General features: G+C 39.8%; 2 protein-coding genes across 8 annotated transcripts; both read left to right on the top strand.

The window, feature by feature from the left end:
• The first annotated feature begins 9,657 nt into the window (after nucleotides 1-9,657).
• On the top strand, nucleotides 9,658-40,702 carry LOC114471128 (high-affinity choline transporter 1-like). Its single transcript, XM_028459727.1, has 8 exons — nucleotides 9,658-9,951; nucleotides 25,614-25,727; nucleotides 26,502-26,657; nucleotides 28,613-28,761; nucleotides 32,915-33,058; nucleotides 38,224-38,377; nucleotides 38,456-38,673; nucleotides 39,478-40,702. The coding sequence occupies exons 1-8, from the start codon at nucleotides 9,768-9,770 to the stop codon at nucleotides 40,045-40,047; spliced, it is 1,689 nt and encodes a 562-aa protein (XP_028315528.1). The 5' UTR covers nucleotides 9,658-9,767; the 3' UTR covers nucleotides 40,048-40,702.
• A 2,332-nt stretch (nucleotides 40,703-43,034) lies between these two features.
• Nucleotides 43,035-56,672, top strand: ttc9c (tetratricopeptide repeat domain 9C). Of its 7 annotated transcripts, none has more exons than XM_028460310.1 (6): nucleotides 43,035-43,200; nucleotides 43,303-43,542; nucleotides 51,248-51,387; nucleotides 52,795-53,132; nucleotides 53,947-54,129; nucleotides 55,208-56,260. In XM_028460310.1, exons 4-6 carry the CDS (start codon nucleotides 52,814-52,816, stop codon nucleotides 55,261-55,263), a joined length of 558 nt encoding a protein of 185 aa, XP_028316111.1. In that variant the 5' UTR covers nucleotides 43,035-43,200; nucleotides 43,303-43,542; nucleotides 51,248-51,387; nucleotides 52,795-52,813; the 3' UTR covers nucleotides 55,264-56,260. The 7 variants fall into 7 exon arrangements, 3 of the variants coding, with proteins under 3 accessions (XP_028316111.1, XP_028316109.1, XP_028316110.1); XM_028460308.1 differs by lacking the exon at nucleotides 55,208-56,260 and adding an exon at nucleotides 56,273-56,672 and having other exon boundaries at nucleotides 43,038-43,200; XM_028460309.1 differs by lacking the exons at nucleotides 43,035-43,200; nucleotides 43,303-43,542; nucleotides 55,208-56,260 and adding an exon at nucleotides 56,273-56,672 and having other exon boundaries at nucleotides 51,245-51,387.
• Nucleotides 56,673-59,540: the final 2,868 nt, after the last annotated feature.

Raw genomic sequence — 59,540 nt, 5'->3', positions numbered from 1 at the left:
ACTTGTTGGGATACTATAAACCACTCCTTTATGGATATTTCCAGCCCACATTTTAGCTTCTACTGACTTTCCTCCTATCTTTTCCACTTTTCTTGCTCTGACAAACTGATTCGCTCTTTACACGCAACTAGCAACGAGCAATTGTGCACTATTTTAGCTGTTTTTACTTCTCCTATTAATTTATTTATAAAAGATTTTGTCGACAAAATCGGGTTACAGTCTGTGAAACCACCCTCGTGTATCAGCTTGAAAAATGATTTAAAGAGTAACTAAACCCCTGCTTTCTCCTGACCTGCCACTAGGAGAGAAATTCTAGAAATGCCTTGATTATGGGCGTTACTACTATAGCAGTAAGACACGCCCACTCTGTCAGCTCAGCGTTGTGTGCAAAGACAGTAATATACACAATGAGGTGTCTGTACACACACACATAGTGAGTTCATAAGCTGACATTTGTCACGACAACCACAAGAACCCATAAGTGAAGCTCACACACAGCCTTACAGACACCACTCAGGGGCTTCACGCACACAGCAATAAGACGTACACACACGTCCGCGCACACGCAGAGACAGAGGGGAATACACACATAGCATAAATGTGTCTGTAAATACACATAGCTTGATGAACCCTCTGATTCTCTTTATAGATGCTCAGAGTAAAAAATATCACCGCTACAGCACCTGTTTCACACAGAACACAGTGGAATTCCACAGTTAGGCTGTCAATCAATGCTCACTGAGGGCTGTGATTGGAGGGAACCATCCTCCCTCCTCTCAGCTTTTATATGAGGGGCGGGGCTAGCAGTGAAAGTTGATGAAACAAGGGAATCTAAAGAATAATTTTCAGCAAATGGCAAATTTCCATTGTAATAGCCGCCTTTCAACCCTTAGAGGCCAGTATATCTGACATTTTACAACTAAATACGTAAAATTAACTCATTCACTGCCATTGAAGTGAATATACATAATTTCAAATTCAAACACTCGCTGCCATTGACGCATTTATACGTCAAATACATTTTTTCACGGGGGTTGCTAGGAGACAGTGTGACAAAGCTTTTCTATGAATATCAGCCTTGTGATATAGTGACCAACTGGTGCCATGTTGGTGGCAGCAGTGTACCTTTGGATGAGAGATTAGCCACAAAGGGCAGAGGTGAGAGGGAGAGGAAAAGAGTTGACGAGGGAGAAAATCGCACTACGACAGAAGATGATGAAGATCACAGCAGCTTACACAAAGCATGTGTGGACCTAAGTGGACTATTGAGAGTGTCGCGATCGTGAAAGAAAACAATCAACAACTCGGCATGTCGGGGAGCAGGAGGAAGTTGGGTATGTGAGACTGAGGGTGGGAGACTTGGAGGAAGGCCAAAACACGGTAAGAAAACATACAACTCTGACCCAGATAGCAAATAATAATAATTTTGCCATCAAAATCCCGGTCTCAGTGTTGTTTTTGTTGTTTTATAGAAGGAGACCAATGTTGAAGTGTCACTAAAGCAAAAAATAAAACAAATTATATATATATATATATATATATATATATATGTATTATTTTTTTTCAAAGTCACTGAGGTTTTTTCAGAAAAAGCTTTTTTCTCAGCTTTTTTTCAGAAACTGGCATTTTGTATGAAACCTATATTCAACTGCTGATTACGAAACAAGCTAGAAACTCAATTATTTTTGCTGATGAAAGTAGAGAGTTTATTCTTCCATACACAGAGTTTACTAGGGCAGGGGGAGCATTGACCCCCCCCCTCCGTGGTCAAAAGTTTGACCACATTCATTCAAAAAAACATAATTCTTAATATAATGTACATAATATACAATTTTTTTTGCTTTTGACAGGCACGGTGCCAGGATTTTTTCTCTACCGATGCTAAGGGGGTGCGGGATTTATATGTGTGGGTGCTGAGAATTTTTTTTTCTTCGATACTATTACTTTTATAAGGAGGTTCTTATTTTTTTCTTCACTAAAGAAGCTATGCAACACAGCATAGTTGATATAAATGTTGTTTTAACTGAATTTGGTCAAAGTTGGCTGCATTTATTAAAGGGTGATCTGGGGTGCTCTGGGGGGCTCGGCCGTTGGCCTGGGGGCCGATGGGGTGACTTGCTGCGTTCCCCTTGGTGCCCCATGCGGTTGGGGATGTGGCCGTCATACTTGGGCAGGCTGCTCCCGGTGCTGCTTCTGTTCCGGTTCCTCCTGGGGTTCGATCCCTGCTGGCTCTGGGTCCACCTGCGGGGGCTCGCTGACTGCCTGTTTGACGCGGCTCTGGTGTATGTGGGGGCGGTGGCTGCCTCTCGACTTGGGATCTTGGGGGCGTCTGGGGGGCTGCACGGTCGTGGGCAGGTGGCCTGGGGCTCCTTGGCCCCCACTTTTTCTGCTGGCCTGGATGGTTTTTGGGCCCGGGGTGGCACCTGGGTTCGCAGGTGGGATAAACTCGTACTGGGCTTAACCTCAAACACGTTGATCCCAAATACCAGTTTTAGGTAAAACCACTCACTCCTTCCCTCTGTTCACGGCCACCACCTCTATACTTAAGCTCCACACTGGCCACCAGACTGGCTTAATGGGTTTCACAACGCAATAAGCACAATATGCACCACTATAACATCACATCTCACTCTCACTATAAAGCAGTTAACTCTTCCCCAGCCTTTCCATTTCCTACCCTGACTCCCTCTTCCCGTATAATAGAATTAACTTAACCGCTAGCGCGGACGTTGGCTCGTTCGTAAATGGTCGCATTTACAGTCCTTGGAGTCACTGTTAGATTTCATATAAACGGGAAGAGATTCAAATTCTGATAACTGGTTATGATTTACAGTCTGTACAAACAGGACTGAATCATAACATAACCTATCCACTAGAGCGGACATGGGCTTGTCTGTGAACGGTCACTGTTAGTTTACCAATAAATGGGAAGAGATTTGTCACCTTTACAATAAGTGTTGACTAGGCCACTGGGAGTAAGGCCCAAGGCCGGCTAACTTGATAATACGTATCCTGTTTTTCTGCAGCCAGTGCCTTTTCCGTGCTGTTCTCTCTCTTCTTTGTTTCAGGTGTCGTGAAGCTGATGATGGCATTTCCTGATCTGTGGTTCACGGCTCAACTAGTCTGAGACACTCTGATGTTCTATCTCTTGATCCTGTTGTGTTAGTCCTTCTGTTCACTAACCCAACCAGTCGAGGCAGATGGCTGCCACCTCTGTTCTAACGGAGATTTCTTCCTGTTAAAAGAGAGTTGTTTCTTTCCACTGTCACTAAATGCTTGTTCATGTGGATCTTGTTGGGTTTTTTCTTTCTTATCAAGAATTTTATATTTTGATAAGCGCATTGAGATGACTTTGTTGTAAATTGTGCAATACAAATAAAGTTGAATTGAATTGAATTGGTGTGACACTGACCCTAGCGGTCAATGTAAGGTAGTGCAGCAGAAAGAACGAAGGCAGGAAGCGATTTTATCATAAATTTACAAGATTAAACAACGCGTTAACAAATTTTTGTAGTCGATATAATCAATTATGTCGACTAATCATTGCAGCCTTGGATTCAACCATCATGGCTGAGATGACCTTTAACATGTAACATCCCAAGAGAAAATTAGAGTAGTCAGGCATTCCTCCAATAACTGGTCCAGGGGGTGACTTAGAATGTCTGGGCAAGTTTGAAGCAAACATTGCATATAAACACAAACCATACGTATTCCCAGTGTATGTGATCCGCAGCAGAACAACTAACAACTAACCAGGCCGTGAGGCAGCTTGTGAAATATGACTAGTGAAACAAATTGAAGACGTCCACAATGGATTTGGAGAGCATGGCACTCAAGACAGACCCTGTAAAAATCAGACTAAATGATGGTGCTGTGCTTTATCCAGTGCACACAGCACGCAGAGTCCCACTGCCTCTTATGAAAAAGGTGAGGTGGAATTGCTGCGCATGGAAAAGAATGAAATTGTGGAAAAAGTGATAGAGCCCACTGACTGGTGTGCACCCATTGTGCCCATTCCTGGAAAAAATGGCAAAGTGCACAAATGTGTGGATCTGAAAAAGTTAAATGAGGCTGTAAAGGGATATATATATATATATATATATATATATATATATATATATATATATATATATATATATATATATGTGTGTGTGTGTGTGTGTGTGTGTGTGTGTGTGTGTGTTATTTCAACAGAAGAATAAATCTCTGCAAAACTGAATGGCTCCACCATGCTTACATCACCGAAAGCAGAAAATTAACAACTTTTATAACACCTTTTAGAAGATATGCCTTCAATCATCTTCCATTCTGCATCAGCAGTGCTCCAGAAATCATTCAGCACAAAATGGCTGAAACTGTGGAGGGCCTCGAAGGAGTTTCTGTCTACATGGATGAAATCCTCTGCTATAGGGAAACCACAGTGCAACATGATTAGTGCCTGAGCAGGGTCTCGGAGAGGATAGAGTCAGCAGGTCTAAAGCTGAACAAAGAAAAGTGCATTTTCAGACAAAACCAGCTTCACTTCTTGGGACAAGAGATTGACAAAACTTTCTAATTTATTTTATTTTTGATCACTCTGTAGAGTGTATAAATAAAGGTGTATTTATATAATAAACATTTTATATAAGTGCATGTATTTTTACATTAGTAATTCCTGTTGTGCATAATTTTACATTATTGTTGGTAATAAATGAATTTAAGCGATTGTTTTGCATGATGTGCGAGCACCAAAGTCAATCAGAGTCCTTGTTGTCAATGACGTCAGGCCGTCGACGTGGAAACCGGTCTTTTCACCCATTTCAGCATAGAGGAGAAAATCATTGTGGCGTGTGACCACCCGGGGCTTTATAACACGGCCAGTTTGGTCATCCGCAGGTACCGCTGGAAGCGATCATCATCCGCCGCAGCTCCTGAAGCAAAAACTCAACGAGTTGGATACATTGTTGTTTAACCTGGTGAATCCAGGAACGCCTGCGTCAAGTGTTTTGAATATTGTCTGTTGCACTTTTTGATCATGTAAAGCACATTGAGTTGCCTTACGTATAAAATGCATTATACAATAAATTTGCCTTGTCTTGACAACCTGTGAGAACTGGTCACAAAAACATAAATATAAGGCATATTATTTCATTTTGTCCTTCTTTTAAACATTAAATATACATTAGATATACAAATTAAAGACAAATTAATGAATACAACAAAACAAAAGTACACAAACCTCATGAGCTCACATCCATGAGGGGCTAAAATGTCTTCTGTAGCTTTAGTTTACCACCTTCTTTCTTCTTATTACTTGTCTCTTCATTTTCATCTGATATTTTCTTACAGAGTATTCAGCCTAGTGAACGTGCTTCTCTAACATTACTGCCACTATTAAATAATAACCACTAGATGGCATGAAAGTCAAAAGAAAGGACAGTAACTGAATAGGACATAAGATTGGCTGTAACAATTATACTTCCTGCTGTTATCATGCACTAAGTATTGTGGCTTCTTTTATAAAAAGCAGGAGTTACCCAAACCTGTACAATGATGAAAAGCAAGTCCTTTTTCTGTATGTTTGAAATATCATATGCTGAACAAAGAAACCTCACAATTCTAAGAGAAGAAAAGGAATTATTGTTTAATCATGTTAAGTTAATTCGGTATAAGCATCACATAAAATGTGGTGACATCTTACCCTTAAAGGTACAGTCTGCAACTCTTATAAAAGGGACTTTTTGTCATATTTGCTAAAGCTGTCACTATGTAAGGACAGCTTTACATCAAACTAGTAATTTGTGTTAAAAAAAAAAAAACAGGCTCATTGAGTCCCCCCTGCTGCTCCTGCAGCCTTTGGCAGATTGAGGTGTGTGCACATTGAGAGAGAGAAGCACTGCAGTAATATGCTGATATTTATTTTACTGTGATGTTTCTGTCGTACTAACGTTGGCTTGTTAGCTCCTCTGAGGAAGGGTCTTTGGAAAGTTTGGAGGCAGGGCAAGAGAGCAGTGGGGAGGGAGGATGAGAGAGGGTTCAGATGACTGGATTGAGGGTCTATACCAGACATGGGCTCAACTTTTTTTTTTAATGTGTCAACTGCATTAACAGTAAACAGTTAGTTTGGCAAGAACAGCTCACTGAACATAAACTACATTGTGGATAAGGAGCCACTTGCACATTACTCCAGTTTTAAAGTCTTTACACTGGCTCCCAGTCATCCTCAGGATAAGACTTTAAAGTTCTGCTGCTGGTGTATAAATCTGCGAATGGGTTTGGTCCCGAATACATCAGTGACATGTTAGTCAGGTATGAAACCAGCAGGTCTCTCAGATCCATGGACTCAGGTCAGATAGTGGAGCTCAGAGCTCACAGTAAACATGGTGATGCTGCGTTTCGTTGTTATGCTGCAAAAAAGTGGATCAAACTGCCAGCAGAGCTGAAGTCAGCTTCACATGTGAACATTTTTAAATCAAAGTTAAAGGCACTGTTTTTCTCTACTGCGTATGACTGAGGGAGATTTTTGGTCATGTTGTTGATGTAATGTGGTTGTTGCTGATTTTAATGTTCTTACTGGTTTTTAAGCTGTTGAATGTTTTCTGTTGCACTTTTTGATCACGCAAAGCATTTGTTGTCATTCAACATAAACAATTGGTTCTCCACGTTGCTTCTCCTCTACCATATCATCTCATCTTGAATGATTCCAGTTTATACTTTGGAGCCATCTTCTTGATGTACCCCTGGAATTTTTTTATTTATTTATTCAGTTTATTTCCGACATGGTTGCATTCACAGAAATTTTGTTATGCCTTTTTTTTTTTTTTTTTTTGTTTTGTACATGCCGAAAAAGGAGACGAGAGAAGCAGTTTGCTTATCCAAGTCCTGTCCCGTTTCGAACACAGAAAATTTACACAAAGCTTGTCTCTCTGGTCAAACAGTCTTAGGTTGTTCTGAACACAATTTCTGTGGGATCCCAGGGTGCTTATAGCTGTCTTGACATCTCCAGACGTCCGCTTTGAGTCTGCGTGCACCTTCATGAGTTGCTACTCGACGTCATTCTTCCTTTTAGTCACAGTCATTCACAGAGCCTCTGTGCAACACTCTGCTTAAAGCTGTGACAGAGATGTCATTGTTACTGAATCCATACACCATAACAATAAGTGGACATTGCAACTGTACAGAGGCAATTAAACTACCGCTTACAATATTTATACACCATGCAACCAAAAATTAGCATTGGGCTATTTGCTGACTCCCTCTCTGCTCTTTTTGGAGCAAAGCCCCAGGAGTTTGCTCTAAAACTCCTTGGGCAAACAATTCAAGTTTGCACAGCTTGAATTGTGCAAACTTCAGACAGACTCGTTTTTTAAGGAAGACACATGAATATAATTTTGGAAAGTTTTACTTGAATCATGCCTCCCACTCATTGTGGACCTTTCACTCTCTGTGAACAGCATGTTAGGAAGCATTTGCATCTGTGAGAAAAATGAAGCACATCTATCTATAAAAGCAATGAATCTCTGTCTGTCTGTGTGTCTGTGGCTAAAATATCTCTGGCGTTCAGGGACAGACAGCTCTTACTTGCTACATAGCTGCAGCTTGGTTAAAAGCTGTGCAACGTCGCATTTGTTTGAACTGCAATGCAACAGTTAATGAATAATTTCATAAAATTAGTGATTATGAGTCGGAAAAGTGTGTGCGCATTGCTGCAGAACCAGAGCAGCAGGTTCTCCTCCTTTCCACACACAAACACAGCCAGACTCTCTCCTTACCTCTTACCGCTTACCGCTTACCGCTTACCGCTTACCGCTCTCAACGCGTAAAAGTTGGAAGCCGTCCATTTCCACAACTGAGTCCGTTGTTAGCGCTGTGAGCCAGGAATCTGTAAACATCCCCATCGTTTCCTCCTCAGTTGACAAGCAATGTCAAGTCTTGCTGCATAGGCTGGTGTAGCATTAGCACGGAGTGCTAACAGCTGATGTGTGTAAACAATGGGTCCGTGGCTCCAAGCAGTGACTCCCAACACGATCGGCAGCAGAAAAAGTAGTGCAGTTTGGGCGTCCAGTAGTGCAGTCTGCATTTACATATTAAATAATAATAAATTAAATAAAGTATAATATATATTCTATATTAAACCACATTGTTTGTTAGATAATTGGAGAGGGAGGAGCTCACATTCTAGGAGGCATGTATTATGTCTGGGACGTCTGTCGTGACTTCCCCAAGTGATGATGTGGATGATGAAAAAAGGTGTAATGTAGAAAAAAGGTCATTGATGAAACTGGCTCGCATAATAATACAAAGTTTATTAAAACAAGCAGAATCAAAAACCAGGGCTGAGACAGAATCCCTGGGAGAACAAAGGAGGTCAAATCATGTTCTCAGGCCAAAAACAGGAGAAAGGCAGAATTCCTATGAGAGCACTGGTGGCCACATTGTACTCTGAAGAAATCCAGCTTGGTGATCACATATATAGGCTGACAAGAAATTTGAAACCAACAAGTGAAGTCTAAGGCTTTAGCCTTAGGATAAAGAAAGAAAGCCACAAATGAAGAACTCCCCTGTTTTTGATATACAGCTGTCAACGGAAGAGCCTGGGGAGGAGCAACTTTCAAGGTTCACAAGTCAATTTACATTCTAACAGCAGGGCTGGCTGAGTTTGATTATGAAAGCATGCGTCCAAACACCATGACAAAGCAATACTCACCTGCCATTGTGGGCAAAATCCAACTTGCCCATTTGGAGCTGACTTTGTTTTTACAAAATGTGGAATAACAAGAAAGGGAGGAAACAGAACTTTTTCAACTTTGTCCCTCTGAATGAGGCTCAAGGGATTTATATCACTGTAGCAAAACCATTATAAAGTGATTTTTCCATCATACCTCCCCTTTAATGCACTTAGGTTTTTTTTTTTTTTTTTTTCAACGCATGTTTTGTTTTATTTGAAGGTCTAATATAAATGAAAAACTTTGTTGTGCTTTTTTCAAAAAACAAAGGCTACTGGAATATTTTAAAAAATGTCATAATATTTAATAAACATTTACTTTCTTTAAAATATTATTGTATGTATACTGAGTATGTACACCTCTTTGTACATCCAAACTTCAAACACATACTCATTTGGCCATAACTGACAACTCTACTTAAACTCCCACTTAAATACATACTTCTGATGGGCACTGTTCGAGTTAAAATCAAAAAAGAAACAGTCTGATGAAACTGTTTCAGCTCATGCACATTGTATGTACAACTCTATTGTAAAGCAGCAAGAAAGACCACGTGTGATTATGTGTATACTGAAATACAGAAATGTACAGGTCCGTGGTTGAGAGTTGACAGTATAATCATTTTGTACAAAATATGTACTTTTTTTTTTTTTACTGGTCTTTAGTTAACTTGTGTTTGAGTTAAATATTTTATTTGAGGTGCGTTAAAACTGTTTAATTATAAAGAAAAGCTTCAATGCCATGCAATTTAAAAATGCATGCATTTTAACATGCTGCAATACTATTTATATATTTATATTTAACGTCTTGAAACTGTCTTGACTTGCTACAAACTTTTAAAATTGAACTTTGACTTGTTTTATTGCAACATAGAAATCATTAATACGTGTTTTAAATATATATTTTATAAAAGGAAATGGTCACGATGTGCTGAAGTGATTGGACATGGACAACCCTGTAGTACAAACCCCTATTATTGTGGCGGTGTGAAAACCGGTTGATCTGCTGTAACAGGCAGTGCTTCTGGTGCTTCCACTCATTTTATCATCAGTGATCGACACGATGAGTGTGAACGTCCCAGGGCTGGTGGTGATGATAGGCTTCTACCTGATGGTGCTGGGCATCGGTGTGTGGGCCTCCATGAAGTCCAAGCGGATGCAGAGGAACGGCCAGACCGACCAGACGGAGGTGATTCTGCTGGGGAACCGGAGGATCAGCCTGGTGGTGGGAGTCTTTACCATGACCGGTGAGCAACTGCAAACACTTGTTTATATATATGTGTGTCTGTTCTCAGAGAAACTACATCTGTTTAAAATGCACTTTGCACTTTTTAGATCAGTTGTTCTTAAATGGGGTACGAGAGAGAGAGAGAGAGAGAGAGAGAGAGAGAGAGAGAGAGAGAGAGAGAGAGAGAGAGAGAGAGAGAGAGAGAGAGCGAGAGAGACAGACAGAGAGAGAGAGAGAGAGATACAAGAGATAGAGAGATCCAGCTATATATATAGAGCGGAGATACGATAGAGAGAAGAGAGACAGAGAGAGAGAGAGAGAGATAGATACAGAGAGAGAGAGAGAGAGAGAGACAGAGAGAGAGATACAGAGAGAGAGAGAGCGAGAGAGACAGACAGAGAGAGAGAGAGAGAGAGAGAGAGAGAGAGAGAGAGAGAGAGAGAGAGACAGAGAGAGAGAGAGAGACAGAGAGAGAGAGAGAGAGAGAGAGCTTATTTTATTATTTTATTTTAATCTTGTTTTGCACAAATGTAACTATTTTAAAACATTTAATGTTTTGAAAATAAACCCTTTCCCCCATTATTCTGTTATTGTTTTACACAAGACAAATGTTTTTTATTTTTATTTTTAATATGTATTATTTTTGGATGTACATTGTTTTATATCACACTTGCTCTGGAAATGCAAACTTGTTTATGAAGCTGTTTTGAATTAAATTGAATTGAATTGAGAGGAAAGTTCACAACTAAAGTGTCAGTCTTGGTCCCACACTGAGTGTGAGACGACCAAAAAAAGATAAAAACTATAGAAATAAATCTTAAATTAGTGTTTTTCAGCCTTGGTTTTGTTTTTGTTTTTTAATTCAAATTAATACAACATGCAATCTTAAACAACTGTATTTATGTACTTTACCTTTGTAATCCATCATTATGCTCTATAGTTGTTTTTAAATAGTTTTCTAAGCAAAATGTTGCAGTCGGACAAAGGCTGGGGATGTGGTTGTCGTCCTTAGGGGTGCTGCTGCCGGTGTCTATTCCGGGTCATTCTGGCCTGGGGTCCGGTCCCTGCTGGCTCTGGGCCCATGGGCCCAATTTTTGTTGCCTTTCAAAATAAAAGTGATTGCACCAGAAATGATGTAAATTTTTTTTTACCTATGTGGATATAATTAATTTCTTAGGGATTTTTTGTATGTGTATATAGTTACTATAATTTATGTGACTGCAGACCTCCACGGAACTCGACTGAGACTTTCAAAGTAAAATTGAATGCAGGGACACTTCTAATGTGAATATACTTTATTTCCATCCTTCCATTCATTTTCAGACCCACTTGTTCCTGTTGTCAGGGTTGCGGGGTAGACTTTATTTCTTGAGGATTTGTTTCATGTGTATAATGATTTCTGTGTCTAACCGCGAAGTTCGGAAGCCTTTCAAAATAAAAGTGAGCGTACAAATAACACGACATGAACAGTTTTAAGGCCCCACAAATCTTGTAATAAAAACACCTGAAAACGACATGTTAAAAAAAAATGTTCAGACAGGCTTATGGATTATTATATATATGGCTTTTTTGTTTTTTTATGTACAGATGCCATTGTTTTTCACCTCATGCCATAAAACACTTTTGGACCTTTGTCTGTGAAATGCACTCTATAAATAAAGTTAATATGTGACAGTATATTGCTTCTACACTGTGACCGATTACTGTTCTTTTCTTTACCATATCATTGGATTCATTTTCATAATGATTGACTTTTTTGTATAGGCACACCTTGTGTGTGTTTGCAATTGTTTTACTTACACCTCTTCATACTTCTATGTATTAATTGCTTCTTATTGCTTGTACTAATTTCATACCTTATGTTGGCAGACCGCCTGTATTTGCCTCAGATTACTGAGTACCTAGTTACCAGATAGCCAATAACCTCTGTTACAAGAAAAAAGAACAAAAACTTTCAATAATGACTTTTTATTTTTCCACCACATTGCATTGGGTGTGATTTTCCATCAGCCATTCTGCTGCTCTTTTGGAGTCCTCATGTCTCAGCTCACTGTTTGTAATTTGAAGAACATTAAATTTCTTCTCACAAAAATTTGAGAACATGGAACTGGAGATCATGTCTACCTCTTCTTCAGTTGTCTCCGCCTCCAGCACAACGTAAAAAGCAGTTTTCTGCTGTTTGCACTCCTTGTCTTGTGTTTCCTAAACACATTTAATTTTAAATTAAATACAATCCAGGTCACAAAGTCAAATTCTCAAGTCATGTCCTGGGAGGGGGAGCTAAAAATTAAATTGGTATAGGATTTACAAGTACAAAAAAAGTGGCTTGTCAACATCTAAAAGTCAATCAAATCATAAAATCCAACCTTGCGAGTTCAAAATTTTCAATGAGCATGCCACCATCTTAGTATATTTAAAGGACATAATGCAATAGATCTGACTATTTATCTTTTTTTACCATGAGCATGAAGATGCCACAGTCATGCCCATAGATTTGTCTTTGAAATGACAGATAAACGGATTGTAAAACATAACCTTACCGTCTTCGCTTTGCTCTTGGCGGAGGAACTTATAGTAAATATCTACTTACATTTTTTAATAATTTAATTCGTGCATTTTAAAAGGATAACTCTGGTGGAGCGCAGTCCCGCGTGTTTTTAATGTCCTGCTCCAACATACTGGAATTCAATTATTCTGTAGACATGCAAAATCATTTCTGTGAGAAATGTATAGTATAGTAAATTTCTGTGAGAAATTATTTGCTCAAATCAGGCGTGCAGCCATCCAGCTGCGCCCATTCCAGCTACACCTGTCTTTACAAAAACACAGGCTTCCAGATTGACCGTTAAACATGTGTAGGATTAGTTGCTCTTAAAACGTTTAAGTACTCTACAATCAGATTGTCACAATGTCAATAAACCTTTTCATTGACTAGAATAAATGACCACTCAGAAGATAGTTATAAATGTGTTTATAATGTAGGCCTATTTAATTTCAATAACCCTTTGGAAGTTTCCTGGAAGAAAGGTGGTGAACAACCCTGAAACCTGAATGAATGAATAAATGAACCACAGACAAATTAACAAAAAAAGATATTTACTATACATTAATGATTTGGAAAAGTGGGAGAGATATATTTGAATTCATGTTTTGTAAAAATACATTTAAAGAGAAAAGTACATACATAATTAGATGCATATCTCTGGCCTTTATTAGTTGGAATATACACTTATCTTGGAGATTATGATAATGTAAAAAATATACCGAAGGACTGAATAGAAGTGTTCCTTTAAGCCCATGGGTTCTCAAATAGTTTTTGTTTTTTTTATTGATACAAACATAAATATGATAACTTCTACAATAGCATACAACGGCTGTATCGTGGGGTTATACATTATGCAGTTTAGGTCGCCAGTGGCAACATTAAACAGCAAACAGAAAAAAAATAAAAACAATGTGAGGGGCTAAGATCAAAAGGAAGAATAGTGTGTGCATGCATAGTCTTTTACATGACAGACATGTTGACATAACCAAGTAAGGACAAAAATAAAGACAAAATCAAAAAATGCAAACAGTCGTGGAAAACTGTACAGAGCAGAGATTTGTGCAGGTGAAAACCAAGTCAAGTTTCATCCTTATTTTATTTCCTCTTTACAGGCCACATACTGTTTTATTTCAAGAAAAATGCAAGACATTGAAAGTGTAACAGAATCAGAATTAACTTTTTTGGCCATGTAATGTATGTTATACACATGAGGAATTTGACTTGGTGAACTGTGCACTCTCTGACAATGTAAACATTAAATAATAATCAACTAGAAATATATAAACATAAATATAAACAGTAGTTAGACTAATATGTGCAAAACTAAATAAAATAATATAACAAGATAACATTAACAAGATAAGATAATAATAATAATAGCATAATGGTGCAGTAGTGCAGGTGAACATTTAAATTAAAAAAATATACGTTTATGTACATGAACATTCAAGTTTGTTCCAGGGTTGTTACATGTTTAGTTCCAGGGTTGTTACATTTTTTTTTTATTTTATTTTCTCTCTTGTCTGCACATGCTGTCAAAGGTCAACACTACAAGAAGTGCAATCATTATGAGTTACAGAAATGCATGTTTTGTTATTGCAATAAAATAAATTGATTTATTTTATTGCTTAATTGTGACCATCACCAGCCCTCCCTAAGGAAGGGTGAGAAATCTTTTATTAGAGGGAGGATATAAAAAGGGAGAGCAGTGTTACACCTAAGTGGAGAGGGAGGGGGAGGGGAAAAGGGAGCAGGGAGGAGAGACTCAAGGTAGGAAATAGAAAGGGTGGGGAGAATAGATGTAGTTGTAGAATATATTGTGCTTATTATGTTGTGTAATCAAGACAGTATAGTGACAAGTGTGAAACTTAGTTATAATGGTGGTGGCTGTGGACAGGGGGAATGAGTGAGTGGTAGTACCTAAAGCAGGTATTTGGGATTAATGTGTCTGAAGTTAAGCCCAGTATGAGTTTTATCCCACATCCCAAGGCGTGCCAGTGCATCGTATACCAGTATATGTGCAAAAAACTGCTACCGCAAACCCAGGAACTGCCCCGGGCCCGCAGATGCAGCCAGGCCAGCAGAAAGAGTGGGGGCCAGGGAGCCCCAGGCTACCCCCCCACGGCTGAGCAACCCCCCAGACGCCCCCAAGATCCCAGGCTGAGAGGCAGCCACCGCCCCCCACACACACATCCGAGGAAGCCCCAAGCAGCCGAGCACCCAGCGCATCCCACCACCGACCCCAACCCCCAACCCCAAAACCCCCTGCCAGCATCCCGCCCCACCCACCCACACCCAAGCACTCAACCCCCGAGGGGAGGGGCCAGAGAGCCCCACGCCCGAGACCCCAGCAGTGGAGCCAAGGCCCACGCCCCCGCAGACGGCCAGAGCCGCGCCGGACGGGCAGCCAGCGGGCACTCACCGGCGGGCCCAGAGCCAGCAGGGATCAGACCCCAGGCCAGAAGGACCCGGAACGGAAGCAGCTCCAAGAGCAGCGCCCCCAGGGACAGCGACCACGCCCATAGTCGCCGAGGGCACCAAGGGGATGCTGCAGGTTGCCCCGCCAACCCCCAGGCACACCGACCAGGCACCCCAGAGCGCACCAGATCACCTTTCCTTGATGCCGCCCGCGCGATGAGCCCTCCCCCAAGGGCGAGTCCCCGGGCCAAACCCCCGTGGGGCGCACCCCCCCACCCCAGCCCAGGAACAGGCCACAACCCAGCAAGACCGCACAGCCCCAGGCGGTGCAAGAACAGCAGCCCAGGCCCCGCACCCCACCGGACAGGGCAAGCCACGGGGCAATGCCCCCCCTGGCGCAAGAGCGACCGGCGGCCGCCACCGCGGGAGCGAGGCACCCCAACGACACACAACCGATGTGGAGCAGCAGTCCCCCGCCAAAGGCGCAGAACCCACCCACCTGCCAGCCCGCAGATAGCAGGAGGGATTAGTAGGGCAGCCAGAGGTGGGAGTGCCGCCCCCGTGTCACTACTTAGTAGCACAGGCGGCGGCCCTCTCCACCCTCAGCCCCACCATCCAGCCCCCCAAGGGTTGGGTATGTGAGTGTGGTGCAACAAGTGGGTGAGTTAAACCAGCTGGGAGTGAGTGATGTGAAGTGCCCATGTAGGAGGCCTGTCTGGTAGGAGCCCGGCCAATCCGCATGGTGGGCCACCGGAGAGGGTAGATGGCGCAGACAGGCACGTGACACTGCGGGCCCCAGGGATGCGCCAAGCAGCACAACCGGAGACCCCCCGCGGCACCCCTCCGAACCATGCCGGCCGTACGGAGCACGGCGGTGCAAGGCGGTGGCCAAGCAGGAGAGAGGCCAGCCCCCACACCAGGGCCAGCGCAGGCCCGCACGACATCACGACATAGCCCCGGCTCCCCCGACGAGAGAGGATGCCACCAACCACCCAGGCAGGGCCACCCCGCCAGCCACCAACCGACAGGCAGGCGAACCTATGCACCCCCAGCCAAGCACCGCAACCCCACACCAACGTCGCCAGCAGAGCACCCCCCTCCCACGGAGGCCACCCCCAATCACCCACGCGCCGACATGAGATACCCCCGACGCCAGCACAGCCCGGAGGACCGCGGGCCCCAGCCACCAGCCCCACCCCGCCCAAGGCGGCTCGGCACCCCACTGAACCGCGGCCAGTCCCCGGGCAGACGGCTGGGGGGCAAGCCCCGAGACGCCGAACCCAAAGACCTACCCAGACACGGCACCCACAGGGCCCGGCGCCCCCAGCCAGCAGACCAACCACTCCCGACGAGTTGTTACATGTTTAGTTCCAGGGTTGTTACATGTTTAGTTCTAGAGTTATTTCACAGAAACAGTTCTGACACTCTTTGACTGTTTAGCGTTGATCAGAGTGACAACCTGGGGGAAGAAACTGTTCTTATGGCGGGTTGTTTTGGCGTACAGTGATCTGTAGCGTCTGCCGGAGGGAAGGAATTTGAACAGATTGTGTGCAGGGTGTGAGGGGTCTGCAGTGATGTTACCTGCCCATTTCCTGACCCGGGACAGGTATAGGTCTTGGATGGGGGGCAGTTCGACACCGATGATCTTTTCTGCAGTCCTGATTATTCGCTGTAGTCTGTGTCTGTCTAGTTTAGTTACAGATCCAAACCAGACAGTGATGGAGGTGCACAGAACAGACTGAATGATGGAGGTGTAGAACATGATCAGCAGCTCCTGGAGCAGGTGGAACTTCCTCAGCTGACGCAGGAAGTACATCCTCTGCTGTGCCTTTTTTCTGATTGTGTCTATGTTTGAGGTCCACTTCAGGTCCTGTGAGATTGTGGATCCCAGGAACCTGAAAGAGTCCATGGTAGCCACTTTGCTGTTCAGAATGGTTAGGGGGAAAATGGGGCAGTATTTCCCCTTAAGTTCACTATTCATCTCCACAGTCTTGAGCGGGTTCAGCTCCAGATGGTTCTGACTGCACCAGAGATCCAGCTGTTCTGTTTTAGACTTAAGTTTTAGTGGTAATATTAACCTGCAGAAACCCTGCATTGGAGTACCAAATATTATACTGAGAGACAACCACCTCAGTTCTGCCATCTGAGCGCCCTCTGCTGGCAGCAGTGGTTATTGGTCAGGGCAAGGTGGAATGTGGGGCTCACAGCTTTCATTCACAGAAGCTTGAAACTAATACATAGTGTTTTCACTGCTTTTTTATGCTTACAGAAATTAATAGTGGCAAAATATTTTTCAAATTCCTTTTGAAATGCTACGAAGCTAGGTTTTGAGTTTGTGTATTTTTCCTTATGAATATGACATTTTGCCAAAAGTATGAGAAGGTTAATGATAAAGGGTTCCTTCTGAGATATGTTTTCAGCTTGAAAACCAAAGATGACATATTTATAATAAAGAGTGAAAAAAGGATTGACATGAGCCAAGATAAGATTGATAATATTTTTCCAGAGCAGTTTGATGGCAGAACAAGTGGTGTGTATGTCTTTTTTAAATTTCACTGAGAATTTTTTTTACAGGATAGAATCTGTGTAATATTTAACATGAGATTTCTTTCACTTTATTTGTAAGACAATATTTTTGTGTAAGGACCCATGTATAGCCCCATTGAATGTAGGGTACAACTTTAGCCCAGTGTGAAAATTGCAGCTGGAGAAGAAGATAAGTTTTCCTGACACACTGACACATGAGCTATGAAATCTGAACATTTACACAACATAGCTTAACTATAAAGAATTCCACTATCAATAAAAAGCGGACTAATATCTAAGATTCCATTTCTACACCAGTTCCATTTCTACACCAGAGTATATACAGTAGACTTGATTTTGAATACAATACAGTATATTGTTTATTCCAAGTATAACTTTTATGTGGAGAACAGTTATGTTTGAAAATCAGTGTCCAATTACAAAACATGAATATTAAGCCACCTAATTGAGAGAAAATAAAATGTGGAATGAAGTTCTAAATTGAAGAAGGATTCAAGAGGTGTTGCCTAATCCAGTTTAGTTTATAAGTACTATTGAGAGATGCAAAACCTATTAAACTCAGGCCTCCTTTGTCATATGGGTTTAAAACCACAGTTTTTCTTTCATAATGAGTTTTGTTTTTCCATAAAAAAAAAAGTCAATACTTGATATGCTTTCTTACAAACTGAAGGCTCCACATCAAGAACCTGAGCAGCGTAGGTCAGACGAGATAAACCTTTGGACAGCAGAACTCTGCCTGTAAGAGACAGGTTCCTCTGCAACCAGCGATTTAAGACAGTCTGGGTTTTTTGATCATTGGGTTGAAATGTTCAGTACTTCTTGTAAGCAAGTCTTTTATTATAGTAATGCCCAGATATGTCACCAAGGTTTTAACTGGAATGCCACATATCAAGGTTTCAGAACAGTCTTTAACAGGTAATAACACACATTTATTAACATTTACCGTCAGACCTGAGGCCTTTGAAAATATCTGAATCAGGTTGAGTGCAGCAGGGACCTGAGAGCCGTCTTTCAGAAACAGAACAGTGTCAACTGCCAGCTGACTAATTTTTGTTTCATTATTGGCAATAGAGAGATCTTTAAGAATACTGTTTTTGAGTTGTAGATTCAGAAATTGTACAGCTATGAGAAAAATATACGGGGACAGAAGGCACCCTTGGCAGACCATAGTTTTTGATTGCTGAGAACATAAATCTATGTTCAAGTAAATTAAAGGCTTTATAAAAATCCTCAAAGAGGATCAGACTCTTGTCCTGCACAAGCTCACTGTAGTCAAGTATATGGAGAATGAATCTGATGTTGTTAGAGATATGCCTATTACGCATAAACCGTGACTGGCATTCATCAATAATTGTTGGTAAGACTATTTTAATTCAAGAAGCAAATATTGCAGCAAACATTTTATAATCATTATAGAGTAATGAAATTGGATGCCAGTTGTACAGTAATAAAGGGTCTTTTTTAGGCTTTGGTGTTAAGGTCATTAGGCCCTGAGTCATTGTGGTAGGCAGTGATCCTCTTTCAACTGACTCTTCAAACACAACTGCCGAGAACAACCATGGAGGGGTGACAGTCAATGGAACAGTTGAAGAAAATTGTTTCTGATCTAACATCATGAACTAGGCAGTTCTCCATCATTCCATCATTTAAACGGACCATACTCTTGTCCTCCAACAGCTGCTCCAGCACATTCCCATTAAAGTTATTACTGGTTCCTCCCCACAATGTACTGTTTGCAGCAGCTTATCCAGGTCCAACCTTTTACAAGTATTGTAATAATTAATCACTACAATTAGAAGTGTGCCGATCCGATATTGATATCGGTCTGATATCAGCCAGAAAACGAATATTGGATTTTATCGGACTGTATCTAAAATCACCAAGAGGGTCCAGCTGCAGAACCTCCATGCCCAGATCCTCCACGCTCAGCTCCGGAAGTGACATCAGGAAATTTAGAAAAAAATACAAAATAAAACCGATAGCATAGCCATGTTGGCTAGGCATTTCCGGAAGGTTTATCTGTGTTTTAATACTTTTGTTAACCAAAGGTTTCTCTGCGTTTTAATACCTTTGTTAACCGGATACCTTAAAACAGGGATAAATGTAGGATAAATTCAATGTTTAAAGATTCACAGCATTGTGAATACATTAAAACTTTAAGTGCAACACATAAAGGTAAAATATTTCATTAAGTCCGTTTTATGATAACTGTGTCACAGTTAGGTATAGTATCTTTACATATATACTGTATATATGTGTGTTTTTTTGTGATTAAAGTAATTCTTACAGTTCAGAGCTAATTGTTTTATGAAACAATATCAAAACGTTCAAGACGTGGTTTTACATTAGACAATTTGTGTTAATGTTTTACGTATGTTATTTTTTTAAAAAGTTGCAATTTTAAGGTTTTACTAGGATGGTGTCTCATGCTCATAATTTATGCACATCTGCATTAACATTACACTAGAAATAATGAACCATATGCAGAATCACACAGCGTGTTAATCACTGTATATTGTCTTTAAGTAAAAGCAAAGCTTGTAGCACAGATCTAGTAAAAGTAGACCTCAAGGAATATAGTTATTGCTAAATATATCATAAATCTAATATTAACATCAGTAAAATATACAAAAATGTACATTTTGTTACAGTTGTGAATAGGCATACTGTTATTAACCTATTAAGTATACAATGCCAGATACAAAAACTAAAACAAACCACTAAAACTTAAGCACTAACAGTAAATGTTACAAAAACCATCCTACAATTTTGTTCCAAAGAAGTATCAAACCAGCTGTGTTTAAGTTATAAGCAAGTATTATGGATAATAATTTTCTAACTAAAGACACAAATAAATGGTTGACAAACAGCAATATTTAGTAATGTTAAAAAAAGTACAAATTAAGTTATGTAAGACCAACATAAAACAATATTAATCAAATACTATGGGCTGTAAACATGATGAAACTTAAGGAAGACATCTGTTTTGTGTCTATTTAATTTAATTTAACTTTATTCATAAAAAGCCAACTAAAAGAAAAAGTGACATCATAGTGCTCAAAACAAAAAATAAAATTAAGAAAAAACAACAATTCCACATAAACAAGCATCAGCTACAGTGGAGAAAAAACTCCCCTTAAGAATAGAAGCTTTTATTGTCATTGTACACATGTACAACATTAAGGTGATCTTCAAGAATGACATAAAACACACACTTAAATAAAATACTGGAAAAGGAAAGACGTATAAATATATAATACTAAAAAACTACTCAGCAAACTATATACATTACCATACACACAATATAAAAATATAAAGTGACCAGTTAGGAGATAAATAAATTTGATGAGGATTATTGCATATGTAGTTTGAGTCATGGGAGGAAAAAGATTACTTTTTGTTCAGGGTTCTCATGGCCCAGGGATACAAACTGTTTGCCATTCTGGAGGTGGAGCTTTAATTGATCTGTATCTCCTTCTGAGGGAAGCAGGGTGGGAGGGGTCAGAGAGGATGGGTCTGATGGTGGCCCAGGAGAGCTCCTCCTGGATGTGAACACCCAGGAACCTGAAGGATGATACTTTCTCCACCAGGTCACCATTGATGATGAGAGGAGCGTAGTCTACCAGGTTCCTCTTGAAGGTGATGGTGTTGTGTTTCTTTTGGACATGTGTAGGGACATTTTTCAGAACAATAAGAGGATATTTGACCATTTTAGACTGTACTTTAGGTGAAAGAGTGGGGGGAACTGGTGCAGCTATTGAAGCAGGTTGGGAAGGAGAAGGAGTGACTAGGATAGGTTCAGTAGAGGTAGGTAGGCATTGGGCACGGCTGCACATATTGAGGTGTACTTCCATATGACCCACATCTCTGCACTGTAAAGTGCAACAGTAAATCACCATATCTAAAAATGGAAGCAAAATAAAATGATTACTACAGACAAAGAATAAAACAAGGACAAAAATAACTTGCATAACTAATAGGAGCAATTTTTTTTAAAATCAGCATTGATATCAGATGTGCATTTACACAATAGGCTGTCTGTGTGCATATGAATCTTACCTTTAAATGCTATTGCATTTTTCCCATGGGCATCAAAGTGTTTCTCCAATTTATATAACTTAAATGACTGTAGTTTTGGGCAAATGGGGCAGTGATACTGCTTGCAGCATGTTGTGCAGCAGCTCACCTCAGGTTTGACGTCTTTTTTGAAAATTGAAACATGCACCTGAAAAAAAAAACGTTCAAAACTTTAAGCATCAGTGAGTGAACTTGGTTCATTTGGAAAAAAGTTGCTTTAATTCTACAACAATAATTCTTCGGTTATTTCGTTTCAAAACCAGATATTTTCTGGTATAGATATAAAATCAACTGTACATTTTAAAAAAGACAAAAACAAATCTTAAACTTAAAACAAATCATAAACACATTGTTTTGTTTGAATTTTGTTTTTCCATTTTCCTGTTTTTGGTTTTAAAAAACAGAAAACAGAAAAACAATCCATTTTTTTAATTTATTTGGTTTTGAAACTAAATAACCAAAGAAAGAATGGTCCACGTATCCGTGTATCATATGATTTCTATCTAACAATCGACGCAAAACCTTCAAATCTACATTTAAAACGTGTATAGTTTTAATTTACATTATGACGAACCTCTGCTAAACCAGACAAACCATGCCATCCTTTTTTAATGGACACACAAATGCAATAATAACTCAAACGATATTTTTATATTTCCCAGCGTAAACTGTGAAACCGTTATTATAAAAACGCACTCGATTACGACTGTTATTACAATCTACTGGTATCAAAATTAACCCTTGCAACTAATTTCAATGGCATGACATTAAAATTACTCAATATCATAACTAATTTCAAAGCTAATTGAAAGCTTTAAAATTGTACCTATAAGAAAAAATAGTCCACGTTAGCTCGGCCTCATTTAAAAAAATGCTTTGTGCTAATGTCGTTATTGTATTTTACATTGACAGATCATCTGAAGAAACTAATAGTAATAGTCTGTAGCTGGACCCCTCTCATCTGAACACTGCGAACGTTGAGGATTAATAATTTTAGCGATAATTCAACATAAACAAAACTCTTTACCTACCATGTTCTGAGAAAGGCTGATCCGAGAAAAAAACACGTACCACTACTGTGTCGTCTAAACAATAGAAGACGGCAGTTGGCACCCAACATGTTGCATTACTGACACCTTCAGGAGAAAAGCTGCTGTGCAGGAGCCCATATATGGAGGGTGAGCTTCTGGAGCTGAGCATGGAGGACCTGGGCATGGAGGTTCTGCAGCTGGACCCCTCTCAAAATCACCGATAAAAATTTTCCGCTCCAGCACTTCTATCCATTGGTGACTGTGGTTCACACTCCAACAAAGTAACCTACTGTTGCTGACTATTGTTCCCTGAGTAAAATTTGATCAAGCCTTTTCTAACATTCCACACTACAAAATAAATAATAAAAGTATGTATGATTTGTGCTGATATCGCATCAGATCAATATTGGTATCGCCCGATACGAAAGGCTGCAATATTGGTATAATATTGAAAGTGAAAAAGTCGGGACATCCCTAACTACAACCTCACCTTCTCTTGCCCAGATTTCCACAGACACATACTCTTGATCCTTTCCCATGCCCAACTCCCTAAAAGGAACCTCCACCTCATAAACGTTGCACATCCCCCACCACCACCTTCAGTCCTGTCACATCTTATAGCAATATATCCTTGGATTACAAAATTCAACCTAGACTGAAGCCATTTTTCCTGAATACAAACCAACTCCGGTTTACTGGGCAAATCATCAGTGTATTTCTTTAGCTCCTGGCCATTAGCCAGACTCCTAGCATTCAATTGTAACAAAAAACTATTAAAGACTAAAATTAAGAAAACATTACTGTGGCTCAGGGTCGTCTTCTGATCGAGAGGTTGGGGGTTCGATCCCAGTACCTGACTATGTGTCGAAGTGTCCTTGGGCAAGACACTGAACCCTAAGTTGCTCCCAGTGGTCGACTAGCGCCTTGCATGGCAGTCCTGTCCCACTGGTGTGTGAATGTGAGAGTGATTGGGTGAATGAGCTGATATGTAAAGTGCTTTGAGACTGCTTCAGTGTGGTGATACAGCGCTATATAAAATCAAGTCCATTTACCATTTAACCATTTAAAAATATCATGCACATGGCCTCTCTGATCTGGTTTGATAATGCAGGTCTTTGATTACCTCCTAAGTAAGTCCACTCAGGCCCAGATTACATTCTGCAGCCTTGACAATTATTTTAATTCTTTGACTTTGATTTCACATCCATAGTTGAATTTATTGCAGCTGTTATGAAAATGACCAACTTCTTTAGATCTCCCTTCACCACACATCACATCACATAAGTGACTTTCTGATGATCTCTTACCTGCTGAATTTCTTTCTGCTTTTTTAACACCTCACACCCCCTATAAGCCACACTATGATCCCCGCCACAGTTTGCTCTTTACTGCATTCAGAATATTCATGATCCTCACCACACCGACCATATCTGCACTTCCTTTTACATACCTTTGTATCTCTGACACTTATAACACCTAACCGGCCCTGGCACATAATCCCGGACATTGTCGCTTAAAAAGCCCGCAGATACCTTCTTTGGCATCATTACTTCCTCAAAATCCAAAAGCACAGATTCACTATCCCTTCTCTCTTTATCTCGGGTCACTTGCAAACGCCTAGCCTCTTTTATCTTTCCCCCCCGTATGTTTTTCTTTAACTTCCTCCATTGACATTTCAGCAGGGACTTCCCTATATATTGTCCGGCAAATTTGCGGTTGACCTCATTTGGTGACATGAATTATGCTCTGTGCTGAATGATGATGTCCAGTCAGAGAATGATGATTTTATAAAAAAAAAAGGATTTATTATAAAACTAAATGAAAAGAAGTACAAAAAAAGAAGTGTCCCATCCTGTTGGGCGAAAGGAAGCAGGATGGTCAAAAAGCTCCGGCCAGAGGAAAAAAGCAAGACTGACTAAAAAGTTCTTCACACACACATTTCTACACAGTTTAACTGTTCTACCCCCACCTCGAGAGATAAGAAGGAGAAGGCAGGGAGGAGGTCAAGTCAGTTTGTTCTGATTATTCGGAGATGGCGTCACCCGGTATCTGTCCTTGATAGTGTGTGTGCATGTACTGTATATCTGCATGTGAGTTTGAGTTTGGCCTTCACTGTGGATACAACACAATCTAACATGACTCAGCTGTTCAAAAGTGTAAAGAGTAATGCATGACAAATTGTACATGTGAACACACTTTTGACGATATGATGATGAATATAATAATTGCCATAACAATATCAACAGAAAAAAGTTCATTTGTAGTTCTAAACATATTTACAGTGTTTTTTTTTTACTAACTTTTCATCTCTCCCACGAGGTCATTCTTCTCCTGCAGCGTCCATTACAATTACATGCAAATGGTCAATTATGCTAATTAGGCAATGATGTCTTTAAGCGACTTCTAGCGCATTTTTGACAGCCAATAGCTACTTTCCTTACTGAGGAGTTGGAAACACTGCTGCAGAGCAATACATGCTTTCAGGTCAGAGTCTGAAAAAATATCACAAAAGTCTCAAATAACACCGGGAAAAGTAGCTAGATTTGTAGCTAGTAGCTTTTGACAAAAACAGTCACCAAGAAGAAGTGAGAAGTCGCCAGATTTTGCGAAAAAGACGCCAAGTTGGCAACACTGTCCGTGTTCCTCCTTAGACGGGTTCTCAAATAGTGGATTGCACCCCCTGAGGGGGCATGATGTCACAATATATATATATATATATATATGTATATATATATATATATATATATATATATATATATATACTGTATATATTTAAGCTTTTGTTATATATTATTATTACTTTGTCACTGCTGTTCTAATATATGTAAAGTGTACATTTTATGTCTTTTTAATGAGTTTTAAAGAAGAATAATCACAAATTTTACCTTTTTCATTAAACGTTAATTTTATTTTTTTTTATCTATTTTAATGACATTTTGTCTAGCTGGAGGAAGACTGAAATGAAAACCACTTGCTATTTGCTAAATTAAGATGATTAGGCTTCTATTACAGTCTGTAGAAGTTTTGAAGTCTAAGCTAATCTGCTGTCCATTTTGTGTGCAGCTACATTTGTGGGAGGAGGCTTCATCGTTGGCCTCACAGAGGCCGTGTACACTCCAACAATGGGACTGACCTGGGCAGTGATGCCAGTAACAGCAGCACTTTCCTTTATTATTGGTAAGAGACTATCACAATTCCTTGCGGCAACAACGTTTAAAGGGACCCACTCATCCGAGCGTTCAGGGAAACTCACGAAGACTGATAACAGAGCACTCTGTCATTCAAGAAAAAGGGATCAGTGACATTTTTAGCTACATTATGTTTTATTCAACATACATTATTTACCTAGGAATGCTTTGTGTGGTTGTACACTTGTATGCCTACAACGTTATGTAGGCCAATATCTTGCATGAATGTAAAATCATACTTATTTTGGATTTTGGATTCAAACCTTGTGGTATTTGAGATTACATCAGCATTTAGAGGCACGGTGGATAGTGTTATGAATGCACTTTTAGTAGTCCATTTTTGGAAAAACACAGCAGAGCACAACTCTGAACATCTTCTCCGTGGCAGGCGCCATGTTTGTTTTGACACTAACTGGAGCAGGAGATACTGTACGGCTCTGATTGGTTCGGTTTCTTTCGAACCGAGGAAGTGAGCAGAAACGGCGGCATTACCATACCCACTTTCTTACAAAAAGTAAGGAAGTGGGTGTGGCTTATCACCAGGCTAAACAACACAAACCTTTGCCGCCATCGGACTACGTCACTAAGTGGAACTGCATCTGATTGTCAAAACAACGTGATGACCTTTCCCTAACTCTTTTAGGAAGTCTCCTAACTCTTTTCCTGAACCTTGTGATGTCATCCACGGGATCATCTTATCCAATAAAATATCTGTGTGTGTGTGTGTGTGTGTGTGTGTGTGTGTCTGTGTTTGTTTTTTGAGGTGGACTTTTCTTTGCTAAATCAATGCGAGACAAAAATTACGTGACCATGATGGATCCATTCCAGATCAAGTATGGAAACCTGCTGAGTGCTATTCTGTCTGTGGGCCTGCTTGTATCCGACATCATCTGGGTGACTGGGACGCTGATCGGCTTAGGTAAGTAACTCCCAGAGGTGTAAAGAGTACTGATATATCCTCAAGTAGAAGTACGGTTATTTGATTGAAATTGTACTCAACTACAAGTACGTCATACATAACATACTCAAGTACGAATAAAAAGTAGCTCAATTAAAAAGTATTTAAAGTAAAAGTTACTAGTTACTTTGACCGCCCACATTTATTTTTGGTAATAAATCTTGCAATGCTCCCTTACTGTACATACAGTAAACATCTTGTGTATAAACTTAAAAAGGAAGAGATCAAATCTTGCACAGTTGCAATTTAATTTATTTTCCACAAAGATATCTGTATCAAATAAAAGCTTTGTAAAAATGTACAATTCTTTTTTTAAATAAAATAACATTAATTAATTCTCAGGCTACATTTATGAACTATAAAACTGAGAAAATATCCGGCATTTAATGCTGTTTTGGCGTAGTGCATTATGTTTAATCTGTTTGGTCGTCTATGACGTGATGCATTTGATTGTTGTCTGGTCATTTCAGTTTTTGTAGTAACAAAAATACTTATGTACTCAGTAACGGTTGGATGAAGAAATGTGACAATTTACTTTTAAAAAAAAAAAAAAAACGTAATTAATAGGGATTTCCCGATACAACTTTTTCACTTCCGATACGATACTGATACTGCAGCCTTGGGTATTGGCCGATACCTATATCAATACAATACAATATCAGCACGAATCATACATACTTTTATTACTTATTTTGTAGTGTGGAATGTTAGAAAAGGCTTGATCAAGCGATGTTAGAGAACAACAGTCAGCAACAGCAGGTATGAGAAAAACTGACCCATTTATTATTAACCAATTGGTTACATACATTTTAACCTTCAACACAATATCTACAGTTCTACAGTTGAATAAATATAATATAATATATGTCGAAGATTTTAGATGCAGTCCGATAAAATCCGATATTCGTTTTTCTAGCTGATATCGGACCGATATCCAATATCAATATCGTATCGCCCCCCCTGACTTTAGCAATAACTTAGGCTCATCGCGCGGGCGGCATTGATAAAGGGTGACCTGGGGCGCTCTGGGGTGCTCGGGCGTTGTCCATGCTGGCCGGCGGGGCAACTCGTAGCGTCCCCTTGATGCCCTAGGTGGCTGGAGATGTGGTCGTCGTTCCTGGGCGGGCTGCTCCCGGTGCTGCTTCTATTCTGGTCCCTGCTGCCTTTGGGCCTGCCGGCGGGCGCCTGTTGGCTGCCCTCTGGCCATCTGCTGGGTGTGGGCCTTGGCTCCTCCGCTAGGGTCTCGGGCGGGGGGCTTTCTGGGCCCTCCCCTTGGGGGGTTGGGTGCGGGGGTGTGGGTGGAGGTAGGGGGGGTGGATGTTGGTGAGGGAACTTGGGGTTGGGGGTGGGGGTCGGTGGCGGGGTGCGTTGGGTCCTTGGCTCCTTGGGGCTTTCTCGGATATAAATAAACATTACTTATTTACTTAGTTCTAAAACTCCCCCTAGTCTATTAATGCAGCACAAATGACAAATATCTCATATCATAGGGGCAATGTCAAAGATGTGAAGGTCAAATTTAAGGTCAAGGTCAGTCTTCTGGTTTTCCTGCATTCTATAACTTGTCAACAAATCCAGATACTGGTTGTCATTTTTGACAATTTTCAATTGCCAAATACTGTACGTATTCATCTGGCGAATACGGGTCTTGCCTAGTTATTCATTATATTTGTTTCTGTGGGGCACACCTTTCCTTTCCTACTTGTCCAAATATTTCCATTGCAAATTATGTTCTATGTGAATACTTTCATAGCGAGAATGTATGCTGTAAAAATGATTGTCAATCTTTGCGTTCTTTGTCACTTTCATCTTATAGTTGTTGTAAAAAATGAGACAGAAGAAGAAATCAAAATCACTTAATGTTGCAGTGTGTATTCACGCAGAACAGGATGTGAATGTCTCCCTGTTTGCTTTTGCAGGAGCAGCAATAAGTGTGACACTGGACTTGTCCTACACGCTTTGCATTTGGATTTCAGCTGCTGTTGCTATCATCTACACATTAATGGGAGGCCTTTATTCTGTAGCATACACAGACATCATCCAGCTAACACTCATATTCTTCAGTATGGTGAGTTTCTTTTTTCCAAATGTAGTAAGAGGTTTGTTTGTTTGTTTGTTTAATTTAGATCCCCATTTGCTATATTGCAAAAGCAGTAGTTATTAACAGTACAGTACAACAAACAGATTTGATAAGATGTACAAACAATATTCACACAGAATATAAAATACAGCTAAAAATAACCAAAGCCTGTTATGGTTATTTTGAGCTATATTTTCTTTTCTGTGTAAATATTATCAAATCAGTTTGTTGTACATACATAACAACGTTAACTGAAATACAAGAATTAAAGTAAACTAACAATTGGATAAAAATAAAACTCTGCCTGTATGCAAAACATCCAGGTATAAAGTGATGTCATACATTACATATCAAGATGCAGCCCACAATACATAGTTTCATTATATAATAATTCCTATTCTTCAGTGAAAATGAATAGTCTAACTCTTTTAGAAAAATAGTGGCAGTACTTCCATGCCACCATTGCCCTATAACGCACCATTCTTTGTGTTTGACTTATTTGACACATTTTCCCCAAAGGCACATATTTTCATGTCCAATGAATGTTGACTGTGTAGCTGCTCTTAGAACCAAGCTGCAGAGTCACGTTTGTACAAGCTAAAAGACTGTGCCAAAAATCAGGTCATCTCTCAAAACAATGTGTGGCTCAGGCGGTAGAGGGGTCATCTTCTGATTGAGAGGTTGGGGGTTCGATCTCAGAACTTTACCTGTCTATGTGTCAGTGTCCCCATGGACAACACACTAAGTTGCTCCCAATGGTTGACTAGCTTGCCTGCCTAACTAGCTGTTTCCATAAAAATAAAAGCAATATTTATAAATATTCAACAAAGTATAATTGCACTTTGAAAGTGTTTCCATTGAAGGTTGTTTTGGGCAGAAGTCTCGTAACTCTCGTGAAATCTCATCTCACAAGACTTCGCTGCAGGAAGATGGACGCTCCAAATGTAATTATACAACAGTGAGTTACGACCAAGTAATTTGATTGGACAACAGACATTCCAAGAGCGCTGAAATATAGCAACAACAGCACCTGGACTTCTTACAGATCATATCATATCAATCTGTCTCAGGCCGGAGTTGAGAGCACAAAGGTTACGTTCACACTCCAGGCAAATGCAACCAAAATCCAATCTTTTTTGCCCATGTGCGACCTGTATCCGATCTGTTAAAGCGGGGGTATTTAAAGACAGCCTGAACAACACAATTCCAATTTTAATGAACTCTGCATCATTGAAGCCGCTGTCATCCCTATCCCACCACTGTTGACTCTGACTCTGAATCCAAACCCTCAGCTGTAAAGATGTAGCAGCCATCACAGCAAACAGCTGGAGCCATAAACCTGGCTCTCTTTTATTTCCACTCTCCTTAAAGTTATGAAGTGCTGACTTCTGTTTAAAAGAACATTTCTCAGCACGACACACAGTCCTTCACTGGATGCCTCCATATGTACTTCTGTAAACACCGTGGGGTCATGGGTCACCTTAGGACCTCATCTGCACATGCGCGTCACTTCAGGGACGCATTCCGTTCATACTCCAAACTGATTGAAGATGCATTTTATATGTAATAAATATGAACCACCACACATAAAAATTTTGATGTTTTGGAAAAAATCCAAATTGTGCATTAAGACCTGCAGTGTGAATGTAATGATGGTGTATTGTGGTGTGTAGCCCAAGATGTAATGGTAATTAATGGTATTTCTAACACCTGTACAGTGGAGTGATATGATCCGTAAGAAGCTCCAGTGGAATGTCTGTCGTCCAATTAAATCACATGCTCGGAACTAACTGTATAAAACAGCAATATCACACCCGAAGTCATGCTGTTGTACTGAAATATTAGCACTGGTGTGATCATCTAGGACCAAATCACACCAGTGCTGATATTTCTGCACAACAGCATGACCTCTCGTGTGATATTGCTTCATTGTAACACTACGCATTCATTTTTTACATTTTTCTCAAGTATGATGCAAAGAAATGTCTCGTACCTGGTCACGTGACCTGTGATCTGTGACATGTAATTGCGGAAAAAGTGTCTACACTGCGTTTTTCCAATACATTTCAAGATTGAAACATCTGAAAATCCTCCTCATGAAAGTGTAAACACTTTTTAGCGATATTTGAGTGTTTTTTCAAAATTCAGGCGATAACATTGCCAGTTTTGATTGCGCTATTTAGATTTACTTCTTGACAGAGCAGTCAGACGACGTCCATTCACAACAGCCTCACTCTGAAACTGCTGAGGATGGGCAACATGAAACTGTGTAACTAAATCTAGATGAAGTCAGGCAGAAGAACGTGTGAGAGTACACGTGAAATGTTTAAGATGTGCTCATCAGTTTTAAGGAGGCAACCATGTCTGGCCACAGAAGGCTCGCAGGTGTCCAGTGAACAATAGGAACATACAATTTCAAAACTGACACAGAGGGATTCATTTCTGCTGAATACACACAAAGATAGTGTTTGTAAGAGAGAACATACAAGTTCAACTGAGTGCTTTAAACAAGCATCAAATAGGGATTAACTGGAGTAGCAGGGGATAGATAGATGTAAAATTAACGCTACAGAAATTGTCAAAATAATGCCAGCTACATTTACCTGCTCATGCTAACATTAAGCTCGTTTTATCTGCCATATCCAAGTTAAAGAATCATGTATCACTGCCTACCAGCTGTGAAAAGGACACTTAAAACATACTTCATGCAAAAAAAATTATAATAAAAAAAAAACATGGAAGATGCTCGCCTTTATCTGGAAGATTTGAGCTTCATATCTCTAATGGAGGGAGGAATCCAAATTATAAATCTAATGGGCAATGTGAGATGCCTCTCCCATTCAAGGACATTAAGCCAAGTCTGCCAACCAACAAGGCATGTATTTACATTGTCTTAAAGAAGGAGGTTGGAAAAATAGACACATATGAAAAGGATTACATAATCTTTAAGATTATTGTAATTCTAATTGGCACTGTAATAATAATCGAGTTGTAATTGAACATGGTTGAATACGTGATTTAAAAATGTAATTGACCCTTGAGATGCTGTCACTACTTAAAGCAGAGTGAGGCAGCATTGCATTCTAGATTGTTTTTACTTTGTCAGTAAATTTCCCCACGGCAGGATGAATAAATAATCTCTATCTCCATCTTTATCTTTATTTTTGAAGTATTAGTAGTGATAAAAAGATTATTACAGTTTTTCAAAATTCTTTTGACAAAAATATTTTTAAAAAATTGTTTTCTTCAGCTTTGATTCTAACATATTACTGTTAGTCACAGATGTTAGTTCTGGTGTGTTGTATAAGTTTTCAGTGAAATGGTCCCAAACTTTTGAGAAGCCCCTGACTGCAGCCTGCAGTTCAGGGCGGCGCTCAACGTTCAATAAACCAATCGCGTTCAGACTTACCCTAACCCATATCTATTTTGTATGCCTAGAGAATTATGTAACATATGAAATTGTTTATATGGCACAATTTATGTAGATGCTGATTATTTTTTAATATAGCATACTGCATTGAGCAAAGCCCTGAACTGCGGACTGAAAGCCAATAGCATGCCAAAGTTGAGCAGCAATGAGCTCCGCCCTGAACTGCAGTCAGTTGAGACTTTAGGTTGGTTCTTCTTCTGTTGCACAGTTGTTCTTCACAATGTAAATGGAGAAGTGACACTGCGCCCAGCAGTTCATGTATGGTACTGCAGCAAAAATGAAACAGAAAGCGGCCGTCGGCCTGATTTTATCATGAATTTATAACATTAAACAATGCGTTGACACAAATTTTTGTAGTCAACATTATCAATTATGTCACTTATAATTTTTCTGTTATTGTACATGTTACACACATTGTGGTTGGCACAAATCTCAAGACAGTCTATATATTTAATTCTATTTTTTCTTTTGCCATCCTTGGCATGAATCTCAAACTCTGCCTATGCCTTATCCTCTCCAATACCAAGTTCCATTTCAGAACTGACGAAGCCTCTTGGATGAAAATCTTCACGCAAAATTTCAAGTTCAGTCATAAGATACCAGGATCAACATAACCTGAATGATTAAAACCTTCACTGCGTGCTGCCAAATTAGTACATGTTTTTACGCTTACAAACATTTAGTAAATCATGCCTCATGTGTATTCTGCAGTGGCTTTGTGTCCCCTTCATCTTGATAAACCCCCACTCAGCTGACATCACCAAGACGGCCTTCAACTTCACGTACCAGCCCCCCTGGATCAGCTCTGTGGGTGAGGAGAGGCTGTGGAGGTGGCTGGATAACTTTCTTGTACTGGTAAAGACCTCAATCATTCATGTGATTGACCACGGTTACATGATGTTTTTGAATTCAGAATTAATTATTCAGAATGAAAGTGTTCTGCTTCGTGTTTACATGGAAATAGTAATTACGAATTGAGGTTTACAAGGCAAACACATTTTTACTTTAGGTTTGGGAGTTGTTGCACAACAGATATCCAATTTATTCAACAGGTCGAAGCCTATTCAAAACTAAATAGCCGCTTGGGCATTTATTTCAAGAAGTAACAGAGATCGTCCAAACCGATCAAAACTACAAAAAGCGAAGTATTATCTTAATATAATACTGTCTAAAAAACAATTTGGCTTTGGTAACAAATTAGAAAGTAAAAGGATTATTTAAATAAAAGTGCAAATGGTCAGACAACCCATGTGTGTTCCAGAGCTAATGCTAGCTTATTTTAGCAGGAATTTCAATGGAGTCTGGCACGACATGTTAGTGTCGAATATGTTAGTTTAAATGAAGCCACTCCTCCCAGTCATTTAAATACTCATATGCCACGAGACATAGGCCGTGGAGGTGGTGTAGCAGCTATTTATCATTCCTCTCTCCTAATCTGTCCTAAACCAAAGGCCAGTTACACTTCCTTTGAAAGCCTGATTCTAAATTTATCTCATATCGAATCAAAAACCTGCCAGCCAGTCTTATTTGCGATAATTTACCGTCCTCCAGGCCCTTATTCTGAATTTCTATCAGAATTCTCTGAGTTTATATCAAACTTAGTCCTCAGTTCTGATAAAATACTGATAGTAGGAGATTTTAATATCCATGTGGACAAGGATAGTGATAGCCTGAGCTCAGCCTTTATGTCCCTAATAGACTCAGTTGGCTTTTTTCAAACTATTAATGAAGCTACTCATCGTTTAAATCATACTCTTGATCTTGTTCTAACATATGGCCTTGATATTAATGAACTAAAAGTCTACCCTGAAAATCCTCTGCTATCAGATCACTTTTTAATATCTTTTAACATTATCCTAGAGGATCTCGCACTGTGCAATAAAATAGTTACGAGTAGAAATCTGTCAAATAGTGCTGTGGCTAAATTTAAAGAGGCCATTCCTGCTGCCTTAAACTCAGTGCACCATCCAATAAATAACTATGATATTAATTATAACCCCTCTCAACTGGATCTGCTTGTCGATAGCTCTGCTAGTCTACTAAAATCCACCTTGGACTCAATTGCCCCATTGAGGGAAAAAACTATTAAACGTCAGAGGAAAGCTCCGTGGTTTAGCTCTGAAACTCACACACTCAAACAAACAACCCGTAAATTAGAGCGAATGTGGCGCTCCAATAAAACAGAGGAGTCACGAATACTCTGGCAAGAAAGCCACAGTAAATACACGACAGCCTTACGACATAGTCGATCTACATACTATTCCTCACTAATTGAAGAAAATAAAAATAATCCGAGGAACCTTTTCAGCACTGTAGCCAGGCTAACACAAAGTCAGAGCTCTATTGAGCCCATGATTCCTCTAGCCCTCAGCTGTGAGGACTTTATGACATTTTTTTAATGATAAAATTCATACGATTAGAGATAAAATTAGCCACTCCCTGCCTTCACCTGGGCCTGCTGTACCATTAAATGTAAATAGCCCTAACCTAAACTGTTTCACACATATAGGACTTCAGGAATTTTACTCTATTATTTCATCCTCCAAACCATCGACCTGCCTTTCAGATCCGATCCCAACTAAGCTGTTTAAAGAAGTTGTTCCCCTTGTCTGCCCATCTTTGTTGGAGACAATAAATATAGGCCTATCAATAGGCTACGTGCCACAGTCCTTTAAAGTAGCTGTAATCAAACCCCTTCTCAAAAAACCTACTCTTGATTCCAGCACTTTAGCAAACTACAGGCCTATATCTGATCTTCCTTTTATTTCAAAGATTCTTGAAAAAGTTGTGGCGGCTCAGCTCTGTGACTTCCTTCAAAACAACAACCTGTTCGAGGACTTCCAGTCAGGTTTTAGAGCTCAACACAGCACAGAGACTGCTTTAGTTAAAGTAACTAATGATCTACTCTGGGCTTCAGATGAAGGACGACTCTCAGTGCTGGTTTTATTAGATCTTAGTGCAGCTTTTGACACTATAGATCACTATATTCTACTAGAGAGATTAGAGGAATTACTTGGAATCACAGGGACTGCCCTAAACTGGTTTAAGTCCTACCAATCTGATAGGTACCAGTTTGTACACGTGAATAATAAGTCTTCTGTGTACACTAAAGTAAGCTACGGGGTGCCTCAGGGCTCTGTGCTAGGTCCAATCCTCTTCTGTATCTATATGATCCCCCTTGGTAATGTTATGAGAAAATACTCTGTTAACTTTCACTGCTATGCTGATGATACCCAACTGTATGTATCAATGAAGCCAGGTGAGACAAATCAGCTATCTAAACTTGAGGCCTGTCTAAAGGACATTAGGGCCTGGATGGACCAAAATTTTCTTCTTCTTAACTCAGACAAGACTGAGGTCATTGTACTGGGCCCACGACACCTTAGAGAAACCTATGCTAGCCTAACTGCCCTAGATGGTATTACTCTGGCACGAAGCGCAACTGTTAGAAACCTTGGGGTTCTATTTGATCAGGATTTATCCTTCAACTCTCACATAAAACAAACTTCAAGAACTGCCTTCTTTCATCTCCGTAACATTGCTAAAATCAGATCTATCCTGTCTCAGGGCGACGCCGAAAAGCTAGTCCATGCTTTTGTTACCTCTCGACTGGATTATTGTAATTCTCTTTTAGCAGGCTGCCCGAGCAAGTCGCTTAAGACACTTCAGCTGGTTCAAAATGTTGCAGCACGTGTACTGACTAAAACTAGGAGAAGAGATCACATTACTCCTGTATTAGCCTCTCTGCATTGGCTTCCCATAAAATATAGAATAGAATTGAAGATTCTTCTTCTTACTTATAAAGCCCTAAATGGACAGGCACCAGTATATCTCAAGGAGCTTGTAGTGCCATACAATCCCCCCAGAACACTACGCTCTCAAAATGCTGGACTACTCGTTGTTTCATTTGTCTCTAAAAGTAGTATAGGAGGAAGAGCTTTCAGTTATCAGGCCCCACTTCTCTGGAACCATCTACCAACCACGGTTCGGGGGGCAGACACCCGCTCTACCTTTAAGGTTAGGCTCAAAACGTTCCTCTTTGGTAAAGTTTTTAGTTAGGAACCAGCTCATAGCTCATAATTAAGATGCAATAGGCATAGACTGCCGGGGGGGTCTGGCATGCTCGGTTGGAGAGAGGTTGGAGAGGGCGTTAAGAGAGAGGTCATTTAGGTTAGAGAGGGACCGGAGAGGGTCCCATTCCTCTCTCAAACACTCCCTCTATGTCTGCTTCTTCCCTTGTATGTTTGCTCCTGTACTCCTTCTGGCTTTTGTCTTGCAGGTCCGTGGGATCCTTAGTGTGGAGTTACAGAGTCTCAGCGGCTCTGTCTCCACCCTCTCCTCTGCACACACCCAACACAGCATAACGTGGATGGCTGTTCATCATAGGAATGGGATCCACACAAGGTTCCTGCTGCTTAACAGAAGGTTTTCCTTGCCGCCATGATGAATTCATGTTGGGTGTGGGATACATATGTATGTGTATATACGTATATATGCATATGTGTTTATCCATAAAATGAAGAGTCCGTCCTTAAGACTGCTCTACTGTAAAGTGTCTTGAGATACCATTGGTTATGATTTGGCGCTATATAAATAAAAGACTGATTGATTGATTGATTGATTGATTGATTGATTGATTGATTGACACAAATACTCAAAATGCAATAAAAATATAACATGGATTGACTCGCCGATGAGTGAAGAGATGTTGGGGTTATAGAAGAAGATATCCGTCCTGTTATTTTTGAAGGATGGTTTGTTTAACCGATTATTTTTCATCAAAAAGCCAACCATTCCGACACCACAGCGAGAGCAGCCATAGCAGCAGCAGCTGAGCAATCAAGAGTGAGGGGGAGGGGCAAAGGATCTTAAAGGCAGAATGGGCCCATCACAATAAAACTATGACAAGAAGTGGGCTTCTAGTTCACATGGGTTACACAGTGGTAAATAACAAAGCCCACATGTTTGGGAACCACAAAATAGGACGATCATAATGACCTTTTAAAGGTGCAGTCTGTAACTTTCAGATCCCTCCCTCCCACTCCCTCCCAGCTGCTCTCTTGCCCTGCCTCCAAAGTCCCACCCTCAGAGGGGCAAACAAGTTAACATTAGCCCGACAACAACATCACAGTAATATAATAAGCTCTGTTAAAAGCATATTACTGCAGCGCTTCTCTCTCTATATGTGCACACACCAATCTATCAGTAGCAGCAGCAACAACACAGTGTCACTCACAGCAGCCCACACGGAGGCTGCAGTGATGGCAGCGCGCACGCGAACAAACAACACATGCACTACAGCGTTCTAGTGTAACAATCACAAATCAAACATATTGTAAATCCAGCAGCAGTAATTACCTTTCAAGCAGAAAATTTCATCTTCTACTCCTCCAGACCATACACTGTAAAAAAATGGCGCTCCAGGCACTATCTTGCTATGACCATTGCTGTGTTTTGGCCACGGAGGAAAGGGGCGGGGACTGTGCGCAACAGCTGCCAGACAGTCCATCATACACAATCCTGGCTCTGATTGGTTCTTTTTGCTCGGTGGCGGTGCATTCTGGCAGTCTGTCAAAGGCAGCAACAGCAGCAGGCTGGTATCTACCCCTATGACAATTTGCGTACCCCACTTTAGGAACCTAGGATATAGACCTGATGTTTTCTATTTTCTATTAATTGGACATTAACAAAATAACACACATATTCCCCTTGATGGTCTAAACTAAAGGGGGCAGCAGCCCTGGGGACTAGTTTCACATACAGTGGAATGTAAATATCTACGCCTGCATCTGTTCAAGTCTATTAAAAACAATAAATGACTTTATAAAGACACTTTGTTATAAATCAAACTTTTGATTTGCCACAATAATGTGATTAATTTAAATGAAAACCTGAAGTGGAAGGCTTTTCTCAGCAATTTTTAGATTCATTAATTCTGGAGCACAATGAATTAATCACAATTTCTTGTTTATCTTTTGACAGCACTCGGTGTAACCACTTAATTTGTTTGTCTTTTTCAGTGTCTTGGTAATTTGGGATATCAGGACTTCCACCAGCGGACCCTGTCAGCCTCATCATCATCCACAGCCAGGATCACCTGCTTCATTGCAGCTCCCCTCATTTTCATACTTGGAATCCCATCAGTGTTGATCGGAGCTGCTGCTGCATCTACGGGTGAAGCATCAAGTAGAACAAAGTGACAATATGATAAACACTCAATGTTTGTCTGACGTTTGCATGTTCTGACATCAGACTGGAACTCAACCCTATATGGTTCCCCTTCTCCATTTGAGCGCGGAGAGGCTGGTCTGATTCTGCCCATCGCTCTACAGCATCTCACTCCAAACTACATCTCTATCATTGGTATTGGAGCCATAGCGGCTGCTGTGATGTCATCGACTGATTCTGCTCTGCTGTCAGCCACCTCTGTTTTCACCACCAACATATACAGGCGCATCCTGAGGAAGAAGGTAGGAGGTGGCTAATAGAGAGATGTGGGTTGTGGTCAATTACATTTTTCAATTACAATTATGTCTTCAATTATCCATGTTCAAAAACAACTCAGTTATGATTACTCTGACCAGCATTTTCTCAAATTAAAATTACATTTACAAATATAGTTTTTGCCCAGAAAGTCAGTTACAATTACTTTCTCAATTACTAAAGTTAAAAAACAATTAATCACAATTACTGAGCCTGAAATAAATAACCCCATAAAACTTAACCTTCCTCCTGTGTTAGCTTTCTGTTAGCATCTTTTATGATAATGGGTTAGTTTTGACCCATGTCATAAATCAGCTGTAAAATACTCTTAAAAATATGATTTATCGTTTTTCATCTCTTTGTTAACTTGTTAGGGTTCCTTATTCATGAAAATATTGGTGTTAATGTTTTTTGTATGAGTGTTTGAGCCGTTTTTCTGTTAATATATCCCTTGATTTAAGTGATAGGTAGTGGGAAAACTTGATACGAAACATATTTTAATAATTGTTAACTATCCATGTGTAAGTCATAGAACTGGAACATGGTTCTTCTGGTTTGGATTTAAATAAATTGTAAATGACAGTTTTCATAGAACAATTACAATTACAAAGTCAGTCATCTGAACTCAATTACAATTAGATTATGATTACAACAGCAAACAATTTTTCCAATTACAAATACACAATAATTGAAACTAATTCTCAATAGTGTGATTACAATTATAATTGACCCTAACCCTGGATGTGAGACAACTAGAGTTAGTAAGTGGTGACTATTCCCTCTTCTCGTAGGCCTCAGCAATGGAGCTCCAGTGGGTGATCCGTGGAACCGTTGTGTTGGTTGGCTTGGCTGGCACAGCTCTCTCTTTCCTACACAACAGTGTCATGGTTTTCTGGATCTTGGGATCAGACATAACCTACACCATTATCTTCCCTCAGTTGGTTTGCGTTCTCTTTTTTAACTTCTCCAATGGCTATGGCTCCATGACTGGCTTACTGATTGGGTTACTGTTGAGACTGCTGAGTGGAGAACCAGCTATAGGTCTACCTGTTGTCCTCCACCTCCCAGGATGTGCACTGGAGAATGGTGTTTATGTCCAGCATGCTCCAGTTAAGAGTATCTGCATGTTGTCCACTGTCATTGGTGTACTGTTGTTCTCCTACCTGGCATTCCTGCTTTTTGACAAAGGATATTTACCTGAGAGATGGGACGTGTTCAATGCGAAAAAATCCCAACTGTCACTGCAACTGGAAGTATTGAGCAATGTTGACATGAAATCACAAGAGGAGGTGAATCCTACAGATGAAAATGAAGCTGGTGTGAGATTGACTCATGGCTGGACTGATAGTGTAGACACGTAAAAAGTGAGAGCAAAATAACACAGCTTTTAAGCAAGTTTTGTCATTCTGCTCTCATTTTATACAGTTCGTTCACTTGTTGCACTTACCCCGGTCTAAATTCTTGTTTGTGTTCTACGTCGCTTTGGACAAAAGCATCTGCTCAATGAAATTGTAGAACATTCTCAGCCCCAAATAGACAATAATGTATAAGTGTCCCTAAAAAAGGAAACTGTTTTGGTGACCAATCCAGGGTGTACCTCACCTTCGATGCTGCTAAAGCTGGAAGAGATCCATTGCCCAGTGATACTGGTCCACATTGAAAGGTTTGAAAGAAGAAACTATAGGTGTACTCTGTAGACTACATGTATACACCTACACCATGTTTTATTGTGATGTTATCTAAAGGATGGCTTTCGCCTACATCATGAAACATTGTGAATGTCAATAAACTGCTAGAGATTAATGAATGAGAGGTGAAACACCAGTTTAAAAAGTTTTCTGGTTGTTGAGATGGCTATAGAAACAACACAACTGATCAGATCCATATATGCGTGTCTTTGGCTGTTTTCTCCTCAAGGTAGCTTTGAGCTCTGCTGCACTCAGGACCTTGCAATGGAGGGTCTAACTCAGACACTCATCTTCACTCTGTATTAATAAAATGTTGTGTTTATATCAAGAAGGTGTCCGCGGAGAATTCTTCACATCATCACATCAACATTAGGATAAAGGGGAAACCACCACAAAACAAAAGCAGTATAACATGAAAAGGGTGGTAAAGAAAGAAAGTAGATTTACCCATATTCAAAAATGGCTTCAGGTTAGGTTGGGGTACAATGGATTCTCTTTTATTGTTGGAGTCTGAAATGCGAAAGGACTAAACAGGCCTATACATGCTGTGGAGAGACAAGCTTTTGCAAAATCATAAGATCTAAGTGAGGGTTGGGAGTATGTTGTCTGGGATCCATAACGGCACGCCGCAGGGTAGTGTTATAAGTCCCGTGCAGTTCAACCTGATGATTAATGGTGTGTTTGCTGATGTTAAAAGAAGTTCACGATCCAATAAAGGTTGGAAACCACTGCACCAAATAGTGTTTCATTTTTACATATTTAAAAAATGAGATTCTTTAAAATGTGTATTAAAGGAGACAAATCATGCTTTTAAATCCTTCCTTTCTACATATAAATCATACAGTTGTGGTCTATATAAAGCGGAACTGCAATGCTTGGGTCTGAATTCCTCATTATTATAGCTCCACAGGCCCCTTTTCTACCCCTTTTCTGATGTGCTTCTGAGAGCAACTCGTTTTGGTGAGGTCTCTTTAAATGCAAATGAGATACTTCATACCCCGCCCCCTCTCCAGGTTGCAGAGGTGACACTTGGTTCAACTCCACCCTGTTTGGCCATTTTTGTAGTTTGATAGAAGAGATACGATTATGTAGCGGCGCAGAAAATGTTTATTCACACGTTATTTACAAAATGTCAACAACAGAAGACTTGTCCATCCAGCCTTACATGTTCGAGCCAGAGTCTGACCCAGCGGAGCGAGATAAAAATGAAGATGATGACCCTGCAGAACCCTAACAAGTGAGCTAACACAAGCACCGAGCTAACGCTAGTGCCAAGCTAACATCACGAAATGCATTTTAATACAGTCTTTTTGGAGACAAAAACAGCAAAATGAAATGACTAATGAAAACTTTAGACTTAAATTAAATCACGTAGGTCATATCATCAAGGATCTAAAACGAGCACACAGCGCTAACATATGAAGATGGTGCAACTGCTAATGCTAACAAAACAATGACAGGGATGTCTTATCATCACACTTTTTAGCGTTATTTACAGCTTACCGAAGTGCTCTGTTCATCGTCTCCAAAGATAGAAGGAATTGAACCCTCAATCAGACAAAGTCTTTCGGTAAATCCTTCTTTATACTGGTGGAGGTTGCTGAAGCAGTCATCCTTGAAGTGCTTCGCGCACACAAAAATGACCTTACCCACAGATGTGGGTACATTTCTGTGAAAAATAAAACTCAACCAGGCACTTTGAAAAGGTTCTGATGCTGGGAGACGTTGTAATGAAGCGTGTGGGTTACTACATCCAACAACCAAACATTTTGACTTATCCTCTCGTAACTTCGGCATCCTTGAGCTTGGACTACAAAATAAAAGCAAGAAATAAAAATGGCGGATTGCTCGAAGTGTTGGGCCTGGAGTCGATGTCCTAATTTGGCAGTTCCGCTGCAAATACTGTGACGTAATAATTCAAAAAACGTAATGGAGAATAGAAAAATCGAAACAGATTGAAAAATATGGCCAAAACAGAATATAAAGATATCAACGGAGCACCTGAAGAGACTAATTTGAACTTTTCTGTACTTCTAAACACATTTTTTCATTTTAACATATTTACCTTTAGAGCTACATATATGAAAGAAATAACATTTTAGTGTATTTCCTGATTTAGGGTTAGGGCTAAAATCAAAAGGTTAGCGGGGTAGCTAAAAATAAATATGAGCTAAAACGAGACTGACGGAACTTTAAGTCACGTGGAGAACCTATCACGTCACCTAAACTGGCCAATTTTCTGGACAATCCACTTTGGAAGTGGTGAAGGTTCACCAAGCAGTCTTCTGTAAAGTGATGGTCACAGACTAACAGATGCTGGATGGTGTGTCGCGTGCTCCCAGAGATAAATTCCAACCACATCTGGCGAGTAGACTCTTCTTTAGAAAGTTTGAACAAATTCTGAGGACTTTTGCAGTCGAACACACATTTCCAGTGACCAGACATTATCGTGCAAAAACACGTTTCTTTTCCCTGTTCAGACTGGATAAGAAAGGACAATGTCCATCCAAACAGATGTTCTTCAGCCGCTTGCATGCCTCTAGCACCAGAGAGAATGGGTGTGTATGTTAACTGTAAATGCAGCTATATTTTTTGTTGTTTTATTTTGAAATGCTAAACAGGAACTAGCACCTGCTAACTCTATAAGCTAGACACAGAGACTGAGGAGTAGCTGCAGCGCCATGACTGACTCCATGCTGCTGGAAGTGAATGTTTATAGGTTTGTGAATGCAGTTAAATAAGAAGTTCATGGTTAAAAGGTGATTTCTACTGTGAAGATTGCTGCTGGGGATGATTCTGCCGTTGATTGAGGAGCAGGCTAAAGTGGTCAGTTTCTGCTCAGTGTTTTCATGTGTGTTAGCCATGATGCTACGAAATGCTAACTCTGTAAAGTAGCTAATATCTATGGTTTTGTTTGTCTGAACTTAGTTCTACGGTGTTAATAAACATCAGTGAAGAACCTGGAGTCTTGAATCCAATCAATGGGCGGCATAGTAGAACACTTCTGCGTCGGGGAAGACTCTGTGTGGATGAAGACGACAGCTGCAGGCCACGTGTGGTAAAGAAAGGCTAGCTCATGAACTGTTCGTGTGAATCTAAGGGGCAAGTGAACAAGGCTACACAAGCAAGCACGTTAAGAAGAGCATCTTGAAAGTAGCACAAGTACTTGTAAGCTGCCGTTAAGTTTAAGCACACGTGCATTTTATGTGCATTTCCTAAGGCAGCAGTGGACCTTTTTCCTGCAGTTTATTATTTAATTAAAGAAAAGTAGAAGTAAAAAAAAAAAAAAAAAAAACACAAGTTAATCATTTTCCCAGTTAAGTTGAAGACATTTTAAGTTGATATTAAGCATTGTTCAGTGAGTTAGTTCATTTATACATAGACTGTACCAAGATTTACGCTGTGTTAGTTTCCATTTATTTCACATTTATTGAAGTTTGTTGTTCTAATATTTGGAATGTTTGATGTGTATTGCGCAAAGATTAAGCTATGTAAATGAAAGAGATTTATCTTTACATTTAATTTCATTTTCAACATTTCATGCTATTTTATATTTACACATAAAAGAGAACCGAATATATCATTTTCATACACTACACATTAAAAATGTCACACACTGAAGAAAATATTTTTCTGCCAACTGAAGAGGCCACCAATGAAGACCTTCAAGAAGATGGTGACACAGAGCAAACTACACTACCACAGCATGACGACGCTGGGGAGGAAGTCGAAGATGCACAATCTCAGGTTGGTGCAGAAGACACACACCTACCTCCAGAAATTAGGAAAACTGGACGCACAAGAAAGTTAACAGAAAAAGGAAAGGCCTTAATAGATGAAAAACTGAAGAATCTAAACATGAGTTTTGTAAAGATGTACAGAAGATGGAAGTATCATATTAATGGCTTAAAACGGTCGATTAAGAACAGTGATGGAAATGATCTGATTGATGAGATTGTAAATACAATCAACACAATTCAAGTGGATATCGACAATGTTTACCTTGAAATAAGAGCAATTTCAAGTCCCGAACCTGACATCCGAAGAATGAATGACACATGCCAAGCATTCACTAGGTTTGCGAATGTAAATGCCCAATACTTTCGCACTGGTGATAAATTAGATGATATATCTTGGCCTGATGCTAAGTCAGTTTTTGACAGCACAGTGTCTAGTGTCAACTCAGCTCAAACCGCTATGTCAAAGTATTCTTCTAAAGCATCCAGACATTCTTCTATCCTGTCCCTGAATGCAAAACAAGCAGCAGCTGAAGTTGTAGCTACACAAGAAGTGATAAAGATAACAAATGCACAACATCAACAAAGAGAAGAAATCCAAAGACTTGAGGTTGAAGAACAAATCCTAAAAGCAGAGAGAGAAGCTAAAGAAAGGGAAATTGAAGCTGAAAGTGCTAGAAAAAGAGCTCAGTTTGTGGCCGAAAGTGCCGATAGAAAAATTAAACTGGAAGTGAAAAGAAGAGAAGTAGAAAGACTAGAAGAACTTAAGGACCATGTCGCAGCACAGGCGAGGTTTCAAGTTTATTCAGAATCTCTCCACCAAATGCCAACACTTAACCCTTTAATCGACCCATTTGTTCCCTCCCATCAAGCACCAGTTTCCCAAGCTCCTCCTGCACAACAAGCCAAGCTAAGTCAACCCATAATCCAAACCACAATCCCGCTCATGCAACAAACCTCATCCATTTCAGTTCCCAACACTCAACCCTTTCCAACCTCCAGTGAGGCTTCCAATAACCTTGCGAAAGCTCTCGCTGAAGCAATCACAGCTAACCGAGTTCCAATCCCAGAACCTGAGATCTTTAAGGGAGATCCACTCAAGTACCATGATTGGAAACTTTCCTTCTGTACACTGATAGATCGAAAGAACCTGCCAACTCAAGAAAAGCTCTTCTTTCTACGCAAGTATGTTGGTGGCTCAGCCAAGAGAGCTATTGAAGGCCATTTCCTTGTAGGAACAGAAACAGCTTATCGAGCCGCCTGGGACATACTTGAGGATAGATTTGGTAATTAATTCATAGTTGCTAAGTCATATCGTGATAAAATACACGCATGGCCTAAAATTGGGCCAAAAGAAAGTGAAAATCTCCATGACTTTGTTGATTATTTGAGCTGTGTAGAATCAGCTATGCCATATATACAAGGTCTACAAACACTGAATGACTGTGTGGAAAACCAAAGGATCACAGTCAAACTACCAGACTGGTTGACTTCTCGCTGGAATAGAGAGGCCACAATTTACCAAGATCATCACAACATTTTTCCTGAGTTCAAACACTTTGTAAGATTCCTCAACATGGAAGCTAGAATTGCGTGCAACCCTATTACATCATTATATGCAGTAAAGCCAACTGAGCAAGAAAGATCAAAACAAACCGAAAGAGAACAGTCCAAACATCATCAAAATCAAAACTTCAGTGTGAAGACTTTTACCACAAACACAAGAGAGAAGACAAGCATTGCATGCATTTTCTGCAAAAGGACAGGCCATACACTCCATAAGTGTCGCAAAATTATGGAAAAACCAGTTGAAGAAAGGGTTAACTTTGTGAGATTGGAGAAGTTGTGTTTTGGCTGCCTGAAGATTGGCCATAACTCCAAAGCTTGTACATTCAGGAGTGTGTGTGCTTTATGTGACAAACGCCATCCCACTTGCTTACATCGTGATTATGGTAAGAAAGAACAAGAAGTAAAGAAGAAAGAAGACAGGTCAAATGAAAACAAAGAAGACAAAACCCATCAATCAGAATGTACAGAAAAACAGCTCGCTACTTCTAATCGAGTTGTTCAAGAGAAGAGCAACACTCATACTTCTTCCATTGTTCCAGTCTACGTCTCCTCACAAAATGAACCAGAAAAGGAAATTTTAGTTTATGCTTTACTTGATAGTCAGAGCGACACCACCTTCATCTTGAAAGATACAGCAGAAAAATTGTGTGTCAAACAAGAACCAATAAAACTAAAGATTTCAACAATAACATCAAAATCAAAGGTGGTAAAAAGCCAAAGAATGCAAGGATTGCAAGTAAGAGGCATCAACTCTGACACTAAAATCACACTTCCAATAACTTATACCAGAGAATACATACCAGCAAACAGATCCCACATTCCCACAAGCTCAACTGCAAGAAATTGGTCTCACTTAAAACATTTGGCAGATGAAATGTCTCCTGAGCTCGACTGTGAAGTTGGATTGTTGATTGGCTATAATTGTCCACGAGCTTTACTTCCTAGAGATGTCGTCACAGGCAGTGAAAACCAGCCATATGCGCAAAGGTCTGTTTTAGGTTGGAGTATTATGGGCTGCAGCAGCACTGATTTTGATTGTGACCCGGAAGATGAAATTGGTGTCAGCCATCGTGTCATCATTAAGAAAGCCCTCTTCTGAGCTCAAATCCGAGGTCCATTTTGTTTATCGAACTGAAGTCAAAGAGATGATCAGTCCAGCAGATATGCTTAAGGTTTTCGAGTCAGATTTTGCGGAGAAGTGCAGTGAAGAAGTTCTGTCACAAGAAGATATAAGGTTTTTGGCAAAGTTGAAAGAAGGCATCAAGCAAAAGCCTAATGGTACATTCCTCATCATGGGGTTTACCACCCCCAAAAGCCGGGAAAAATTCGTGTGGTATTTTGATTGCTCAGCTAAGTTCCAAAATACATCATTGAATGAGCATCTACTCACCGGGCCAGACCTTACAAACACCCTTGTAGGGGTCTTGTGTCGTTTTCGCAAAGGACAAGTAGCCATCATGTGCGATGTGGAGCGAATGTTCCATCAATTTCATGTTGCTTCAAAGGACCAAGACTACCTCCGTTTCCTGTGGTGGGAAAAAGGTGACATGGAATCTGCCCCATCAGTGTTCCGCATGAAGGTTCACTTGTTCGGTGCTGCATCGTCACCAGGTTGTGCAAACTTTGGGCTCAAACACCTGGCCGCAGAAGGAAAAGACAAGTTTAGTGAAGCAACAGTGAGGTTCATACAACGTAACTTTTATGTTGATGATGGACTAACAAGTTTGGACAGTGAAGCAGAAGCTATCCAGCTTGTTAGAGAAGCAAGAGAACTCTGCAGTACTGGTAAGCTCCACTTACATAAATTCATTACCAATAACAAGAAAGTTCTCGCCACAATCCCAACATCAGAACGTGTTGAGAGAGCAGCTGACTTAGACCTGGCTTTAGGAGAACACAAGATGGAACGAGCTCTCGGAGTCCAGTGGTGCATTGGCTCAGATATGTTCCAGTTCAGTGTAAGGGTAAAAGAACATCCCTTTACCAGAAGAGGAGTACTGTCAATGGTAGCCTCAATTTTTGATCCTCTTGGATTTGTAGCACCCATAATCTTGAAAGGCAAGCAGATTCTTCAAAGGATGTGCCAAGACAAAGTAGGATGGGATGATCCACTTCCCGATGACCTTAAGCCACGTTGGGAAGCGTGGCTCCAAGACCTCCGTAATCTATCTTCGGTAGAGATACCACGACGCTACATACCGTTGACAGCCAAAGAAGTTCTGCAGTATGAACTCCATCATTTTTCCGATGCTAGTTTTTCTGGCTATGGAACGTGTTCCTACCTTAGGGCTGTGTCAAAGACTGGGGAAGTTCATTGCACCCTTGTTATGGGGAAGGCAAGGGTTGCACCGACGAAGGTAACAACAATCCCAAGGCTTGAACTCTCAGCTGCAGTAGTGGCTACAAGAATAAGTGATCTGCTAAAGAGAGAAATGGAGATAGATCTACAAGAATATATTTGGACCGATTCCAAGGTCGTCCTTGGTTACATTAACAATGATGAAAGGCGATTTCATGTATTCGTAGCCAACCGAATACAACTGATCAAATCAAGCACACGACCATGTCAGTGGCAATATGTTGCTTCAGAGGAAAACCCAGCTGATCATGCCTCTCGTGGACTTACTTCAAAGGAGCTGGTAGAGTCTAACTGGTTCAAAGGCCCTAGTTTCTTGTGGCTAAGGGACCTCCCTAAGAGAGGAGAAACCAAGGTAGGAGAACTAGATGAGGATGACCCGGAAATCAAAGGATCATACGTTCACACTACAAAAGCAAAAGAGGAAAGGTCTCTACCAGATCGGCTTCAGAAGTTTTCAGAGTGGAAGAGAGCAGTAAGGGCCATAGCAAGATTAAGACGCCTTGCAAAGGAAGCTAAAGGTCTTGCAAGAATCAATGAAGTTTCAACACTTAAAGAAAGAGAAGATGCTGAACTCTTCATTATCCGCGTGGTTCAAAGAGAAACATTCAGTGTTGAAATCAAGTCTATTTTACAAAAGGGGGAAGTGCAAGGGACCAAGCTAAGTGAGCTGAACAAGTTGAACCCATTCATGGACAACCAAGAAATCCTGAGGGTTGGAGGTAGACTGACTCAAGCAACGCTCCACCCCCATGTAAAACACCCAGCTATCCTTCCCAGAGGACATCATGTATCTCGATTGTTGATAAAGCACTACCATGAAAGGGTTAAGCATCAGGGCCGTGGAATGACCATCAATGAACTACGCTCCAATGGAATTTGGATCATTGGGTGCAGTAGTGAAGTGTCCTCTTTCATCTTCAAATGCATCAAATGCCGAAAACTCAGAAAGCAGAGTCAGGAACAAAAAATGGCTGACCTTCCACCAGAGAGAGTAGAAGCTACTCCTCCATTTGCCTACAGTGGTATGGACTGCTTTGGGCCATTTTATGTGAAAGATGGAAGGAAGAAAATGAAGAGATACGGGCTCCTATTCACCTGCATGTGCTCACGCGCCATTCACATCGAGGCGTTGGATGATCTTTCTACCGATGCCTTCCTCAATGCATTACGCTGCCTTATTGCCATAAGGGGCAATGTGTATCAGCTGCAGAGTGACCAGGGCACAAACTTTGTGGGGGCACGCAACGAACTCCAGGCTTTATTAAAAGGATCAGAGCAAGAACGTGTGAAAGATTTAAGATGCAACTTTGTCATGAACCCACCTGCTTCCAGTCACATGGGGGGTGTCTGGGAGAGGCAGATTCGAACCGTAAGAAGTGTTCTTACATCCATCCTAAACCAGTCTGCTGGAAGATTAGACAGCACTTCACTAAGAACTTTCCTATACGAAGTGATGGCTATAGTGAATAGTCGACCTTTGACCACAGAAAATCTCAATGATCCATTAGGGCCAGAACCCCTAACTCCAAACCATATATTGACGATGAAGTCATCAATAATTTCACCACCACCTGGCGAGTTTCAAAAGGAAGATCTTTATCTTCGAAAACGATGGAGAAGAGTTCAGTTCTTGTCCAATGAATTTTGGACTAGGTGGAGAAGGGAGTATTTACTGAATCTGCAACAACGGAGCAAATGGAATAAGGAAAGGAGAAATGCTAAAGTAAATGACATTGTCCTGTTGCAAGATGATGGCGCACCAAGAAACCAGTGGAAAGTGGCAAAAGTCGTTGAAGTCTTCCAAGGAGCTGACGGAAGAGTCAGAAAACTGAAACTTTTACTTAGTGACACAACACTAGACAGTAAAGGCAAACGCACCACTAAGCCAGTTTACCTAGAAAGGTCTGTACACAAAACAGTACTGATGCTTGAGGCTGATTAAGCAGGTCTTGTATGGGATTTGTCTTTGAAAGTGTATTTGTGTATTCACAATAATGGCTTACAAAGTTCTAATTGTAATGTGATTTTTCATTGTGAATCACACTTTGTGTGATGGTGGGAGTGTAAATGCAGCTATATTTTTTGTTGTTTTATTTTGAAATGCTAAACAGGAACTAGCACCTGCTAACTCTATAAGCTAGACACAGAGACTGAGGAGTAGCTGCAGCGCCATGACTGACTCCATGCTGCTGGAAGTTAATGTTTATAGGTTTGTGAATGCAGTTAAATAAGAAGTTCATGGTTAAAAGGTGATTTCTACTGTGAAGATTGCTGCTGGGGATGATTCTGCCGTTGATTGAGGAGCAGGCTAAAGTGGTCAGTTTCTGCTCAGTGTTTTCATGTGTGTTAGCCATGATGCTACGAAATGCTAACTCTGTAAAGTAGCTAATATCTATGGTTTTGTTTGTCTGAACTTAGTTCTACGGTGTTAATAAACATCAGTGAAGAACCTGGAGTCTTGAATCCAATCAATGGGTGGCATATTAACTGTGGAGGCACGGCACCAGCAGCAGGCACTTCCTGGCGGGGGCGGTTCAGACTTCTAGTGACGTCACTAGAATTTGAACCGCTTGTTTTTCAGAAGAGGGCAGAGAGGCAGTTCAGAGAGCAAGATTAATGAGGATTGCTCAGAGATGCAGGAATTAATCCCAATAATACTTTGGGGGTGTTTTTGATAAGGAATTAACATTGTAACAATGTTAAAAACTCAAAAAAGTTGACTTGCATGATATAGGACCTTTAAGAATTTTATATTTTCATCAGTGCTACGAGATGAATATTGCTGTAATTGGCGCTACATAAATAAAGTTTGAATTGAATTAACCTTCATTCGGTGCTCCACAGAACACCACAGGAAATCAATCCTGTCTGTGGCGATCAAACGTTGCAAATCATCACTCTAACCTCACAGCTTTGATTGTTGTAAATATCTATTTTATATTTGTTTTTTTTTGTTTTGTTTTTTATCTTATTCTATTTATTTTTTTACTACTGTAATGTGTGCGCATGTATTTAATCCTTATTTAAATAACAGTCTTTTACTTAATTATGTACGTTTTTTCTTTGTTTGTTTAATGTTTATTCTTTTAATTTGTAATATTTCTTGAGCGTCTGTAACGCAAATAATTGCCCCCTGGAATAAATAAAGTACGTCTGATTCTGATTTGAAGGTATGAACTCGTCATGGTGTAATACCATTTCTTACCAGTAATGCAGCAGTGCGCCACGTGGTGTCCAGCCTACCGGAAATGCAGAAGAGGAGGAGGAAGAAGAAGAAGAAGAAGAAGAAGAAGCGACAGCATGACTGCCAAACATAAATGTTGTTGATTCACTGACTGGTGCTACGAGGTGAGGCGCTGCTATTTTCAGTCACATTTTTATAGATAATAACCCTGCCTTGCTGAGCAGCACAAAGGTAGCTGGGGTGAGAATATGAGCTGCTAATTCGCTGCTAGCTGTAGCATCACCAGACGAGAGTAGTCAATCCGTTAAACAGCAAATGTGTACTCCGTTCAGCAGTAACGTAAAGCAGGGGTGGTGAACTCCTCCAGGGCCTGATTCATAATGTGTTCCTGCTCCAACACACTGCTTTAGGACTGGAGGTCCCCCACCCCTGATTCAAAGCTTTCTAGACAGAATTCAAACTCTCGTTACTTAGCAATAGCAGTGTTTCCTGTCACTAAGTGTATATTATTGTTTTAATAAATTGTGTTTCCAGATCATTTCCCTCATCATCATGATTATAGTTTTTAACAAAAAATAAACATAAAACCACATATTGTTAATGCTTTTGTTTGTAATTTTCCTCCCCCCCGTTGTTTCATCGTGTACCCCCATTTGAGAAACATTGGTCTAATGCAGGGGTTCTCAACTGGTCTCACCCTGGGACCCACTTTTTGCCACTGTCTTTATTTCCCAACCCACTTTTTTTTTTTTTCCTTTTTAACCAACTTAGTTAGTTTTTCAGCAATAACTGTTGAAAACACATCTATATAATTAAAAATAAATAAAAACATAAATCTATATATTTTCCTTGTGCAACATGCATTTCACAGCATGCCTGTCAAAAGAAAAGTTTCTTTCAGAATAAAAGACAAGTCCAACATGAGAGACATTAAGTAATGGCTATGGCTATAGGTACGTTAAACTTATCCGTAGACTGCCACTCTATTCATACGTAGCACCCCTCATTGGCCAGTTTAGGTCATGTGATAGGTGCACCACGTGACTTAAAGTTCCATCATTTGTATTTTAGCTCATTTATTTTTAACTAACCCTTTTATTTTAGCCCTAACCCTAACTGTAACTTTATCCCAAACCCTAATATGTTTATTTTTATCAGATATGTATTTTTAAAGGTGGAATTTGCCATGTTAAATATGTTAAAATGAAAAAAAAATATGTCAAATGTGGGATTTGAACCCATGTTAGTGGTGAGTGCCATAGTCTTGGGGGCTATGGCTACGTTTAACGTACCTCCAGCCACTTTCTTAAGTATTGGATGCTCCAAAGGGCCAGATTTGGCCCCTGGGCCATGAGTTTGACACATATGTATGAAGTGTTTCATGATATTTGTCCAGCTGTCCACAACCCACCCAGTACAGGTCTGTGACCCACTTCTGGATCCTGACCCACCAGTTGAGAATCGCTGTTGTTACTTATTAGATCTACTGTCAAGCTTCCTGTCCACTTAAATTAAAGTTACAGTATGTCACACATGTTAATTACCATTCCTGTGTGTGTTTTTGTTATCAGCTGAGTGTGTGCTGTAGAGATGAACGCTGCAGAGGAAGAGGAAGGTGTGGAGGTGCAGGGAGCAGCAGCAGCAGAACCTAAGTCTGCAGGACAACCACCTGTTTGGGCGTCTCTGGAGGAGGCGTCTCAGCTGAAGTCAGAGGGAAACGCTTTGTACAGAGAGAGGAACATTCGCTCAGCCATCGGACGCTACCACCGTGCTCTGTTGGTCCTCAGGGGCCTCGACTCTGACGTGATGACGGTGTTGAAAGGATTTGGAGCAAAGACACCGTCACTGTCACCTGAACAGGAGGAGTTTCTGAGAAACACACAAGTGGACTGCTACAACAACCTGGCTGGTTGGTAATGTTAGCACATCTACTAAATCACACCTGTTGGTATTTGTCGAACGTAAATATAATTACTTTTATAATTATACTGTATTATTTTCAACAAATTGCAAATGCAATAAAACCAGAAACAATATTACAATAAACAAAAGATTTGATGTTGATGGCTTCCCTCCAGAAAAACCAAACAGTAATTACATATATTACTACATACACATACTGTTTGTGTTGGAAAGGGAATGGGTGGAAATATAAACTTATTAGTCACATTTAATACATTTTCAGCATCCTGTTTTCCAACCATTGCTGCTGTTAATAAATGCATTTTGTCTCATCTTTGTATGATTTTATACAAACAAAAAAAGTGTTACATACTTTCAAAATTAGTCATACAACATAAAGATATTTTCTTTAAAATGTCTTAATATCTGTACACTCTTTCATTTCCATTGGTAAACTGTTCCAGAATCTTACGCCACACACTGATATACAAAAGCTTTACCTAGTTGTCCACTCACTAACAGACCTAAAATGTGTTTTATTCCTCAGTTTATGAACATGTTCCCTCCCAATAAAGAGCCTTTGAATGTTTTGAAGTAATAATTTATTCTTGGCCTTAAATACAACTTGAAGAATTAAAAAAACGGCTAAATCAACTAAATCTCCAGTTTAAGTAACTGACTTATGGAACAATGGATTTGTATGATCTAAAATGTATCTACAGTGATCTTTGATCTAAAACCAGCCTTGCTCTACTGTTTGTTTTAAAGGTTACATATTTTTGCTGTGTTTATTAACGTAGATAATGAAAACATTGTTTCAGCTTGTTTGTTGCAGAAACAGAGCGTGGATTACAGCCGTGTGCTGGAGTACAGTGAGCGAGTGCTGCAGTGGAGACCAGCCAACGTTAAAGCTCTGTACAGAGCAGGAGTCGCTACACTGGAGACGGGAGACGCACAAAGAGCCAAACATTACCTGGGCCAGGCCTGCAAAGAGCAGCCCAACGGTAATAGACACCTCACATTGAAGTACAGACTTTACCCTCAGGCACAGGAATAATTCTCACTATTTTAATCACGCGTCTTTTTGAAGATAGGAGAGCTTAAAGTTGTCAAATGATCGTATTTCATCCAAAAGTTATTCACCTCCATTACTGATGCCATTGTCACCCCCAAAACACAACTAAAGGTACATGTCTGGTGTTTTCACGAAACAATGGCAGATGTTGATATTTTGGCTTTCCATGGAAACGCCCAAATATGGGCAAATTCAGAGTGAAAAAATCACTTTGAACAACCAGAAAAAAAGTGTTTTGTCTGGCAAAGAAACAAGAGATATCACAGTTGAAGTGTCCTTGGGCAAGACACTGAACCCCCAAGTTACTTCCAGTGGTTGACTAGTGCCTTGCATTGCAGCTCTGTTCCATTGGTGTGTGAATGAGCTGATATGTAAAGAAGTTTGTGACCTCTGTCTGTGAAAGATGCTATATAAATATACGTTACTTACTACTTACTTACACATAAAGATACACACACAGCAGTCAGAAGTACATGCATGTTCGCGCACACAGAGACAGACGGGGATACACACACAATGTGTCTGTACACACACACACACATAGTTTGATGAACTCTCTGATTTGACCAGAATCTGCTCTTTATAGAAGATCAGAGTCAAAAACATCACCTTAGGAACGCACGGAGTCCAGTTCTGCATTAGGGCTGTGAACCAATGCTCACTGAGGGCTGTGATTGGAGGAAACCCTCCCCCCTCCTCTCAGCTTTTATAGGAGGGTTGGGACTAGCGGTGAAAGTTGATGATGCGTGATGGTCACCAGAATCTGTCTCAGCCAATAGCAAAATTCACTTGTAATAGCCGACGTTCAATGACTCTGACATTTTACAACTAAATACGCAAAATTAAAATACTTTCACTAAAATGTTAAAAGTTGGACTAGGATCAACCAACAGCACTACTTAATACCCTAATACATGTTTATTCAGCAGAAAAAAGTGGGTTTGGGGTTTAGTTACTCTTTAAATATCAGAATTATAACTAAACATATTTTCATTCTCCTACTACAGGATTCCAGATCCCACAATGCAATGTGCAAAACCTTTCTGAAGTTCAAGTCACATGACTATTAGTCAACTAACTCATTATTTATGATGGAGTCAACAACAAACTTACCAGCAGCAGTTTCAACGTTTGAGATGAAATTATTCTGTTTTCTGGAAGAAATCATTTCCATGTATTGATCATTTCATTCCAGCAAGTTCATTTTGTATTTAAAAAAATATATATATATATGTTCAAGTTTCGTTTATTCAGCCAATATGTGTGTGTGTGTATATATATATATATATATGTTTTAGTTATCATTGTTTTTGTAATGGTTCATTTAGGAAATATAATCAGAGGAATAATTGTTTGATGTGAGAAAGTGATCATGGTTTTTTAGTTTACCTATTGTTACCATGGTAACGTGACATTTAAGAAAGCCAATGAAGTCGGGGCACACAACTGACGATGCGTTGTAGGGGTGACGCCCTGCAGTTTTTACTAAATTTCACCCCACCCAAGAATACCCCAATTGTCGTGCTGAATATTTAGGGATTTTTAACAACCAGTCCTTATTAAGTAATCTTTTATAGGAGAAGTAACTTTGTTTCCTGATCACTTAGTTTTTTTTAAACATTATAATTTCATGTGTTTTTTTTTTTTTTTTAACATAATGGTCGAGTGTTATATTTTTTATATTTAAGAATTAACATTTTCCTTTAAAAGTGCAGAATGTCAAATGTTTTAAAGCCCAGTCCAAAACATGTCATGATGTACCTTTGTTAAAAGCAGTTCATGTTGTTTTAATATTTGTATAATTAAATGTTATTACAACAGTGCATTTTTCTTTATGAGTGTATAGTTATACTGTAAAATATGCTCCTGAGGCTTTTTTTTTTAAAGTTCTTTAGGGTGAGAGGGAACCATAATAGTGATGATTACATAGTCGTAGGGTAACACTGGGTAATCTCCTGCTCTGGGGTTAACAGTAATGACTAAAGTTTTCACATTCCTTACCTGATTAAAGTCTAACAGAATGAAATAAAAGAAACAATCGTGTCATTCTAGCACATGATTGTCTTTGACAGACTCCAACGTGAGGAAGCAGCTGCAGAGGGTGGAGGACAAACTGAACGAGGAGCTCCAGAAGGAGAAAGCCATGTATCGAGGCATGTTTTCCTCTGGTGTGAAGAACATCTCCACAGAGGAGACGAACCAAACCAACAGAGACGATGATGGAGTTTAATTTTCCCTGCTCTGGGAAAAAAAAAAGCCTCAAACTGGGAGAACTGAAATTCTCCACCAAACCATAAGGAATGTTCAGAATAGACAAGAACATTGTTTTCACCTGAAGTTCCAGACAGCTGACAGAAATGTTATTTCTTTGTTGCACTACTGATTTCTCTATAAATTACAGTTGTAAGATCTTTGCTGTAAATGTTCATTGAGTTTTTAAGTCCTATGTTTTGATAAATGTTGATTCTCAGATTTAGACTTTGTCATTATTTTTCATCACGTAACCGTCCTATTATCCTCAAATATTACTCACATTTTACCCCTGGGGTCACTCAGGGTTATTGGCCTCCAGAGAAGGATTCAGACCAAGTTTTTTTGTCAGGCACTTTTTTTATTTATGGAATACATAAATAACCCTTAATAATTCAACCTTGAGCTGTTCTCTAAAGCAGTGTTTCTCAAATGGGGGTACATGATGGCATTACAGGGTGTACTTGAGAAAGAGAGGGAAAATTAAATGAAAGCATAAAAAATTTTAAAAAATGATAAGCATACTAAATAGCAGTAACTCACAAAACAAACAAAAAAAAACACAAAATAAGAGAAAAATATACTGAATAATAAAAAGAACAGACAACAAAATACACTAAATGACACCCGAAACACACACACTAAGTGAGAAAAATACTATTACCAGCAACACACAAAAAGACAACAAAGGCACACTGAAGGAGAGAAAAATACACAAGATTACTACAAATATAACAGAAACATACAAAATGATGTAAAAAACAGTGATTTAGTTCAGTGGTTCCCAAACAGGGGTACGTGTAACCATAGGGGTACAAGAGCAACGTTCGCCACAAACTAAAACTTCTCAAAAAATACTACAATTTTTTTTAATTTATTGAAACAGAATTATTTTACGCTATAGAGGCAATTTTACCACTTAATAGGAGACAATAATTAGATACATTTTGCAAAGGAGACTGTTTTTACTTACTATTGAAGTAATCACATTAAAGTTGCTTGGTATTTTTTAAAATTTTAAAAATAAATAAATTTCACTCATTGTTTTAAATTTGTGGATTAAGCCTTAGAGAATCAATGGTGTGAACCAATGAGAAACGGGTTTAGGAGACCTCATGTTGCACAAATGAAAAAGTATATGAAATTATGGAGAGGGTACTTATGATATGGGGGTACACATGATTTGACAAAAATGCAAAGGTTACACGGGACAACAAAAATTGGCACCCACTGAGTTAGATAATGCCAATAACACATAAAATAATGCTAGAAATGATCATGATTAGAACATGAACTGAAAACTGGTCCCACATCAGGAGGTAAATGACTGTAGATGATTAAAAACTATAGAAATAAATCTATTCAGGAGCCACTAAATATTTTCATTGACTCATTTAAAAAAATGACTCTTTACCATCATCAGAAAAAAAATTACAATGAATTTAACTTGAGTAGTTTTCATCCAAATCTTCTAAAATTGACTGACAACAAATTGAGCACTAGAGTATGAACCCTGTTGGTTGTGTTGATGATATGACCTTTGAACTTTCCTGCAGGGCCACCATCAGATCAAACTTTCAGTTTTGGATTTAGCGGATCTTGAAAATCTTTAATCCAAATATTTTCTAATTTGGGGTTCACATCACATTCACGACTCTCCCAGAATGAACCACATTGATTAATGTTGGTCTTTTCATTTTCAAGATATTTTTGGCACATTCACCACTTTTTCCACCTAATGTTGCATTTGTTGACCCATTATTGTCACTTTTAACTTATTTTCACCATATTTCATGTTTATTTTTTACCCACATTGACGATTTGTCAAGCCCATTATTTGCCAATTTAAACTAATTGTTTGCATTTTTTAAATGACATTGCCCCAACCCCCACATTTCTGCCACTTTTAAGCCAGTAAAAATTGACACTTTGAACCCTTTTTATCACTATTTCTTTCTATTTTTGGCTACTCTATTTTGCAACTCTTGACCAATTTCTGTGGTTTTTAAAATCCCATTTCACCACCATTTTTGGCAGCGGCGTGCACAGGTAGACACTAGGTGGCGCTAAAGCACGTGACCTTTGCCCTCTGCACCGAGCAAGTGCCCTTTTGAAAGTTCGGGTTTTTTTTTTTGTGGCCCATGCCGACATGATCATCTGTGAGAGCTCATCGATTAAAACCACCCCCAGCAGACGGTACACAGCTACAGCCCAAACACACCTCCTCCCCTGCCCACCAGCCAGGTAACACATAAATGAATGCATTTATTTGTCTCTGTTGTGAAGTAGCCTGTCCCAACGTCACACAGCTGGGCATAACTTAACCGACTGCTCACCTGCTTAACAAGCTAGACACTACCCAAAATCAATAATAGATATGACGTGATGATGACCACCGGTAGAGGTTGTCATTGGTATCCTACAGCATGTGAATCTATCAGTATACTTATTTAAGATGAATATTTAGAATGCTATTGTGTAGGTTTACATTAGGCTACATAATTAACACTCGCAGTAATTAATTTGCTAAATGACAAACAGGTCAGAGTCAAGAGTTAGGTTCACTGTTCATGGCATTTTATAAAACTCAGATTTTAAAGTTGAACTGTTCCTCTAATTTTACTGAAATATCTTAAAAGCTGTCCACATTTTATTTTAACTACACAAAGTGGTTTGGCTGTACTAAATTAGGTATTAAGCTATTTTAGCTAAATATATTGTGTATATATATATATATATATATATATATACAGTATATACTGTATATATATATATATATATATACAAGAAGTTATTTCTATGTTACAAGACTTGCAGTAATCTTGTATTTACCTTAACAGGCTACAGTATATTCAACCTTAAATATAGGCTATTACTAAAACTATTATTATTCTATTCTAGGCAGCTACAGGGGAAAAATACTACACTCATCTATCATTGTAGCTTGTAACTTGCTTAAAACCTTTCCATGTGCGTTCATTCCAAAAGAAATAAAACAATAGTGACTGACTGATCAGTGCTATAGTGTGAAACTGTACCAGTTCAAAGGTCAGGTAATTTTATTAAAATATTGACATAATTATGCACTTA

The sequence above is a fragment of the Gouania willdenowi genome, chromosome 10, assembly GCF_900634775.1.
Source record: "Gouania willdenowi chromosome 10, fGouWil2.1, whole genome shotgun sequence".
NCBI lineage: Eukaryota > Metazoa > Chordata > Actinopteri > Blenniiformes > Gobiesocidae > Gouania > Gouania willdenowi.
This window is presented reverse-complemented; position numbering and strand designations above follow the sequence as displayed.

Excerpts from the sequence above, each read along its gene's own strand:
- ttc9c (XM_028460308.1), top strand. The coding sequence starts at position 52,814 with ATGAACGCTGCAGAGGAAGAGGAAGGTGTGGAGGTGCAGGGAGCAGCA. Across the intron at positions 53,133-53,946 it reads CTGCTACAACAACCTGGCTG|CTTGTTTGTTGCAGAAACAG; the intron begins GTTGGTAATGTT and ends ACATTGTTTCAG. Across the intron at positions 54,130-56,272 it reads CTGCAAAGAGCAGCCCAACG|ACTCCAACGTGAGGAAGCAG; the intron begins GTAATAGACACC and ends TGTCTTTGACAG.
- LOC114471128 (XM_028459727.1), top strand. The coding sequence starts at position 9,768 with ATGAGTGTGAACGTCCCAGGGCTGGTGGTGATGATAGGCTTCTACCTG. Across the intron at positions 25,728-26,501 it reads AGCACTTTCCTTTATTATTG|GTGGACTTTTCTTTGCTAAA; the intron begins GTAAGAGACTAT and ends TTGTTTTTTGAG. Across the intron at positions 38,378-38,455 it reads AGCTGCTGCTGCATCTACGG|ACTGGAACTCAACCCTATAT; the intron begins GTGAAGCATCAA and ends TTCTGACATCAG.